General features: G+C 38.7%; 1 protein-coding gene across 1 annotated transcript; it reads left to right on the top strand.

The window, feature by feature from the left end:
* Positions 1-4492: 4492 nt before the first annotated feature.
* On the top strand, positions 4493-45742 carry LOC138060161 (atrial natriuretic peptide receptor 1-like). The gene is made up of 23 exons (XM_068905884.1): positions 4493-5701; positions 11497-11812; positions 14323-14500; positions 20017-20197; positions 20283-20433; positions 20876-20962; positions 23177-23383; positions 24414-24492; positions 25186-25294; positions 30943-31026; positions 32702-32779; positions 34100-34201; positions 35165-35236; positions 36353-36515; positions 37201-37350; positions 39294-39477; positions 39875-40015; positions 40368-40491; positions 40591-40659; positions 41418-41595; positions 41687-41785; positions 41894-41985; positions 42873-45742. The coding sequence occupies exons 1-23, from the start codon at positions 5321-5323 to the stop codon at positions 43149-43151; spliced, it is 3504 nt and encodes a 1167-aa protein (XP_068761985.1). The 5' UTR covers positions 4493-5320; the 3' UTR covers positions 43152-45742.
* Positions 45743-64864: the final 19122 nt, after the last annotated feature.

The raw sequence follows: 64864 nt of genomic DNA, 5'->3' as shown, positions 1-64864 counted from the left end.
AATTTCCCATGGGACAGACGGCCGGCAAACATATAAGGAACATGATTTATTGTCTCAAGTGGTTGTCTAAAATAGAAATCACACCGATCCTGCCCAGCTTAATTTGCAAGTAGGCGTCATTTAGTTCAGTACCCTGAAATTCAACTCTTTCTTATGTTCGTTGCTGTTATCATTCATGCCTTTTTCGCCAACATGTATTCCTTTTCTTTCGTGGTTGTGTTACTGGCAGCATAAATATTAACTAAAGCTTATATGTATTGAGTCTTCTTACACATATCAATCTAAATCAGACATGGATTAAAGAAATCGTTGCTTGATGAAGCGTTTCAAAACACTAAAAAACAATAGAATTATGTTTGTTTTCTGACTCGAGAAGTAAATGTCACTTTATGTAATTATTGAATAAATCATTTCCTTATCAAGTCCGATTAAGACTGTAAATTAAGAAAGTTATTAAAGGTTAGGGTTAGGTTTTGGAGCCCATTTATTGAGTTGCATCATAAAAAGCTTACGAAAATGGAAACAAGGATTAGAAATAACTAAAACCACAGCTGCAGGATGCGAAGTTATGTACATACAATATACTTTGTTCCAAAGCGTATCGTGATGTTTTGCGCGCTCAACAGGCCATTTTCGAAATAAATTATTAATATTCAGCTTGATAGCGAGGCAGAGAGGACAAAAACAATACAAACAAGTTGCAATGAATGTGAAAGATATTAACATATCATGCCACTTTCCTTTGTCTTTGTCCTCTTACCCTCTCTTTCAAGCTAAATTTTAATATATCGAAAGTGGCCTAATAGCATTATAGCTTAGGAACTCGGCTTTGAAAAGAGGTTCAACTTTTCCTAAATTTACAGACACTTTTTGGTGCGTTAGTTTAGCGGTTCGTCTTGAGTTAAGATGGACTCAAGACTCATCAATGCGCGTACATGAACTGTGCGCTTTAGCGCGTCAGTGCGGAAAATGTGTCTAGACGGATATCATGCACTGAAACTCCCGCTCTACTTGAAGCTGTCCCGGTAAAAGCACGGTCATAGTTGAACTTGCGACACAGTGGTCCAAAGGTCTCCGTGGAATTAAAACCAGAGGAATTGTCTTGCAACACCCATATTGGTTCACGGCTTGGTCCTTTTTAAAGCATAAAGATGAAAAGCTTAACCTGTGATAGAAATATTTCCGTGTCTGTGAGACGCATTTTAAGATAAGGTGATGTGAATAGTAAATCGCGTGCAGTGCGTTAACTATTAGGTCGCTATTGTAAAGGCGCCCACAAACGAGGAACATTGTTACGGAAACAATGTTTCGTCGGCGCACAAACGAGGAAACATTTGCTGAGTTAAGGAAATGTGTCTGAGCAAATTCAGAAACATTTTCGCTTCCCGGAAGAGAACATGTCGCGTGCTAGGACAGTTGTATCTCCTACATTTTTATACTGATCATCTCTAATGGGGAAAAGATACCCTTAGCAATGTAAATGTGGTCACGGTGTGAAGCCAAGTTAAAAGGGAAAACAGCTCCTTTCCGGTGGCCGTCCGCGTGTCAAAAACGCGCGTGCGTGAGCTTCCTATTGTTTCCGGGGGGCGCCTTAACAATATACACGCAATCAGCGTGTTGAATGGCTTAGAGCACGGTAATTAATCCCAAACAGAAAAAGTGAAATTAGAGCAGATAGCTGAAAATGTAATTTTAGCATATATATCATAATAAGTAATCTCACGATTTTTCTCGTGTAATTTGGAATGTAAATAAGCACTTTTGTTCATCTTTGAAAAAACTTACTCGTGCTTATTTATTCCAAAATTTCAGTTGCGTATTGCGTCATTAATTGCGTCAGTAATTAATCTTTTGTTTTTATGCCAATCATCCTCACTAGCCTCGTTAGCACCAACAAATTCAAAATAATTTTTTTCCAAAGTGAGGCTAGTGAGAATGATTAGCACAAAGACAAAAGAATAATTTATTGGCCACCTTTTATGAATACGGTCAAAACTTCCTTCGAATTTCTTGACTTAACCCGTACCGGTGTTTTAGTATCAAGTGTATTTCCGTATTTAACTTGTGGTGCGATTTTTAGTTGAACATTTGTTTTTTCTGGTAATTTACCTCAGGTATGCTTTTTACTTTTATTGTCAGTGTTACGTTATTGGGTTGGTCTTGTCCCGCCATGATTAGCTTTTCAGTGCAGGAAAAGCTCATAATTGTAATCATTGTTTTATCTGTAATAATTAGCAACTATTCACCTGCATGGAGGTGGCTAGTGGTGGATGTTTACCGAGCCGGGAAATAATTTTTTTAGTATATACTAAAACATTGAGATAATATGGCACAAAAAGATGATTTTAATTCATTTATTTCTGCAGAGATTACCATGATATTTTCGGGCGCAAATTCCACTCGAATTGCTCGGAGGGGAATAGTTAACAACTATTCACCGAAATGGAGGTGGCTAGCGGTGAATATTTACCGAGGCTCGGTAAATATCCACCGCTAGCCACCTCCACTTCGGTGAATAGTTGTTTTTGTATATACTAAAACAGTGAGATAATATACAGGACAAAAAATTAATTTGGATGTTTTCTTCACTTGTCACGGATACAAATCGGGACGCCATTTTTTCCCGAGTTGCTCGGAGGTAAATAGCACAGGATATTCGGAGTTTGACAAGCCAATCAGCGCCCGCGTTCAACGCTATTTACTCTGTCTCACAAGGACTGGGATCTACCAAATTCACGAATTTGATTGGCTGAAATCGATATTGACCAAGACCGGTAACGTTTTGCCTTGAAAAACTAAAATGCAAAAATATTGAGTATTTTCTTCGACCAATATTTATTTATGGAAGTGCAAAAAAGCATGAAAAAGGTAAGGAGGACAAGTGAACCTTGGCAGAATTAAGGCTGCGTTCGATTGACCATATTCCGGAATAAGAATACATGGAATAGAAGTTAGAAATCGTTCGTTTTTACGGAGATTCACATTAAAATTGCCGAACACCTGCTAAAATGCTGTTTTAGATATATCTTTATTACCCCGTATCACTCCGCTTATTCTTATTCCGGAATAGGGTCAATCGAACGCACCCTAAGGGCGCGTTCGATTGACCTTATCCGGAATAGGAATGCATGGAATAGAAGCTAGAAATGCTTCGTTTTTGCGGAAATCCACATTGATATCATCAAACAATTGCTAAAATGCTATTTTAAACATAGCTTTATTATCCTTGTTGCTTCAAAACGCCAAACATAGTGTTTTAAATCATCACTCCACGTATTCTCACTGCGTTCGGTCTGTACTCACGATCTCCCATACAGACCTCGTACTTTCTGCATTAGTAATAAGAGCTAATTGTAAATGAAAGTTCACTTTAATTTTGTGCAAATAGATTTACTCATCTTTTTGTTTCACGAGAAAATTACGCATCCCAAATAGCTCTTCACTTCAAATGAAGTTCTTGACATTGAGTTCCAGTTTATACTTGGTTCTCATAAACAAGACAGAAGCCCTGCCAGGGAAGGGGTGCCGTGTCGCTTGTCTCTCTCGTGTCCGGGTGCTTTGTCAATGTTTCACGTTGCTGTGACCGTTGCTGTGGGAAATTTAAAGAAAGGATGTCGTTTGTCGCGATTTTCACTTTAAGTGCTGTCGCTACTTTTTAGGCCATGTTGCTTGTCGGAATTTACCCTGGCAGAGCCTCAGTCGTATAAAAATGAAAGAGGGGGAAGTCAGTCTCACACCTGCCTGGACAAGCCTTTACATGAAAGCAATGGACTCTTTCTTATAGACACCTCAAAAAGTCAGGTGGTTTTAACGGGATTCGAAGCCATGACCTCTGCAATGCTATGAGACTGATGTGTTCCGCTGAAAGGACTCGATGAATTATTAAAATAAATAGAAAAAGAAAATGCAGGTTTATTGTAATGATTTATTGAGAGGTTGAAATTCGGCGTGAAAGTGTCGCATTCAGTACGGAAACTGTCATATGGGTGATAAAGTATCTTTTAATGTTGATAAATGATTATTGCATATGGTGAAAAAGTGGTAACTTCATAAGTTATATGAAAACAAAGCTTGAAACAAACCGATGCATAGAAAGGAAAGACAAGTGATCGTGCCATTGTACTCGTAGGTAGTCTTACCTATTGCTTGTTCACCCCCAAAAAATCACTGAATTGGTGTTTTTCAAAATGCCCAATTAAAAGCCCCTGAATAGGTGTCATTGATGATAGTGAGTCATGCTTTATAATACCTCACTGTTTGGATCATTCATTAAAAATATTACATCGTTACTTTATTCTTTATTACACCTTTCAATGTCTTGCGGGATACAAGGTATAGCTTTCATGCATCTGTTCGGCGACTGTGCTTTCAACCTTCTTCGCAATTAATTCCCTAAACTGCTTGCTTCCAAGACCACCGCAACATTTAAACTATCAGGCGACATAATACAAGCAAATTAGCAGGCTAGAATTCAGAAACTTCCAGGAATGTCAGATGTGTTTGTTATTGTTTGTTATTTTCGATAATCCAGATAATATTTTGCCACAAAGCGCGTATGTTAGCACGCTTTTTGTCTCGCTTTTTCACTGATTTTTAATCTGATTTACATCAATATCTCAATCAGTGAAGTGTCCTCCAGCCTTGTTTCGACAATATGTACTCCTGTGAGACTTGGGATTACAGTTATTGACACAAGAGCGATGATATTCACTCGACTTTTGTTTTCCATTTCACAGCTTATAATTGTGAAAAGTTTATTTGGAGCACCTTGTACTAAGTGGCATTGACACCGGGCTATGTTATCCGGACGTTTTTAACATTTCTCCGCCGTGTGTCGACCATTGTTACTCGGACGACAAGCGCGCTGTTAACGTTTGTCACATATTCATGAGCTTGTTTGCATTTAGCTGAACTAAGCCTGGGGGTGACATTGGAGCGTAACCTTCTTCAAAGGCAGTCACTTGCAATTAAGGTCACCACTGGATTCTCTGCGCAGAAGTGGAAGTCAAAGTGAAATGTTGCCGAAAGGGCTTCTTCATGGCACAACGCCGATCATTGATTTCACAGAGTCAACGCGCTGTCAGATTGTTTTGTCGTAACTTGTGTCGTTGACATTTCGTATCGCTGGAGAAAAGGAGCCTGACTCGACTTTAAAACGATTACCTTTGGCGACAATTAAATGTTACTTTGACCATTTATCTTGGCGAAACTTCTATTATTGAGCAGATGTGATTTGATTTTATATCTTGTGATGGGCCTTCACTCGTGGGTTGTGGAGTAAACCGACCAAATTTTTGTGGGTCTTCGGCGGACTGGCGTCATGGAATCGACAACAGCGATTGCTGTGTTTCTTATTGTGATATACGGCTCAGCTGTTGCGGGAAAGAAACGAGAGTACAAGCTTGGCCTTTTGATTCCTTTCAAGACTGTGCTTCCTCACTTCTCAAGCGATTACAACAGAGGGGAGTCGTTTGCGGCCGCCATGACAATTGCGGTGGAAAGAGTCAATGCCGACCCAACTCTTTTGCCGGACCATAATCTGACATTTGTGTGGAACGATACCGCTTGCAACGAGTTTGTCGCTGTTCGAGAGCAACTACGTCAAATTAATTCGGGGGTGCAAGCTTTCATCGGACCCGGTTGCAATTGTCAAACTGCGGCGAGGAATGCTGCTTCCTTCAATATGACTATTTTATCATACGTGAGTATGCAACTTTTTTGTGGTCGATGTATTGGCTTTATCGTGGGTTATGAAATTGTTTTTGTGTGTTCTTTTCTAGTTTTAAGTCATCGCAACTGTTAACTCTGGAATCAATCGTACGTTCTCGAGCGTTTTGATGGATCGTCGCAACCTTTTATTACAATATTATGTCCACACTGATTTCCATTTTGCCAGCTGGTTTGTGGGCGCTACTGAGAGATTCGAATTCAAAAATCGCTAATTGTCAAGTTTTTGTTTTGATTGAGTTAGTTTCCTCAAAATATCATGTAAATGGCGTGGGTTTTATTTATTTTTTTTACGCTCGACGAGACGATTACAAACTTATCCCAAGAAAGACGCCGAGTATTTAGCTTACATCATTGTTCTTAAATAGGAGTTATCAATCCTGAAGCTGATATGCGTACATTAAACTTAAGATATGCACATTTGTGTTAACTAAACTTCGGCAAGTGTGAAGGCCGGAAAAATTAATGCTAATCTGATTGAATGCATTACTTCGTTTCTATATTTTTTTCCAACCTGTTTTGGTCTTGTTTTAGAGCCCAATAATTGGGCTCTTTTTTCCCATATTACTTTCCTTTTAATATGGCAAAGCGATCAATTGTTACTGATTCTGTGATTTGTGCCGTACGTAGGACTATTTTGACTTTGTTTGTGTCAATAAGGGTTTTAGGGGTTTCCATCTGTCAATATTAGTTACGATCTAGATTTTTTTCAAGATTTGAGAATTAGTATTTTCCATAGCTATTTAAATATCCATCCATTGAGATTTTTCCTCAGCCTTTGAGATTTTCATTCTATTTCAATTTTTTTTCGTTTCTCCGAGACAAATCATGTCTTGTTAATGTTGATTCCATGTAATTTTGGATCGACCCACACTGCGTTTTGAAAACAGTCATTCCGTATTCAGTATAATGAAGAGAGAAAAATACCAGGAAATGGAGTTAAGATAAACATACTGATAAACAATCAAGCTCAGAGAAATGAAAGCCCTGGAAAAGAGATTTCTCTTTTTTTCTGAGCCAATAATGAAACACATAGGTGAATTTCAAAAGAATATAAATTCAAACTACTTAGGTCATGTATGTTAGTACATTCATTGTGCAAAATCTTTGTTCTAAGTTAGCCAGCTGTATTCGATATTCCATAAATATTTTATATACTTCGGCTTTGCACTAACTGTTTGCACTTGTGTTTTTGATCAGATAAAGTGCCTGATGTTGTTATTGTTTGTCTATTATGTTGCACTTGATGACCTAATCCCCTGTCCATCACTTATTTTTCTTGTGACTGTAATGATGCAGTTTCCACTCAGTTTCCTTTGTGGCTGATCAATGAGAATCTGGATAACTTTGAGTTTGTCAAGTATTTTGAAGGAGTTTAATGGAATTTTTGGTTTTGAGACCTTTTTAACTTATTTATCCAACTCAGGTATAATCATGGTGAATGTAGTGGTATTTGTTTATTCTTCATTCGTGAACTAGACCAGGCCCCAGGTGTTCAAAGGGTGGATAGCGCTATCCACTGGATAAATCACTATCCACGGGATAACTCAATGGGTTTTGCTCGTGTTTATCTGCTGGATAGCGATTTATCCGGTGGATAGGGCTACCCACCTTTTGAACAACCAAGGCCAGGTGTGCACAAAATAAATACTGAAACAGGAGAACCTTACTGGTGATGCAGAATTATTTATCACGTCTGACTGTGAAAGGTTGAATGAAGTTTTCATGTATTTTTTAACCATGACTTGTTGGAAAATGATAAGTTCCATCCTGAAATAAGTCAACTAAAAATGCTTTTTACCTTCCTTAAATGAACAACAAAGGGAGCCTTCACTCAGTTTTGAAGTGATTATAGCCTTTACAGCTGTTCAAGGAGCAGTAATTATGTGAATTAAGACACCAGTGAAGGTTTTTTTTTCCACTTATGTCCAGTAATGCGCCTAATAGGCCATTTTTAAAATATCAATATTCAGCTTGATAGTGAGGCAGAGAGGACAAAAACAATTCTTGGGTTGCACGTGATGTCATAAAAAATAAAACACAATACTAAAGAGCCTTTTGAGTTTTTATCTTGATCAGCTACGAGAGGTTTTAAAAATATATCTGTTTGCCTGTTTTCAGCTCAGTACCATGCTTTGTTTCGAAAATAGAGCAGTTTGAATTTCAGAATTTTTCACAGTGCGTGACATATTGATGGCTTTCGGAAACATGCCAGTAGCATAAAAGCATCGATTCCCCTCTTGGTTTTGTGGGCTAAACAGCCAATATACTAGAAGTGTCATACGAATGTTTGCTAGTTCATCATAGAAAGTGTTAAAGACAGCCAAAGTAAATTCCAGATGTTTCTGCAGGTTTCCGGCCACCATGTTGCAATTGGTGTACTTCAGCAGTAAACCAACATGGCGTCTCCATACTAAACTCTACAAATTTGAGTGTTATATTTTGCTGAATAACTCAAGTACGGAATATCCCACAGCCCTTAGACTTGAACCCGTTGTTTATTCTATAGCATTTATATTTCTTGACTCAATTTATTAAATGATAAGCGATTTATAATAATGTTTTCACTTGTGTGACGTGCAACCCAAGAATAGAAACAATTAAGTTGCAATAAATGTGAAAGAAATTAGCATATGCATATATCATCCACTTTCCTTTGTCTTTGCCCTCTAAACCTCTCTTTCAAGGTGAATTTTAATATATATCGAAAGTCACTGGCCTATTAGATGCATGTCCAATTTTGACGTCCAGCATGAAGTGTCCCTTGTAAGTCTAATCCTTTAAATGCTACTTATTCATTACTACCCTTCGCACCCAGCGCGCCGGCGCTAGACAACACCAACAACATAATCTGGTGCGTGACTCGTGCATGGTGCCTTCGGACAGACAGGACCAGCGCTTTATTAACCAACATAGTCTTACACTGTGAACGAGCTTGTGAAACCATATTGACAATACATGAACATCAATGTGCAAGTGTGAATATAGTTGACAATAGCCTGAAAAATGTACATAGAAATGTATTATATAGATAACCGTAGTCAAAAAATTTAAGTGCAAGGGCGGTACATAAGTGAAAAAATTCGCACAACAAGAAACTAGGAAAAAACCTATACGTTGCCCGATACGAAAACCCGGGGTAAAAACCCAGTGGGAAAAAACCCGGGAACGTATTCCTCGATCGAATGCAACGCATTTCAGCTCCGAGGATTAGAGCTTTAAGTTTTCTAACTAATATAAAGTTAGGATACAGTTCTTGGTGGCTGTCCAGAAGGCGAGATAGTGAAAACTAGAAATTCCACTTTTTATACCAAATAATTAGCATATAATATATGCAGTTACATAATCATGAACAAAAAGTAAATACGAAACAATTGTTCAAAATATGTGAAGCCTTATTTCAGAAACAATGTGAATACCTTGAATTATAGTAATGCTATGAACCGTAACAAACACGCTTTCCAACTACTCTTTGTTCTGTTGGAAAGCATTATTTCTAAGAATAAAGTAAGGGTAAAGGTTAGCGCTATTTTTAGCTTAGAGTAAATGCAGCTGTTTATCAGGAGGAGCATCTCAGGAACACTTAGTGGCATTATCATATCATATATCATATCATACATCTTTATTTACCCTCGGATTTTTAGAGTAGCTTGGTGTAGCTAATATCTCCGAGCATTTACCCTCCCAACCATGATATACCACAGAAGACAGACCACAACACCGGGAACTACATGCCCTACTCTTTGCGACAAGTGTGCGGGTTCTTTTACGTCCCACAGGATTATGAACATTGAAGGGTTGTGAGACGGGACCTCCGGCTTATCGTCCTTATCCGAGAAGACTAGGGAGTCTAACCATTTGCAGATGTAATTACAAAGGGAGCACTTTCTCCTTAGTTATTTAAAGACCCTGAGTGTTGGTCCCTGAGTGTTGGTCCGGTTAGCATAAACCTATAAGGGTTGAAACGTGTAATGGCCCCTTGTGTGCTGGGAAACAAGCTTCAGTCTGAATATTCAATTTGCTAAGTACCATATTTGAAACAACAAGAGCGAGGGGATTCCAAATATGGTACTTAGCACTGAAACATTCAACCAATCAGTTCGCACTTAATATTCGGAAGCTGTGAACGCGTGTTACATGTTTCAACCCTTATGGGTTTCTGATAATAGTGATAATCATTATTGTGTGTATTCCGAGACACAAATGGATAGAGCAAGTGCATACTGTGTCTTATTGAAATCTATGTGCATCTATTTAGGGGTATTTTCTGTGTTTTTTTTCCTGGCAGATTTAAACACAAAATCAGGAGTTTTATAATTTGTTCTTTTGCTTTCTCCACCCTTAAATCAATTTTTGGCGTATTATGATTAATTGAAATTAGGGAGCTTAAGCACGCGCATTTTTGAGATGCGGACAGCGACCGGAAGTGAGCTGTTTTCCCTTTTAACTTGTCTTCATGACACACAACCACATTTACATTTTCTCCATTTTGAGAGATGATTGGTATAAAAATCTGGGAGACACCATTGTCCTGGCCCGTGAAATGTGCTCTTCTAGTTGCACTTGCTTAAGCTCCCTAGCTATTAAGAAAACTTGAATTCAAAGGTGAGTTTTTGGATTTTTTTCAAATTATGTACGAAACTCCTGCCATAAAAGGAGACGTTCGTGCAGTTAAAACAGTGTTGTGTTTGCTTTTAACTTACGATAGCTTTTTCAGTGCTAAATATTACTTCCTTCTTGCAATTGTCTCTCAAAATATATGTGGGTTTGGAATCTGAAGTCTAGATTGGGTACAATAACATTATTTTATGATTTGTCTTTGGTGACAAATACATGGTAGCACAATAAACAGTGCAGATCAATATGCCAGGCCTAAAAGGTTTGTTATATATCCAGTGTTTTCGTTTCTTTTAACCCACAAGCTAATCACAATGAGCCTGCTTTGCAAGATTTGTTTAAATTCCACAGAAAATAATCTTTCTCTGGAGAAAATTAGATTCCCTTAAATTTTCATTGGTAAACTTAAGAGAATATGTTTGTGCAGCATAATATAGCAAGGATGTTAATAAAACTTCATTTCATGAAACCTAATCTCAGAGGAGCTGAAACATGCATATGACTCTGTGTGGGGTACTTAATTAAACTTGTAGTCATTTAAATTTTAAATTTTTTTGATAATTTCATTAATTTCAATTCAATGTTTATTAATTAGTAGTGAGTGACTTAAGGGATTTGGTTAGCTTTAGGTTTGTGGTTTAAAGTCAATCTTTCTTTCCTATAAAGTGGTAATTTATAAGAGCACTTAATAAACCTTAGATATCAGAACTGAAGCAAAACGTAACATTTTACTATTAAAGCAAGTTGCAATCCCATGAGCTGATCAAACTGTAAAAGAGGGAAATCCCTTTTATTGTAAAATTTGAAATAACTGATTCAGTATAAATAATGCCATTCCAGTGTGTGTCTGGGGAATGGGAGAGTTGAGTATTCTCCTCTGTCTTATTCATGGGATGTCCAATTTACAGATACTTCATATATGTACTTAATTAAGGACAAAGAGAAATTTTGTCTACAAGACTAGCTATCACTCTTTGCTCTGTTTGTGCTAACAGAGAGTAGACAGCTTTTAGTAAATTTTCTTTTAATTATTAAAAGAAAATTTAGTAAAAACTGTCTACTCTATAATCTTTTTGGTTGTGTGTCTTGCCCTGCTGTCCAAAAACAAATAAAATCTACCATCTCAGATTCTTGATCCTATTTTTTTCTTAGATGTGCAGTGCAGCAGAATTGTCTGACAAGAAGAGATTTCCCACTTTCGGTCGCACATTTTCTGTGGACACGCAAGCTGCGCCAAGTGTCATTAGTCTGCTGAAGTATACATATAACTGGACTATAGTTGCAGTCATTTGTCAAAATGCTACCACTTGGACAAAATTGAAAAATCATCTATTGGAGGAATTTGTGGCTAATGGCATTAATGTGACAAGGCAATTTCTAACTGCTAGTCCTGCTCTGTATGTCGGTAATCTACGATATTCTGAGGATTTCCGAAAAGCTCTGAGGGATATTAAAACAAAGGCACGAAGTGAGTTGCAAATTTAGTTCATTTAACAGCTTCTAGCAAAAGAGTTTAGTAGTAAAGCTAGGTAATTTTGGAGAACATATCTGTCAGCTGTAAAGCTGGCATGAGGTAAAAAGTTGACAACACACCCTTTTCTTCTGTCAATGCATGTTCTGGGCCCAGTACGTTGTTCAAACAACTGATAGCACAATCCACTAGACAAATCACTATCCAGTGGATAAGTCAATTAATTTGCTATCCAATGGTTATGCAGTTATATATGCAATTTTGGCAATTGTGTAGAGAAGCCTGAAAAATTCAGGACTTCAACAGTGTTTGAACACAATCTCGCAGTACTGATAGTGCAGCGCACTACAAACCAACTGAGCTATGAAGCCACTGGCGTTGGGATCTGGTCATTTGTGGGTTCTAATGTTCCCGCGAGGAATGAATCAACGATGAAATGATATATGAATATGAAATAAATCACATATTGAACTGCAGATATGAAATCAAGTAAAGCTATGATCCTTGCATTTTGGCAATTGCATAGAGAAGCCTGAAGTATCCAGGACTTCAACGGGTTTTGAACTCTTGACTTCGCAATACTGGTGCGACTCTCTAACCAATGGAGCTATGAATTAAGCCACTGACGTTGGGAGCTGGTCACTTGTGGGTTCTATTAATGTTCCTGTGATCGAGGAATGAATCAATTATGAAATGGTATATATGAATAAATCACACACCTTATTTACCTGTGTATAAGTCAACCTTCTATGGCTTCAAAAGAAGCTCCAAAAATCGCCCTCGACTTATAAATGGGTCAAAGATTTAGAGCCAAGTTCCAGCTAAGTAATTTATTCAAAATTAACATTATGATGTTGTCTTGGGCATAACGAACACAGTGGACAAAAGACTTCAAAATGAATGTTTACAAGCAATTTCAGTTGAAATGAAAAAGGATTTGTCCAACTCTTAATGTTGAAGATACTCACAAGCACAAATATGAAATAGACACTGGAAATTTTCGTTTTCCAAAGGCGGAACCTCTAAAAGGCATTTCTGTTTCTTCAAATAAAACGCGATTGTTCAACGGGCTAGTAACATGGCGCAATACCTCGTGTTCGCGTGCAAGCATCGTCACTAGTGTTGCCTGAAAATGCTGGTTGGTAATGTTGTTTTTTATTCTTTATACAAACCTGGCTGATTTAAATGCTTTGCAAACTTCATATTGTTTGGTTTATGAGTTTTGTTTTGTTTGTCATGTGAGACATTATATTAAAGTCAAGGACCAATTAAACCTTGCACATTTCACATTGCTCGCAAGTTATTTTCAAAGATTGACTCCTGCTTCTGTGATGTTGTGCTTATCCTCGAAAGCCCTTTATCCTTGAACAACGAAACAGGTTAGTTTGATGTTTACATGTTCGATTTTCTGAGAACTTTTTCAAAATTCTAGGACAAAATGCCTGCATATACAACAACTGCTGAACCACAAAACTATTAAGCACTTGAGGCCCTGATTTTATTGTGTATCCACAGTTCCAGAAATCGAAGAATACAAGATTAGTATCCCATGAACATTTAACAAAGAAATTAAGAAATTGCTTTTTTTGCCATCAAAAATGGAGGGTCGACATAAATTATACACTGGATCGACTCATACACGGGTAAATACGGTATTGAACTGCAGATATGAAATCAAGTAAAGCTATGATCCTCGCAGTTATGAATGCAATTTTGGCAATTGCATAGAGAAGCCATAGCTTTACTTGATTTCATATCTGCTGTTCAAGATGTGATTTATTTCATATATCATTTCATCGTTAAGAGATTTAATTTACTCTGGCTAATGCCAGACGATTTTACTCTTAACACGGGGGGCATCCTGGGCACCTCAGGAGTCACTGGGTTAACCAGGAAAAAACTGTCCCCTCCATAAACCCATTGACTCCGGGGAATGACACTTAACATTAATATTTTACTCTGTATAACGCTAGACGATTTTACTTGTCAACTGCAGCATCCAGGGGTGCCCCAGAAGTCAATGAGAAATTAAAAGCTCTGAAAAGTTTCTCTACATATACACTGTACATGTGTTCTAAAGAAAAATTGGTGTGAAATTTTCAAGTTTGGGGTCATGGATTTCTTTTGTTTATAATCTGGAAAACTCCTGGAATTTTGAAATCTGATAATATCCCACCCTGTACTGTATGTAGTAATGTGACAAATTTCATCTCTAAATTATTTTGTTTATATTAAGGAGGCAGTTGGGCCCAGTGGTTGCAGCATTTCTCTTGAGATCCATAGATCTATGCATATGGTTTAAGACCTGTTTTGATCACTCGTTGAAGTTGATCCTGGAAGTCCCTGGTTCAACTCCTAGTAGGGACTCTTGACAGTTTTTGTTGTTGTTTGCTTGATTTTGTCTCATTGGCCCTGAAAAGCCCCTACATCAGGAGAGGATAGTTATGTATGGATAGTTATACAGGTCTTGTATTAGCTTCAATCCATGTATACTGTTTTAATTTCAGTTGTCATTGTGGTCGCGAGTTATGAGGTTGGTTTAGAGACCTTGTATCTTGCCAAGCAGGAGGGGATGATCAATGGAGACTATGCTTTTATACTTTTTGAACTGAACCAAGGATATGTGGTCAGGAAGAATAATGTACCCTTCCTGTGGTTCAAACATGTTTTTCTCAACAGATACAGGTTTGTGCTCAAAATAGTGTCAGTTTTTTTCACGCTGTACTATTAATTAACAATCCTGGCATCTGTACAAAGTGCAAACAATCTTTGCTCTCGAGAAGTTTGGGTGCTTCAAGTTCAGTTCAGTCCAGATTATTCACAATTTAAGGTGTTTCAGATTTATTTAGTATTGTTTTCTGAGTGTAATGTTATCCTTAGTCTACAGATACAAATTTCTTTCTGAACAAGAAAGTGAAGTAAAGTTATTAGTCATTCCCCCTCTGGGCTTTTCAGGACTAATTTACAATGCTTCTTTGGGCGACGTTTGGCCAGACCGCTTGTTGCGCAGTTTGCAAAAAAAAAAATATATATTCACATGTAGCAAGTGAAAGATGCCCCCAACCAGATCAGGTCAGACCGCAACACCGGGTACTATGTCCCCTACTCTTATCGAACAGTGAGTGGGTTCTTTAACGTCCCATACTTTTTAATTTCCATCAAGGGCTATGAGACAGGACCTCTGGTTTACAGTCCTTATCCAAGAAGACTTAAAAGTCTAACCATTTGCGGGTGCAATTACAAAGGCAGCACTTTCTCCGATCCTCAGTTAATTTAAGACCCCGAGGTTTGGTCTGGCCGGAGTCGAACTCTCAAACTCCTGGGTGACAGCCTGTGAAACACTAAATTTTGAAATTTTTTTAACAACTGAAGCTAACTCTCTGTTGTTTGTCACACATTTACAGAGATGCCGCTTGGGGCTTTGTACGTAGGGATTTGTATGTAAGAGCCAGCCCTGCCATTGGGCATTTTCAACATTTAACTGAACCCCTTGACAACAAAGGAGACAAATGTTGCGCATGCGCCTTATCACCTCGAAAATCCCTTGACATTCAGTCAAATTTATTCGAAATGCGGGAACATGAGAAATGGTGAATGTAGTGCTGGCATCGTTAATATTCATCACATGTTTCCAAAAGGACAGCACACAATGAATGCAAAGATGATAAGTCATTGAGAGACTTGGGCATTACCTTATCTTTATGACTGATACTGGTTCAAAACAATGCAAAATACGGCGAAGGATCACAAATGAAGCGAAGATGGTGAGTCAAAAGTGTGGCAATGAACTGCAGAACTGGCAAGGAGCAGAGGATAGTTTTGCCTTCCTGGCGTTGTTTTTCCTTATTTAAGAGACTTCAACTCAGAATGGAGTGCTGCTTAATAATAAAGTAAGTCACATTTAAATTGAAATGTGAGTTCACATTCAAAAATATGGGTGAACTGGCATTTGAAGCGAGGACAACAATAAATCAGCTAACAAGATTGTGTCGAAAAATGGCAGCCCACTGGTGAAGAACATCTCAATTCGCTATAAAGCTTCCCAACGTTGAAATTTTGAACCACATGGTCGAAGTAGAGTCGGGAATTGTTCTAGAGAAGAAATAGGGCTGATTTTGAATCTTGAAGCGAATAGATTAAGCCAAGACGCAAGGCTTTACTTTACGAGTGCTCCAGATTATTTAAATTTCCTTGGCAAAAAATAGTCTAATTCCCTTTTTCGAGACTTTTGTCATAGGCCGTGATACGGGAATTCCCGCTTGCTGCAGTAAGCCCAACAACTAAAGAAAAGATTTGTGTAAAGAAATTGTCATTTAAAGTGGCAAGGTTCAACACAGCAGATTTCGTGTGACACGGTGTTGTCTACAAAATGGCTCCAAATCTTATGATATCATCTCACTCTGCCCTATTGTGTCTTTGACATCAGCAACACTTTCACATCTGAAAATTAAACCACTGAAAAAGCATTAAATTTGAAGCTTTTTTCAGTTTGTATTTTGTCATATTGCCCTAAGCTGCGAAAGTTTCACGTTGATGAAATGACGCGCACAAGTAATTCTATAGCTAACTCGGAGAACGAAACTCAAGCCGGCAGTTCATGTGTTGTCGTGGCCAAATCTTAGAAAATAATTCGCGATACGGGAATGGCCTTTAACAGCCGACACACAAATGTCAGAAGAATAATTTGAGTTAAACAGTTTAAATTTAAAGTGGCAAGGTGCGCGCAAAACGACCAGCAAAGTGAGCCTTTAATTTTGTCCTATAGAAATCTGTAACTTCAAGCTAGTTGTTTGTTTGAAGAACAATCATAGGACATCCCCTCGGTGCTATCCAGTCATGGTGGATACATCAAATACTAATTTTGCACAAAAATGTGGAGATTGACACTGATTCTTAGTTAAATTTTTTATTTTTTATTTATTTACAATGCACTTACAGGTTTTCTTGGTACAAAATTTACTCATCTCAGACTAACTGCTATTTACATTTGTATAAAACTGCTTCAGGAGAGAAAATAAAAATCAAATTATTACAGATAACGTAATTATATGCACTATACCACCAATAGAAATAAAATTAATGGTATAATTTATAGTCAACTATACTAAAAAGGAAATTGACACTGATTCATATATAAATTCATATATAAGTTCATTCCAAAATGACATACTGGTAACCACGTATAACATTTGTGAATGTTATCCATAATGTGAATACATTCAAGTTAACAACAATCTCAGAGAAAGAATATTATTACATTCTTAACTTCAAATAGCACTCAGTCTACAGAACAGGATATCCCATTCAGTTGCAATATTTTGACAAGCAATACTGGAGTACATACCAGGAAGTAAGGAAATCAGTACTGAGCAAAATAGTGTTCAAAATTTTTTTTTAAAAAAAATAGGACTTAATTAATGTAAGATGTGCTGTTTCGATTATAAAGAGGAAGGTCATTCCAAAATTATTTTCCACTAATGGATAGGCAGAATTTTCTTATATTGGCTATAGCATGAAGAAATAAATACTGCAAAGATGCACCCTGAGTTGAATGATCATGTTGTTCCGAAACCAGTAATATAGAAAAAAATTACCAGGCTTATTGCCACAAAGACGATCCTGCATAAATAAATGTGTACATTAATATTTTTAGCAATATCATGAAATTTCAATAGACCTAAGGAAACATAATGTGGGATGGGGGAACATCATTGATGATTCTAATAACTTTATTTTGCAATTTTATAAGCTGTGACAATGGGTTTTCATAATCACTACCCCGCAATATAGAGCCATATAGTAAATATGGTTCCCTGCTAGCAGAAATCTCTTTTCTTTTGCACAGCGAAAGCAAAAGAAAAGAGATCTCTGCTAGCAGGGAATAAATGTGGCTAAATAAGGGAATAATAGATATTGATTAGACAATGTTTACTGACAATGCTTAGCCTTAATTATGACATTAATACATTAATTTTACTAACTTTGTTACTTTATAATGAATATGGCCAATATCATACCCAAGTATCTTAAGATTGAAACTTGTTCAAGGCATTGATCAGCTAACATTAATGAAGGAAGTAAGTTGAAATTTACTTTCTGATGAGGATTGAAGATAAGATATTTAGTTTTCTTTAAATTTAAAGTTAATAAACACTTGGTAGTTCAGAGCTATTAAATGTGAATTAGAAGTTCATCTATATGTAAGGAAGATATCTGTTGACAAGCATTGATGAGCCAACCACAGGAACAAAAGACCCTTTGTTTCAACAGCCAGAGAGCCTCTGGTTGGCACATTAATGACAATATAGGTAAACAATAAATTATTTTCCCTACAGTGTTTCAGCATGCTGTGTTGCAGAATTTTCACCTCCACATAATGTATAATCTAAACAAATTGCTATTTACAGGGTGTCAAGAGGGTAAAAGGGTCAGAAAGTGAGAAAATCGGGGTTTTTTAAACCTAAAAGTTGGAACAAAATAGCAGCATTTGCACGTGAATAGGAAAAGTAATGGAAATGCCTAATTGAAGTCATCATTGAGAGGTTCAAAATTATTGTTTTTAAATCAATATGAAGTACAAGCTTACTACATTTTTCTCCAGCCATGAGCACAAAAAATAGATATTTTTTCCTGAAAAACCAGCTAATTTAAAAGGCTCAGAATAATAGGAAATAACAATAGCTTGCACATTCATAGCCTGCAGTGCAGGCGGATTTTGGCGGGGCGAGTGGATATAGATTTCCATCGGATGTTCAGGCCACCATCTTGAAATAGAAAAACAGTGGAGAGTTGGGGCGAGGTAAAAAGTTTACCAAGCATGGGAGCCCGCCCCCCCCTTTCTCGCCCCAATCCTCCCAGTCTGCAGTGAATCCAAAATGGCGGCAAGACACTTGACAGATCGAAAGTTGAGGCCCTATTAGGGGTTATCGGGATACGGGATATTTGGGTAAAAAATTATAGGGATACGGGATATTTGGGCGGAAAATTAAAGGGATACGGGATATTTTTAAAAAGATTCTGGGATATCGAAGTTATCATTTTTTAAAAGAATCAAATAAGAATTAACGGGATACGGGATATTTTGGCCAAAAATTAATGGGATACGGGATACTCAGACCCCCCCTAATGGGGCCTCAAAGATGAAAACCAAAACCACAACCACCTGCAGGCTAGCACATTCATCAACTACCTACAGGTTACTCAGTACCCTTATTACCTAACCATGGCGATTTAGTAAATCCTCCACACACGTTGCTAATTGTAGCTAGTAGGAACTGGTGAAGAAGATGTTAATAATGCTGGCATTTCGTATAATGTTTCTGGGGACAAGAAGGAAGGTAAAATACACTAATTTTTTAAAGGACATTTAATAGGCTGCACTAGCTTATGGCTTGAGATTATAAACAAAACAAAAGGAATAACAAATTCATCTTACCTTAGCAGACTTGATAGCAAGGCCTCGGCTGAACAACCACCTCAATCGATCTATGACAACATTCAGCAACATTTAACTCGGAAAAATCAATTGTGCATGAATCCACGGACGAAAAATCGAACACGCGAAAGTGAAAGACTTAAAAGAAATCAGCTTCTACCACTGAAATACCCCTATTCCGAAAGAAGAAAAGGTCTACACGTCGCTCTTGCTGTAAAACTGCCTGGAGCAAGTAATCGAACAAGACATCTTTGGCCGCCATTTTGTTTGTTATTTCGCGCGCACGCGTGTGAAAAACCTGGGTACAAGCAAAACATTCCACCAATCAGACAAAAGTCTCCTTTGTTCCCCTTGACTCCTTACTTGTCAAGGAGGAAGGGAGAGGGGGGGGGGGGGGGGGAAGCAGGGTGGCTCAGATAGATGTCAGTGGGTTAAAAAGATAAATACCTGACAGACCCTTGGTGGAAGAGGGGATGGGGATGCTGGGAAATGGAATTGACAGAGCCATAATACAAATTTTAAAGTAATCATGTACATATATGATACTTCAATCCTTGGTAAATAATTAAAAACAGTTATTGAAGTCTACCAGGTGGGAAATAAATTACATGTGTGTATGACTAATATTCAACCAACAGCAATTAAAAGATGCTGACATCGGTCTGCATAAATTTTCACCAGTCAACTTCTGTCTATATAATCTCTTCATCCCACCTGAATGACCACTGCCTTTTCACTCTGCATGTTTTTCTTTTGTTTTTGGCAGGAACAAAACCAAAGTTGAAGCTGATGTCAAGGAGGCAATGCGGGCTGCTCTCATCTTAGCAGTTAAGACTCCACGGGGAGATGGCTTCACGAATTTTATTAATCAGGTCAAGCTTAGGACTTCCCAAAGCCCCTTTCACAGCGACCGTTACAACAAAACGGATGAAGCCTGGGGACTTATAGTTAGTAAATCAGTTATAATTTGTAAATGCACTCAAATGCTAACCCAAAGTTTCTTTTTCCACTCATCAATATATTTTTTCTTAGGTTCCTATATATGGGGCCTATCTCTATGATGCTGTCTATCAGTTTGGAGTTGCCTTGAACAAGTCATTTACAAAGCTTGGTCCTGCAGTCCAGAATAGAACCCCTACAGGAGAGGAAATCTTTTCTCATCTTCGCGACTACAGTTTTGATAGTACGTGCATTTCTCTGTGTTTCCCAGTGAAGATCTGTCCATTTTCTGTACACAAAATACAGTAATTTGTTTGGCTGCTTAAAATTGTGTGGAAGTGAGAAATACGCATTTTAATTGAGGGGCAGATAAACTTATTTTGGTTTATGGATCAGACAGCAAAAAATGGAAAGAAAATTACCTATTTGGTGTTCTGTCCCCCCCAAACATAGGCCAGATTGCTAAGGTATGACTGGAAAATGTGCCACTGAAAGCTGGTTGCTTTGTGAGTAGTCATGGTGTACATTGAAAGAAATTTGAAATCTTGACTATATAAACATTTATTTATCTTGGAGTTCTTTCAAATGCATCTATTGATCGAAGAGGATCAAATTAAAATTGACAATTAGATCTTAAATCTGGGTGTCTGTGGTTTGCTTTAACATACTAATCAATATTTTCACAGGCATCCAAGGATACAGTTTGCATTTGGACAAAAATGGAGATGCTGAGTTTAATCTGACATTGATGGATATCAGATATGGAACTAAAGGTTAGTCACTAAGACATAATTATACTGTGGGAACTTGAAGCAGCAGGGGGTAAGAAAATTATAGACTATATATTCATAAATGGCAGCTAAGTACTATTAAATTATCAGCCTTGGATAATGCATTTCGCATTCTCTATTTGGTTCACTCAATCTCGGTTATCATCTCATATACCTTAGTTTGACCTTATATGGTAAATGATTGCGCTAAACGTGTCTAACCTAAAATTATTGTTTTTTGCTGGAAAGCAAAATTTCTCTCTCAATAAAGCCAAAAAAGAAAAAAACTTTTTTATGTGGAAAGTTTGGATCAATTCCGACGTTTAGAAGTATGCGAAAAGTCAACTGAGAAATGTTTTTGTGACAAGCCTACGTCTGTCTGACCTCAAGGTATTACACATTATCGTATTTTCATCAATTGTTTTCAATTTTGCTCGGATTTTCTTGCTTTTTTCGCTCTTATTTCATACTTTCAAATTTTTGGAGTTTAATAATATTTATTATTATATGGCTCTGTCTCACAAGGACTGGAAACTACCAAATTGACGAATTTGATTGGCTAAAATCGATATTGACCACGGTCTAGATTTTCCCATCTAGACCGGCATCTAGACCGGTAATGTTTTGCGGTGAAAAGATGCATTCTAAAATGCAAAAATCTTGAGTATTTTCTTCGACAAATAGTTATTTATGGACGTGCCAAACAGCATGATGACTAAAGAGAGGATGACGAGCAAACTTTGACAGAATTAAGTTCAGCTCATCGCCTTTCGCAAACAAAATGTCAGTTAGTACAAACCAGTTACATTAAACGAACTAAATTGTTCTTGTTTGGCCATATAATAAACATCTTATTAACCGAGCTAGGTCGGTCTGTATGGGAGAATCTTGACCTCGGTCGCTGGTACAGACCTCACTGCGTTCGGTCTGTACTGGCGACCTCGGTCAAGATTCTCCCATACAGACCTCCCTCTCGGTTAATAAGAACTAAATAATAATATTTAATATTTCTTATGTGCAAATTAACATGTGAATATGATCAAATGCGCCTGATCAAATGTTTCAGTTTAAGGAATTTAATGAAACAATTATTCCATTCGCGGTTGTTGGATATGAGACTGGTTATAGCCAACTCGGAGCTACGCCCCTCGTTGGCTATTACCATCTCATATCCAACGCGCGCTCATGGAATAATAATATTGTTAATTATTCTTTTGTCTTTGTGCTAATGATCGTCACTAGCCTCATTAGCATGAACAAAACTCAAAAGAATTTTTGCTTCAAAGTGAGGCTAGTGAGGATGATTAGCACAAAGACAAAAGAAAAATTTCTTGGCCGCCATTTATGAATACGGTCTATATATCAGCGTAGTCCATCAGAAAAGAAAAAATTCCTGTTCTGCAGGAAGCATAACCTTCAGGATCAAACACAACATTTCTGATTCAGAGCAATCAGTATTTAAACAGAGATATTTTCAATGCTATTATGTCTTCATCTGTATGAAATCAACCACTTGACTCTTACAGATACTTGCTTTTTTACAATTTATTTTGTAGCTACAAGATCAGGGACACTCACCCTTTTAACTAACTTGTTTTTTTTAGTTACATACTGTAGTTTGAATATGAATAATTGCCCCTCCCCCATTCTGAGCAATATTGTTGCCAATTTAGTGAACAGACATTACTTTCCTAGTCTATTTCAGACGTTATTTTCCTAGTCGCTATTTCAATTATGGTCTATTTTCCTAGTGTATTTCAATTATTATTTCAATTTCAATTTCAACATTGATTGGGGTAAGGGGGCCTTCTATATATCTATATATCTATATATCTTCTATATATCCTTCTATATATCTTGAAGCTTTTAGTGGAATTTTGACAGTTATGCTTAGCTAGTCTGAGACTGGTTTTCCAGGCCCATCCTGGTGTAAGCATCCCAAATACTTTTTCCCACTGATTGTAGCTCAAGCTTTAATTTGCACTGGGGCCATTTCCAGGAAGAAATCAGGCAGTTAAACTTAACACTAAATTTCTCAAACTGAATGAGGTATGGCTAAGCGCTAGCAACAAGATTTTAAATCTACCAGCTGCACAGCAATAATATTTGTGATCTCTCTTGTGGACTTGAGCTGTAAAAGTTATACTGACTAATGCAGTTTACAATCTTTCTCTACTGTTCTTGTTTTTACTGCTGTATTTTGTTTTGTCTTGATAGATCAGTTAGTTGAAGTTGCAGACTTCCAGATACTTTATGACAGTGGATCTAACAGTACCTCTGATTCAGGCAAGGGATTACCACGTCTTGTGTTCCGCAAAAATCTCACCAAGATTTGGTTTGGAGGAAGACTTTCACCTCCTAAAGACCGTCCAAAGTGTGGCTTTCAGAATGAACTCTGTCCACCATCTATAGACAATCCGGAAGGTTAGTGGTTATTAATACATAAGATGTTCATTGAGTTACCCTAGGTTGTAAGGTATTCTACATTGTAAAGTATCATCATTGTCATTATAACTGTTTTGTTTTAAATGGTCTACATTTAGAGAGGCACATTTAGGTTAATATGCAGCCAATCAAAGGGGCTCTTCACATGATCCCGGTTTATCCGTTTACTGGTTAACCGGGCTGGCTTGGTTACTGAAAATATGAAATTGGTTTCTGTTTGTATGGCGACTTTCAGGCCGCTTTCTGAGATGAAAACTTTGAAAAATTGGTGACACGACCATTCAGGCGTGAAATCCAATGAACAAGCCTGGTGAGAATTTCTCATTTTCTTTGTTTAAGCAACCTCAAATTTCCTGTGACTTTACATTAACTGTCAAATGAAACTATCACAAGCTTCATTTTCAAAGAAAAGAGAAGTTACTTATCTTGGTTATGTCCATTCTATTACAAAAATACATTGTATTATTTTCCTCCTGGTAACCGGACTAAAGTGTTCATATGGCAAAATTTTCAGCCTTCATACCGAGATCCCCATTGGAAAAACTGAGATCTTGGCAACCAAGTTAGCCCTCTCTCTCATACGAACACATCCAAATTTTTACAAAGGATTTAGGGGTGAGGCAAGATCTCGTAAGCTGGATGGGCCAGCCTGGTCAACCGGGCTCATATTAAGAGGCCCCTAAAAGCATCTGCTACTCCAACCAGAGAAATTGGCTACTCTTTTCTGTATTTAAAATGAAAACCTTAGATTGAAACTCATCTTTACAATGACTACATGTACATACATATGAAGCTGTTTAGACTTAATCATCAATTTTTCTTTTGAAATGTAGCAGTTAGGAGGGTTCTTTTAGGAATGGCTTGCCCCTAGACACCCCAGGCTAGAGAAATGGGCTGTTAGGCACCTTGTTGATGCATTTGGTTACTCTGCACAAACCATTCGGCAAATTGAAATTTTATTGAAACCTCTCCTGTGGGGAAATTTTACATTCATGTTTGATTTTTCCAGACAACAAAATGGAATTAATTGTTGGAGTTACTTGTGGCCTTGGTTTTCTTATCATTCTCCTGGTAATCAACCTCATCAGGTAGGAACATGCAGTTATTATTACTTTCATGCATGTGAAAGGATGTGGTTCAATCTAGTCACTGCGGAATGGTTCATTATTGAACTACAGAATGATGGATGGTGATGATGATTTTAAAGTCCATCACCAGTATTGATGAGCTTGGGAACACTGGCCCCCAAATGGTATAAAATTTGTACTGAACACTGAGAACCAAGAATCTATCCATAGCAGCTGTTCAATTGATGTGCATCTAGCCAATGCTGGCTGCTACAAAATTGCATTTATCTTTTGTGGTTAGTGGATTTTTAAAGTCCCTGTATGGACAAGTTAAAAGTCGTTTTGGGTAGTTAAGAGAAAAAGGGTCATTTGGAAAAAAGGAAAATAACTTTACCATAATTAAGTGTCTAGTCGTCTAGCTCTGGAACACTAATTGGGGACACTGTAAAATTAACTGAAATCAACAAGTTAATGCAAATCTATTCAAATGTTGGTTTTTATGGAGAGGGAAAACTGGAGTACAATACGTATACCGCGAGACAAATCTCTCAGTGCAGAGTACAGAACCAACAAACTCAATGACTCCAAGTCTGGGAATCAAACCTGTACCCCCCACTGTGCCAATTTCCCTGCACCCCTGGAATTCCATCCTGGAATTTAAGAACTGAATGATAGTTTTATTTATTCTCAATACATTCTCATCTTGAATTCTAGGCAATACCGTTTGGAAAGGGAGCTTAAAAGCAGGCTTTGGAAGATTGACTACAATCAGCTTGGATTTGAGCGCAGGGCGTCCAACACATCATTAGCCAGTCATGTCGTTGTAAGTATAGTATGAATTTTCACAATTTTCTTGTTGTCTATTGGTGGAGCAAGCTGTGCTGCCTTTTGTGGGTAGTGCACTCTGAGTGCAATACCCATATAGTCATTGGGCCTGTCTGAGTGAGTGAGTGAGTGAGTGAGTGAGTGAGTGAGTGTAAGATTGTAGGCCTGCAGCACATGCATGAATTACAAAACTAATATATATAGGATTTGTTGAATTTCAACATTGTCCATTGTACAGTTATTATGTTTGTGGCCCACTTGTCGCATTTTTTTTTACTTTGCAAGAGCAATGGTCAACCTCAATTAAGGCGTTAACATCGGTGACATTAGTGACATTCTTGCCTAGAGCGCTTGTGGGCATTGTGTTGTCAACACCTGCTTTAATAGCCTAAGTGCACCATTTAAGGATTCCATCACTATTCTTCCCAATTGAGGAATCCAAGAAGTTTTGGAAAAAGCCTTTAACAACCAAATACAAAAAATCAAAAAGAAGTTAAAAAAAGATTACCGGTAGATGTCTTCGTTGCGGGGATTCTAAGTTCAACCGAAGGGGCTTAACTTCAGTGGGAACTTGCATCAAATTATACATAATTGGTAGTCTGAAGTGTCAACCATCTCCTGAGTTGCCCAAACTGGGTTTAGGCAAGGAGACTGCTGAAACTTTAGACTACGTACAAGGCTGTTGCCTAACAGGAGCCCGGTAGCCTGGGGCTCCCAAAGAATAGCTCTGGGCTCCTTAATTTTTCACAGCAACTCCTTTCACTTCATATGTTGGGCTCCTGAGTTCTTAGCGTTTACCTCTGAGGGCCCCTTTAAAATTTTCTTAGGCAGCAGCCTTGATGTAATTGGGTCGTGTAAATGCTAACGTGGTTGGACAACAAAATAAATCGTGAAAGTAAAAAAAAAATAAAATGAAGTGGCAATCAGGCTTAAAGAGCCTGGAAAAAACATGTAATGCCTTAATGTGGTTACAGTCTAGAAATCAACCACTGTGCTCTCAGATTATTATTCTTTGCAAGCTGAGTCAAATGCAGGCTCTTCTTGAATCTTTTATTTACATGAAGTCCTGACCAACCAATAAGCATATATTTTTCATCTTAGCAAAAGTTAGTATGGATTGCGGTCCATATTCATTGGGATTGTTTTTATGGGATTCCGTAAGCTGTAAAATAAAAAGATAAACAAGGAAACAATAAATAACAAGACGCCTACAAGGGCGTATCCGTGGAATGCGCAAACAGTTAACACAAATTGTCCAGTGACAGTCAACGTCAAGTACAGGTAAACTTCGGAAAATGGCGAGAGATTACCAGAAAGATAAATCTGTAATATAACTTGAAGTTGTTTGTTGTAAAAACTCATTATTAATGTTACTAAATTTGCAAATGCAAACACCGAATTCCTATTAGCAGGTTATCAGGATACGGGATTTTTTATTTATTTATTTATTTTTTTGGAAGGAGACAGTATTCAAATCCTACAGTTTTACTTGCTTCCTTAACTCCGTTCATCCAAAAATTACAAGATCAGCCTTAAATCATCTGAAAAGCTTATTACAAATCACAGTTCAATAAATCATCATCCTGGGCCAGTTGTTCAAAGACCGAGTTTTAAAACGAGTTTTATTCTCTACTCCCAAATGCTGTTCAGGGCTGATATTCGGTAAAACTTTACATTAGAAGAAGTCAATCTTGAAAAACAAAAATAAGCAAAGGAAACTGTTACCAAAAAGTTGAAATATGAAACAAAAGTTTACACTAATCCTGGATGGCTTTCGAACAACCGGGCCCTGTATTCGAAGTCCGGTTCCATAATCCTGGTTCAGTTCCTTGCAAACTGTCTAAACCTGCCGTGGCGAAGACAAGAAGACATCTGTACTCTATTTCTTTCAATGCTCAAATATCTAAAATTCCGTAATTGCGTGTTCTATAGTACAGTCCAAGGTTCTGATTTTACAATTCCATAATGTTGATTTCAGTATTAGAGTAACTTGGTACCAAAAGTTCCACAATAACTTGAAATCTCGTTAAGAAAAAAAAAAACTTAAATCCAGTAGTCCAGTCCGGGTTGAGATCGCGCAAAACTCTCTCTATCATCGATTCAAAAGTCAAGATTCCATACTCGAGCTGAACAAAAAACTATCAAAAACGAAAACCTTACGGCACTTAAAAAAGTACCGTACTTAGTACAATGGTACTTGACCGTAGCCCTTCGCTGAGAAACTAATCTTAGCCAAAAGGCCGAGAAGCGATCAGGATACGGGTTATTTAGGTAACAATAATTGTGGGGATACGGGATTTTTGGCTGGGGATGGGGGGGGGGGAGGGGGAGTGGAATCGAGCAGATACGGGATATTTTTTAAAGTAGGAACGCATTGCGTACGTGTGGTAGTGCAGTAACTTGACGGTGCTTTTTTCCATAACTGTCAACTGAGCTGTGTTTTGTTTTTCCAGGAGATTCAAGTTGTCCTTGCGTAATATGTAGCTCTAATAGTACACAATATTGTTTGGTATCGTGTGCCATGGTAGACATCTTTGCTAGAGACCCCCTGAGAAGACATGTGGTTCAGTAAAATACTAAACCCAGGACGATTGAAGAAAATAAAAGGAAATTGAGAAACATTGGGCTTCAAGGCTGACATGTTGATCATTTACAACTTCTTTTTCACCACAAGCTTAATTAAGTGTGTACTCTGAGCTTCTGACAGCTTTCCAAGACCAATGTTACTAAAGTTACTTCCTTTCCGGCGGGGTTAGTATCTGGATAGGGGACGTCAGGAGCATACGACCAAAAATTCTATTTTAACGCTCAAAAATGCGAACTAAGCAAGGTACAGATTTTGCTAACCTGCTTTATGCAAAACAAATATCGACGCAAAAGTAAATAAATATTAATATGTAGTTTTTAAGGAGAACAGAAGGAGCACAATTTGCCATCAGCGAAAAACATTTCGGGGATTTTTTTTACGTTCAATCAGAGCTTAATTTTACTATCGTACTTTTGGTCGTACAAGTAAAATCGCAAAAACGAAATTGACATCGATTTTAGCGGCCGCCTGTGATCAAGTTACCTTGCGTGTTTAATAATGACAACTCACGAAACAAAGGATGCGTCTGTGACAAAATGTCGCCAAGATACCGGGTTTTTGTTAATTTGCTTTTTTGTTATAAAGTTGTCAGCTGAAGTTAAGTTCCCCCGAATAAGGTTAGTACTTGGATGGGGGACCGCAGCGAAGTCCCCGTGTCGGCGATAGCTAATTCGTTTCTTTAAACTTGATTTCATTTTTTATCTTGTTTGGCTGTTGAAAGCTTTTTTCTTATTTTCTTTGTACGTCAAAGCGGCGAACAAACTGGTTCCCAAGAAATATTGGAGTATTCGTTCTATGCAAAATACTTCTAATGAAGTATTCGTTCTATGCATTTAATAGTTTTCACAGTGGAACACACAAGTACGAAGCAAGATCTAGAAATAACGTAGAAAATTCTCCCTACCTTTAAAGCTTGCCTTTCTCTAAGAAAAAGCATCTGTCCACTTTATCGAACAGTTAAATACTGAATCAATCATGGCGGGCGGAAAGATCCCACAGAATTGCGGTCGGTCCGCCCCAGAGTCAATATGCCCCGTATCATCCAAAGTCGATCCGCCCCAAATGATATATATTGAAATATTCGAGCGATATTATTTCTGAATGATGAAATAACTCATGTGCGAGTGAAAATATCGATCAATCGCCTGGTTTGGTGAGTGGAACTGTCGCCCGAATTGTCGATCTGCACCATATTACTGAGTCGTTCCGCCCCACATTTGACACATTAAACTAATTTCTGTTCAACAAAAGATGATCTCTAATGTTAACGTACCAGTACTGTTCTGAAAGCGTTATAGAAATGTGCACGTATAAAATTTCCCGTTTCGTAGATGATCAGGAGCTCCTGTAGATGATGTGTAAATAGCTTCTGTTCAAGTAACATTTACATGAAGTACCTATTCGCCATAATACAAACCGCTTTATTGTCAACGATGAGAAACACTACAATTTCTTTTTACAATACTGTTGGTCTTAGTTAATATTACAAACCGCTTTATTTACAAATTCTTTTTTACAAATTATACGAGAAACACTACCCGGCAATAATCCTAATGAATACTACTAGTCTTAGTTAATATTACAAACTGCTAATTCTTTTTACAAATTACCCGGCAAATAGAATAATCCTCATCATCACTTATGTTCTAAAGCGTTACTGCCGAATAAGATTGCTTTGGCCGCGCGCAAGATGGAGACACTTTTAGGCACCGAATTCGAAACTTTGGATTAATTTTATACCTCAACGTAGACCTTAAGATTTTTTTCATTAAATGACTCAACTGATCATTATTTGTATTTTCAAATCAAGAGCGCGAGTTCATAAATTTTCACTGAATTTCATGTAATAAGTTTGCTGACTGGCGTTGTCCTTATGAAAACATTGCGATATTTACTCACAAACATCCATTAAAAAAGTCCTGAAATAAAAAAAAAAAACCCTTCGCCCATAAACTATCTAAAACCTCACACCCCAATGCGTGAAATCGGGTAAATATTCCATCCACGCGAGTCTCATTCTGGTACTTTCAACTCATACTTTTCACTTAGAAAGCTATAAAATGAATTTTCTCTCTTAAGGAGGTTGCTTCTGATGTGTATCATTGCGGAGGAACGAAACCTCATCAATCACGAGCTCTAATTGTGTTGTTCTATATATCGATTTCAGTTGTAAGGAAAGCGAATCACTCACCCATGTAAAGAAGAACTTACCGCTCCATTCCATTGTAGTGCCGAAAACATAAACCCGGCAGGGTCGGCATCGCCACCCTAACTCTACCTCTCCCCGAACGGCGGCACGATACGTCTGTCGGTCAATGCCGGTGCAGCATGTGCGATGGTTCCAAAGGCCGCATCCATCGCACTGCAGTGCTTCTTGACGCTCGGTGACTGGAGTAGCACACTCGATGCAGTTATCCATGATAGTTTTTGGAAATTTTCAGTTTTTGGTTTTCATTGGTTATCGAAGTCATGTTTTCGATGAGTGAGTGGCAAATGGGTTGGGATGGCTTTAACAGATGATATCTAATTGCTTGCAAGGTAAGTTGGATCGACTTTGGATGATACGGGGCAGATCGACTCTGGGGTTGGGGCGGATCGACTCTGGTGATGCGGGGCGGATCGACCGGTTACCATCCCATAGTAGATGTTTGCTTTCATCTAGATAGCGGAAGTGTGTCACGGTGGCCTAGTGGTCTAACGCGCTCGCAGGTAATCGTGAAGGCTGGGAAAGGATATGAGTTCTCCTCGGGGCAGGGAAGTTTGGAAATGCTGGAGAGAATAAAAGTGATTTCACCCGATCGGAGATTCAATATCCGTGGGGTATGCACATTTGTGACTACCAACAAAACAAGTAATTTGTGAGGCCGATGACATTCATCCCAATGATGTGATCATCGGGGCTGGGGCAGATTGGATTCATAGCAAGCATGATATTACCTGTTAATTGAAAATCCTGCTTTTTGCTTCCAATGGGGGTTTGAAGTTATGATTCTCCTCCAACTGAGTAATCCAAAGGCCTTTAGAAGACTTATTTCTGGTGAATTTCTCTGGTCATACAGAAAGACACAGCTGATGGGGACAACATTCCCTTAATGCAAGAGGAGACGGCTGATGGCAAAATTACCACCGCTGGACTCTACAAGGTATAAACAAATTACACTTAGGTTTCTGCTGTATGTAGAAAAAGCAGGACGTTTGAAGGTTTTATTGAATCACTAAATGTTAAAACAAAATTTTACGGCAGTGTTCTCTATTGCTTCTCACCATCTGCAGGTGATTCCATTGGGAATTACCTGTAGCTTTTGCTCTATGGTAATTAAACCGGTCAGTATAAAATGCATGCAGTCTGCATTTTATACAGTGTACTGACCGGTAATTAAACCATAGCTTAAACTGCTTCAGTAGTGTGGTGTCGAGTTGTTCCTACAATATGATCAGCTGAACAAAAATTGAAAAAAAAAGAGCAAAAAAATTCATGGACAAAAAATCGTGCTAACTCTGCCATTGAAATGGTACATGTACAAATGTATCCTCAGGATCTCATTGGTGGAGCGAACTTGTTTGACATTTCTGCAGCCAATCAGAATCATGGGGGCAAATGCATTTTCAGCCCGGGCATTTCCTGTTTGGCCTGCTAAAAGGTGCGTTTTACAGAGGGCAGTTTGTCATTTGGCCACACCTATTGAGAAAAATAAGTAATCACACGATTTTTCTCGTGCAATTTGAAATAAATAAGTGCTTGTAAATTTTTTTCAATTTTCTTCGCCTTTAAAAAAATTTACCCATGCTCATTTATTTCAAATTGCACTCGAAAGCTTGTGATTCCCTACACTAAAATAGTACAGAAATATCGTATGTTTAGTTCTTTTGTAGAACCTTCAAAGGGATTCTTATGTGATCGAATCAAAACTTCTAGATGCTTTTGGATGAATGATTAGTATATGTACATGTAATCGCATTGGCCCGAGAGCAGTTAAGATTAATTTCACGCGTATTTTCCGCACAAAATTGGTGACGAGGGCAATTTGAAAAACTTTGAAAATGCCAGGGAAATTAATCCTTAATTGCACGAGGGTACATTGCGAAAACATGATTATCACATAATGAGCAAAATTATTGACGGAAGCTCATTCACTATCGCGACAAATGACAATCCACTTAATACGGTTTCATTCCGTGAAAGTTCAGTTCAATAAATCGCAGCATGTAAATGTATTTTATATGTGAACAAAAACCAGTTTAAAGGGGCTAGGTCATGCTATTTTTGGTAATTTTGTTTAATTTTGTTAATTATGAGCTCTAAACGTCAAATTGGCAATGCAACAGTCTTTCGTTTGCAAAATCACGGCCACATAACTAAGAATGATTTTCCAGCTTTGTAAATGACATTTTGATATAGACTGATATAAATTTGAAAAAAGGTGGGCCGACGTTTTTCAAATTTACCCAAATTCAATCCATTTCAATCCTCTCCAGTTTTGTCCATCCATGTCCCTTAGTTATTTTGATATTTTAGTTAATTCTATGACCATTCAATCAGTGCTGAAATTGCCTAATATTGCGTGACCTAGCCCCTTTAATGAGAGTTAGAATCTGGAAGAAGATTCTCTTGTAACTTCGCTTGCTCTGGATAAGAAACTTTTAAACCGATCAGGGTCAAGTAATCATGCCTTCTCGATTACCAAAAGTGCCCTCGTGATTAAGAAAAAGTGCCCTCCATCTCAGCCAATCAGCATTCAGTAATTGATAAGCACCCATATTCTCATTGCTCAACAACTGATTCTAATGAATACAACCTATGTTTCTTACGACTTGAAGGGTAATATGGTGACCATTGCCAAACTTCCGAAAGGCCAATTAGACCTGACAAGAAAAGTGCTACTAGAACTAAAACAGGTACATACATGTAGTTTGTTTTATTTGTTAACCATGGTGTTGATGATGAAAAGATCTTAAAATTTTAAGTGGTTTGAATAAACTATTAAAGTGAAGTGCGATCCTCTGGGTGTGTAGTCCTGAGAAGGACTGTTTGGGATGGCATTAGGGAGCTTAAGATCTACGACGACGACGTCGACGAAAACGCCACAAAACAATGATATAATTGGTTAGAACGGCGTAAATAATCGTGCTGCACGTGCAGCACGGATTTTAGCTCATATTTTTGCGGTTCTCTGCGTGACGACGACGTGAAATCACTAAATTTTAGGTTTTGACGACAACGCGAGCATGCAACAGAGAATCTTTCATTCTCTATTTTCACTCTGAAACCGCTCGTACCAATTTATTTTTAGGATACTATACTCACATTGTACAAAGTGAACGTGATGGAATAATCACGAAAGTCTTTTACTAGAGAGAAGTTCCATTTTGAGGTGACGTTTTCGTCGACGTCGCCGTCTTAGATCTTAAGGTCCCTATTGACTGACGTTTCAAGAACTTGACTTGTGTGGAAGTCATCATCCGAACAAGTGATTAACACTCTAGCCCGGGTTGCTCGAAGCAACCATAGAAACCTTTTAATTTTGATACCTCTTAACTAACGGCTAGCGCTAACCAGGCTTCGAGTAACTGGCCCCTGAATGTTTATACCATCTACTGACGTTACACAAATCACTTGACCCTGGAGATGAAACGTCGAGATGTTAGTCAAACAGTCCTTTTTCAGGAACTACACTTACCCGGACGATCGTACTTCACTTAAATGAAAACGTGTTAGATGTATAGAAGTAATATTTGTAGCATAAAGACCTTTTTATAAGCAGCAATACAGTTAAATTAACAATGTTATTATTCCAAAAACGTGATTTGGATATGTTATGGAAAATAACTAACAAAATGTGTAGCGTCACATACCATTCGATAAGGGCACGGAGAATTCTCCAGCAAAATGTTGCCGGCTTGCCAGTGATGTCTCAAAAAGGCTTATGGCGTATGAGCCCACGCAAGCCAAAACAAAAAACAAAAAAAGTCGAATGGACTTTGCCGAGTGCTGGAACGTAAAGATGTAGATGTAGATGGCTGTTTTATTAAATTTTAACAAATTCCGTGTGTTAGGATACAAGGAAATGTTGCTTCCTGCCCAAAGGTTTCAGCTTTGTGACATACGGTATATGAACTGATATACAAGATTTAGTGAGCCAATCGTATCGCTAGAAACGTAGTATCCGTGGTGGAAAATTTATTGATTTATTGTTTTCTCTTTTTTTCTTTGTTTAGATGCGTGATATTCGACATGACAATTTGAACCAATTCATCGGTGCCTGCGTGGACCCAGAAGTTTGTATTGTTATGCAGTATTGTTCCAGAGGAAGCCTACAGGTGTGTTGAAAGTAAATTTCTGATGGGGCCATATATCTTTAGCAATTAGAGGTAAAAATAAGATAAAGTCTGATTTGCTCGTTCGCGCCAGTAGCCGTCTGCGGGCTGCAGTTTTTGCACTCGCATTGTGATTGGCTTATTTGATTATTTGATTATGAGATCATTGGCCAAAGTTTTACATCTGAAGCGTTCGTCACTGCAATTAATGTAAAATGTAATTTTACCTAAAAAATGCAAATCAGGGGAAAATGCTAAATATAGTGACCGAGCTCCCGGAGGGAGGGCTGGAAACAAGCCGTACGACCTGGGTCAAAATTTTGGGAATTAATAAACATTGCGAAGCTGAAACCGTCAACATTTAAAAAAGAAAAATCTATCAGGCACTTTTTCAGTTATTATCAAAATCGACGTTTTTTGCCATTTGCGAAAAACCTATCCGACAGCTTTAACTATTTATTTCTACACGTGATTATTTTTCTCGTCAAGGAAATACTGGGGTCTGAGAAAAATAGGTACGCAATGCGTACATGTGTGGGCTTTGCTGCTTTTTCCGAACAGTCAACCACACTTGCATCTCATCCCCTCAGCTTTTCCCGATACTCCTCCCCCACTTTGTGCATTGTACTCTTCACCCCTATCCATCCAAGTGTTTTCATTTGGACTTTGAACCCCTCCAATATTGGTTTGTTTCCAGCCCCCCTCCACGAGCTAGGTCATTATATTTAGCACTTTCCCCTGATTTGCATTTATTATTTTTTTAGGTAAAATTACATTTTACATCAATTGCAGTGACTTACACTTCGGAAGAGACATCCTGTTGCTTTAATTTCGCAGATTTCAAAATCTTGATCTTTTTCTTCCGAAAACTGTAGTAAACCACCTTAATTGGTTTCCACACAAACTGGTTTAGAATAAGGCCATGACGCAACTTTGTTACTAAAAAGCGCTAATTGTGTCTGTCAGGATATTTTAGAAAATGAAGACGTCAAGCTGGATCACATGTTTATGGCCTCACTTATAGCCGACATTGTGAAGGTATGATTGTTATTGTTTAGCGCGGGCATTAGAATATTTGGACTGGTTTCTAAAACAGGAATTTCAATGCAACTTAGTGCACGTTGACTATAAATAAAGCATTTACAGTTTTTTTTCTCGCTTCGTCTGGTAGTTACAAGGACACCATTACCGCGAAACTATTCCTTCAGATGGTTTTTACATTTTACATCAATTTAATAACACTTAAATTTTTAATACACTTAAATTTAAAGGATCTTTAATTTTAGATATGTTGTTGAAATTGCAGCCATTAAAAAACTCGGGAAAAAAACCCGAGCTCCAAATGGGACGTGAACCCACGACCCATCGTGATCTAGTCGGATGCTCTAACCACTGATCTACTGGAGACTATGGTTAGCAAGGGTGAAATTTGGGTTTTTGACTCGAACTGTATCAGGCAATTACAAAGTCAAATAACGACTGACAGCATAGCCCATCGCACAGTATATCTGAGAGGCGCAACCAACCACCCAAGTGAGCAAATATGACAATGCATATATGTTATGGAAATTGTATCCATTGGAAACTCGGAAAAAATCCCAGTTCCAGATGGGATTTGAACCCACGACCCTCCGTGATCACGGGGTCTTCAGTCGCGCAGTGGTTAGATCATCCAACTAGATTACCACCTGGAGCTCGGATTTTTTCCGAGTTACCAATGGATGCAATTTCAGCAACATGTATATAAATTCTCGCATTCACTCACTTGGATCTTGAATTTCCCTCAGTAATCAGCGAATGCCACTTCAAAAGACTTTAAAAAGTATTACTTTAAAAGTGTTTTCCGTTTGAATGTCCCTAATATTTTCAAGGACAGCCAAGTCTTTTTGTTTTAATGTTACTGACTGATGTCAAACCGAATAATAAGTCCGTGAGAAAATAAAACGCTTCCCTCAGTTGATGAGTCTTCGAAACTTCTTAATTGTTTTCTCCAAAATTCCGAATGAACCATGGTTTTTCATGCTATGGTACAAAAAGAACTAAGTACTGCAAACCCATTGACACCAGAATCACGGTTATGTAGGTTATGTTTTAATTGAGTGAAGTAGATTAATATCACCGGTTAATGATGGCGCTTGTGTTCATTTTCCTCAGGGTATGGCATACATGCATAGCACCGATTTGAAATCCCATGGAAATCTCAAATCTTCCAATTGCTTAGTTGATAGTCGATGGGTTCTCAAAATTACCGACTATGGCCTGCCTTCGTTTAGAGCTAAAGTCAAAAAGAGCAGAGAAGACTATGCTTATTACAGAGGTGAACAAAAGAGGTATGTATTTTATTCTTTTCATTCTATCTTTAGACGGAGCAGTTTTGGCTTTTAGGTCAGCGACAAGTTGTGTCAAAGACTTTGGTTCGAGTTATACTGCTAGCATTCCCTTCTAAGTCGAACCACCCGCTTAGTAACCCAAGCGAGCCGCGAAGCGAACCGAAAAGCCGGCTCGCTTGCGTGACAAAAGAGGGCGGCTTGACTGACTCAGAAGGGAGTTTGGCACTTGGATGTGTTGCCGGAAGAACACTTTAATTTTTTACGTGTATCGAAACTTTTCGATCATGCTGGTAGAATGGGAACTATGAATCCGCCCGGGTTGGCGGGCAAGTTAGAAAAATTCGTCCCACTTCCAAAGCCAATCAGATTGCAGCATTTGCAGAATTCCGCGCGCTCGCGCACTGACAAAAAAACACTCTTTATATTCAGTGGAAAAAAAGATCTCTTTTCTCGGAAAGAGACAGGCTATTATGTTGCTTCGTTCACAAACGCCGTCGGGCGTTTAAGATCCCACACACTATTCGATAAGAGCTGGGCACGGCACGGAGTTCCCGGTGCGGCGGTCTGGCCCGAGTGTGTCCCCAGTTAGCGCCATGAGGCGCTAGAACGCCTAGACATGTAAGGATATGTGATTGCATGTGATTGTCTTTGTTGTCTCACTTTTCGTTGCAGACTTACTCTGGGTGAGTCCAGAGATGCTGCGAACCCCCAATCGCGCCTCTCAAGGCACACAGAAGGGTGATGTTTATAGCTTTGCTATTATTTTACAAGAATTTCACACCAGGGAAGGACCTTACAGCGCCAACTTCATGGAACCCAAAGGTGGGTTGATTCGTTTGTGAGGTGCGACCTATCAGCTCATTAGGGAGCTTAAGCAACGATAACGGCGACGGCAACGAGAACGTCATCTCAAAATAATAATATATTCGCGTTATTTTAATCGCATCGTGACTATCTCAACCTTTTTAATACGACAAGGGTGTGGTAGTTCCTCGAAAATGACACTTGTCGGAACGGCACTTAATTTACGGGAGAAAATGAAAATTTATCCTCAAGTGCTGACGTTCTTCATAAAACCTCAAATTTGGCTATTTCACGTTGTTGGTTTGCTGACGACAGCAAAGGAATGGACAACAGCGAAAAACGCACGTGCAGGGCGTGCAAAGCTATTGTTTTTGCCCACCAAATATGCCGTTTTTGTTGCTTAAACTCCCTATTGTTTCATGAAGTCGGTTGGACAACAGAAATTTGGTGAACGAGTTGATAAATAGAGGATATTACGTGGTCTCTCGGGGATACGAATTTTATCCTTCAGCGGTGATAGTATCTCTCACGAGTGAGCGCAGCGAACGAGTACGAGGTACTATAAGCACGAGAAGATAAATTTCGTATTCTCATGTGGCCATGAAATATTACGTGACATAACATAAAACTAGATACGAAAGTTATGAAAACGAAATCATGAAAATGGCCAGTTGGGTCACAAAAATGTTAATGTGGAAGTAAAAAATTATATTACAGGACAAAAGTATCTTGCTTGTAAGGAGGGGGAAGCTCACTTTTTATTGGCTAATCGTGGTAGTCACATGTGAAAGATAAATCAATATCCTCACTGCGTACGGTCAAGATATGATTTTTTAGAAAAAGGAAAATCCTGTAAAAATGTATATAATAAAAGTAAACTTAAAACAGTTTATAAATAAAGCTTACGTTTCCAGCCTTAGCCCTTCGTCAGAGCGAATCAACCTCGATCTGCCATTCGATTCGATCTGACTTCAGCTTTCCTATCGTCACACATTGGTCAAATTTTTTTCAAACTCGTTTGATTGGTCACTGAAGCCGCATTACACAGTCTCTTTGGAAAATAATCCTGTCAACTATTGGTTGCTGTTGCATAGATTACAGTTAACACCGGACGGAACCCACAGTTCAGGATTTAAAAACGGTAACGAGGAAGGGATACCTTTGTTAATGGCTAATCTTTGTTGTGTTTTCGGGTAGAAGCGACTAATCGTAGGTTCCCTCACACATTACTTGTCAGTGTTCCCAATGAATTGAATAGCACGTTTGAGAGCCCAGACATGACGAAGAGTGTTCTTGTTTCTATGGGAGTGTGATGGATTCCACTCCTGTTAGAAGCACTCGGCTTTCTTCCGACAATGCCCGAGTTATCACCGAAAGCATTCATCGTCGAACGGCATGCGTTGCGCGCGTTTGTTTATGTTTTTATTCTGCTTGATGTGGCCACTCGGGAGAAAATAAGCTGCAATTGTGCCCTTTCCTACAAGCGAACGGAAGAAAAGTTGGCTTGAAGAATAGAAACGTATATTTCCAAGAAATAAAACAAAGCGCCGCTCTTATACTAATCAAAGATAATCGGGTTTACTCACCTCGCGCGATCAATCCCAAAGAAGCCGTTGAGAATATGCCTTATTTGTTGCGGCGAATTTTCGCTTAGAAGATGTTGGGCAAGTTTCTTGTAACGGTAAATGAAGAGATTTAGCACCGCATGATCGCATTCACGGCAAACGTTATGCTGAGATTTGCGTTTTGCCAAAAATCAAAGAAACTTGTGGGTTTGATCTTGTCTGTTTGCCACAGAGTGATATCGCCGAGTAAATTCTTGTAAGGAACGGAGGGCCACGTTAGAATAAGGCCCGGGAACCTTTTTATGCCGAAGCTTTACTCTGTAAAAGAAGTGTCGTAAAGCAGCCACCTTTGTTGTCTGGCGCTCAAAGTTAAGGAAATACTTTCTGTTGCAACAGACATAATTCGGCGAGTGAAAGAAGGTGAATTCCCTCCATTTCGACCCACGGTTACAACTCTGGTAGCTGGTTTGGAGGAGATAAGGGAGCTCATGAAACAGTGCTGGGTAGAGAACCCGGATGACAGACCCGATTTCCACGAGATAAAGAAGATCATGCACAAGGTGCTCATCAACAACGGAATGTAAGTTGTCTCTTGATTTCGAATAGTTATCGGTTGCATACGGAGTGAAAAAACCCGAAATGTAGAGATTTTGCTTCACTTAGTTAGTTCGGTGTTGTCGACTCTCTGACTTCTTTGATTGTAAAAGTGAAGACTGGTTCTGAAACCAAAGGTGATATCGAGAAAAAAATTACAGTACTGGTCAAATGTAAGTTGACAGTCGACACTCAATACTCGATGATTTCGAGAATCGAGAACAGAAATTGGAGGACGAGTTCCATGTTTCGAGAACATGTTCGCGCGGAACATGTTCTCCTCCACAAATTTTCTTCGGATGTCGCTCAGATGGAAAAGAAAAACATTTCATTCAGCCGGCTGGAAATTTAACATCACAGGAATTTGGCTTTATGTTTAACAGGAAAACCAACATATTTGACAACATCGTGTACATGATGGAAAAATACGCTGACAACTTGGAGGAACTTGTGATGGAGAGAACTGGACAGTTGATTGAGGAAAAGAAGAAAACAGATGCGCTCCTCGAGAGAATGTTGCCAAGGCGAGTAACTCAAACTTACCGTGGGTAACCTAAGATAATTTTTAGTTGAAACTTGAATATCAGTGTTACAGAAAAATTTAGTTTAAACTGAGTAGGCGACTGTTCTGTCCAAGTGTGCTATTTTTTGTGGAGGCAATTAGTTTTTTTTAGTGCAATGAACCTATTCTAAAGGCAATTCGCGTATTTTGCCTCCTTTTGAAAAGAGGACAATTGCCATAGAGTACTTAAAGACGTCCCATTCTCAGTACGAGCCAGTAAGTCGGTCATCATTATTGCAATGATAATCTTGCGCAACCCGCAAGTAGCAGAGCTAATCGATCTGTTAACACGTGTTGCTTTGTACACGCTGTAGACCTGTCGCGGAGCAGCTAAAGAAAGGACAAACGGTCGAAGCGGAAAGTTTCCACGAGGTTTCCATCTACTTCAGTGACATTGTAGGATTCACTAGTTTGTCATCGGGAAGCACACCAATGCAGGTACCAATCAACAATGCTCAAATTGTTCATTTCTTTTTTGATAATATACACGAATTTTTTTCAGAAAATGATAATGATTCCCTTGATCCTGTTTTGCAGGTTGTCACGCTCCTTAACGACCTCTACACGTTATTTGATGATATTATCCAGGAATATGACGTGTACAAAGTAAGAAACGCGTACAGTCCGAAAGGCCACATACCTTTGTGTAAAGTCGTAAATGGATTGAACCATGGGAGTCATATCATAGTTAACTAAAGTACGATCGTTCGGGTGAGTTTAGTCCTGAGAAGGACTGGTTAAGATGACATTGACGTTTCGACGAACTGAGGGGAAGTTATCTTCTGTAAACATTGATTGGAAGCACCAATCACTGCTTGCAGCCTTCACAGCCAGTGACGTGAAGGCTTAACGTACAGCCGACCATCAACGTCACGAATTCGTCGACCGATCACATCAACGACCAGAGTATCTATACCGGCGATCTACAGACGTGACTCTGAATATGATGTCCGCTCTGGATGTCGAAACATAGTCATTGTAACCCAAAACGGTCCTTCCCAGGTGTACACTCACCTGGACGATCGTAAGGTAGTACTTCACTTAGTTATACCTTTGTGTGTGTTTCTAGGAGGCCTCTCTTTTCCACCTTGCTAAACAGTATGAAAATTTGCTAAACAAAAATTTATCCACTGGAAACTATGGCTACAATTTTAGATTTATAAAAGGAAAAGGAAAGCGTCAACTTTATTTAAGTGTCTAGTCGTTCTAGCGCTGGAGCACTAATTGGGGACACTGTAAATTGAAATTAACAAATAACGAAAATCAAATGTTGGTTTTTTTCACAGCCATAACTTCTCAGTTTTCAGATATCTTGCTGGTTGGGTGAATCTTCCTGGAATAACGCAAAACTTTTTTTCAATCAGGTGGAGACGATTGGTGACGCCTATATGGTGGTATCCGGTTTACCAATCAGAAATGGCCATGAGCATGCTGGTGAAATATCCCGGATGGCTCTGCATCTGGTAGAAGCTGTGAAGACAGACTTCAAAGTCCGCCATAAACCGGAACACCAGCTTAAACTTCGAGTTGGCCTTCACAGTGGTAAAACACTTTGTGTAGTTACGTTCTACCAAATGTGAGAAGACGAAATTTTGTCCTACACTAACAAAATTATTCAATTCCTCTGTGGCAGGTCCCTGCGTGGCGGGTGTGGTTGGTAACACAATGCCGCGGTACTGTTTGTTTGGTGACACAGTCAATACTGCTTCAAGAATGGAGTCAAACGGAGAAGGTGGGAATGAGGAGAATTTTTCGACGTTACTTTTGCGTTGATCGCACATCTGAAACTCTGAACTTGAAAATCTAACGCTAACGGCATCTTTATGCTATTTTGTTCTAGCGCTACGCATTCACATCAGCGAAACAACAAAGGGGATTCTCGACGACCTCGGAGGCTTCGTTGTCGAAGAAAGAGGAGAGGTGTTTTTGAAAGTAAGTAACACCACGACAAGATGCCAAAGGAAGCAAGTACTCTACACTTTACTTTGGGTGATTTTCAGTTTAACGCTCCCTGAGCGTTTCCGATTTACTTAATACGACTGTGTACGTATTAAGAGAACGCGAACATTTGTTTCAACGACAACCTCGTTACCAACTGGCCCAAAAATAGAACATTGCGTTTTTTACATAAAGCAGGATTGTCGAATATCCTGTACGTAGTATTGTTGTGAGTGGGTTTTTCTTAGAGACGCTATTTAAAGAAAATTTACAGGCATGGCTTCTTCATAATATCTTGTGAAGAAGTGTGTGTGATCACACGTAGCCTGTAGGAGACTGAATTTGACCCCTTCATAATAAATAGGACAAAGTTTTGGCCAATATTGATTAGACGACATTCAGTTTGAAAGGACATCTCCTACCAGTTAGAGGTAATGCCGACCAAACGCTTAAGCGCTAGATCATTAATTTGTTTGTTCAAAATTAAAAAGCATTTTATCGTCTGATATTATTTTCTTGCTATGTAGTATTTTGCCTTTCTTTATATAGTTTGTTTTGTGTCTGTGTGTATCTCTTTCTGCACTCTATGGATGACTTTTCATACTCTTTAGCATCTAGTTAGTGTCGTACCCTTTGCCACTTGTTTTACTCCTCCCTGTTCTAACGTACGTGTAATATAGCTTAATCCCTGGGAATACACACAAATCAATCGTCCATCAATACGTCATGCAATCAGTAAGTCAATCAATCAATCAATCAATCAATCAATCAATCAATCAATCAATCGATCAATCAATCAGTCAATCGATTTCAAAAGTGTATTCGGGTAAATTAATTTATCTATAATCTGTGTTTGTTATACCTGTTTCTTCTACTTCCAGGGCAAAGGGACGTGGAAAACATACTGGTTGATTAGTGCTGTACCACGCCTCAGCAAAAAAGCCAACAAGCTTCTCCATCCGAATGGGCAACCTCTCATGAATTATCTTAACACCCCTGGCCATCATTTTGGTTCAAACAACTCCATCAATCTAAAACGAGCCGACTCCTTTCGTCGGTCTGCTGGGAAAACTGTTTCGCCAGTTCCTGTGAGGAAAAATTGTCTCAAAACAGTAGCGGACGATGAATCGGCTGCACTCCTTAACCAAACGCCCGTGTGAACGGAGCAAGAATTTTCCCTGCTGCTTTGTATTTTCGTCCCGTTGTGACGTTGTTAGGAAGAGGGGAAGGGATGGTAGGATATGCCCGAGATGAACGTCCTAATTCTCGCGATGCGTTCGGAAATCTTCGGAAATGCTCGTTTTTGGGTGAGATTCTTCTGATGCCAGTTTAATTGCATGTGGGAACTCTCCGATTGCTTGAAAAGAAAACTTGTCCTTGGAACTTGTCCTTACAGAAAGCTGTTTTGACAAGCTGCTTCGGACTGTTCAACTTGAATTTACGTATCACTGCAAATCTTTAAAGTCTATTGAAGACTCCTAAACTGCCATATTTGAATCAGTACGCGGTTCAACAGGTGTAATTACATTCATGATAAAACTGTAAAGCTTATAACGTAATTCATTCACTTTGTGGTGCACGTCGCGATGTTATCAGGCAGCTTAAGATCAACGACATCGACGTCGACGAAAACGTCTCTTCGAAATATATAGAGGATATTACATGGCCGCGTGCAGATACGAAATTCCTCTTCTCGTGTTGAAAAGTTATTATATAAACACCGATGAAACACTAAATCATTCACGAAAGGCATCCAAAGGCGCGGTTTTCAAATGTAACCATAGCAACAGTGATCTTTTCGCGTGTGAAAATAACATGTTATCTTCACGTGTGAAGATATCACGTTTTCGGGCGAAAGCTCACTTGGTATTTCATTGGTGTTTATATAATAAACCCTTCTCTATCGTAAATCTGTTGCGATTACTCCATCTTATTCACGTCGTACATTGCGGACAAAGCATTCTAAAAATAACTTGGACACAAGCGGTTTCAGGGTAGAAAATGAAAGGTCTACATTTGTGCGCGCGCGTTGTCGTCAAAACTTCAAATGCGTTCCGCACGTGCAGTACAATTATTTTTCCTCCTTTGACCAATGATATTAGGGAGCTTAAGCAACGACAACGGCAACGAGAACGTCAACTCAAAATATAAATTCACGTTGTTGTAATCACTTCGTGACTATTTCAACCTTTTTAATATGACAAGGGTGTGGTTCTTCCTCAAAAGTGACGCTGGTCGGAACGGCGCTTAATTTAGGGGAGAAAATGAAAATTTATTCTCAAGTGCTGACGTTCGTCATAAAACCTCAAATTTGGCTATTTCACGTTGTTTTGCAGACGACACCAAAGAAATGGACAAAAGTAAAAAACAAAGCTATTGTTTTTGTCCACTAAATATGCAAATTTGTGACGTTCTCGTTGCCGTCGCCGTTGTCGTTGCTTAAGCTCCCTTTTATTGTTTCGTGGCGTTGCCGTTTCCACAGCTGTCGTCGTTTCTTAAACTTGCCTATTACTTTGCAAGGGACTGGTGATATTAAATGTTAAGCTATTGTAACTGTAAATTATTAAGGTCAGGTTCAACACCACAATAATCGAGATGTGTAGATAAGCTATATTTGATGTTTATTTTTGGCTTTCAACTGAGTAGAAGTAAATATGTTGTTTTACTTAGTTTTCTCCTGTCTTTAAGGTAGTAGCTTAGACATCTTTAAGGTAAATATTGAATCCTCGGCATGAAATGCCTCTAATTATATCTCGCTGTGATTGGTCAATTTGAAGTGCCATATTTTACATTTCAAGCAGTAGCCTGCGTAGATGACGAGATACGCAGGAGGCAAATAGCAAGCGTCGAAGCCGTGCGGAGGGGCGCTGCCCGCCGCTACGCAGGCTAATCAAGCATGGCCCGGTTGTTCAAAAGCCGATTAACGCTAATCCCAGATTAAGAATTAACTAAGGAGTTTATTTCTCTACTCCCAAATGCTGCTCAACGCTGATATTCGGTGAGACTTTGCAATAGAAGCAGCCAATCTTGAAAAACAAAAATAAGCAAAAGAAACTTTCACAAAAAAGTTGAAAACATAAAACAGTACTTTATGCTAATCCTGGATTAAGTTAATCGGCTCTCGAACAACCGGGCCCACCAGACTGGGTACAATAATCTTACGTTGTTTCTCGGTCTGTAGTGACTCGTTAACACCTTGTCCATTGTTTACTTCAAGAAGGGAATCTCTTTTGACGACTTTGTTTACATTTTGTGTAATTAATATACGAGCTTGCTCACAAGGTAAAACAACTTGTGACACTCTGTTAAATCTCAAAATTTAATCCTTTTAGCTCTGTTAACGAGCCACTTATTAGCCGTGAAAAACTGCTAAATTCTTGGATGGCTAAAGCGCTAAGCCTAGTGATCCCGTACATTCCTTGTAAAATTTCAAATTTTCAAAGCATCATTACTCAGAGATTATCTGGTGTATTACGTTCCATTTTTCGTAGATGGCTCATTTTGCAATGCAGCCACTTTCAATATTCAGTACTTAATTCTTGGCTGACTTGTGTTAATGAGGCAACAAATGTAAAAGATTCTCCTATTCAGGTAGTACTGTACAGCTTATAAACTTGATTGGATGTGTTGTAAGAAGTATTTAATACCATTAATTATTTAGACCACAGTCACTGTATAGTTCTATCATGTGAACGTGTTGGGCGAAGCTAAGTCAATAATTACATATTCGGGGATCTTTTGTACGTTGAGATGTAAAAAGTTTAGTACTAATGTCTGTCCTATGGCCATGCAACGGCAAGTTACTGCTTCTCTATAACCCCGGGAATTCTTTTACTTGCTCGATAGCTGAGACTGCCAAGCAAAAATGGAAACCTTAGTGTGCACCGCCTTTCCCTAAACGCGAAGTGTAATATGTTCATTCTCTTTTTTCTAGGAAAACTGCTAACGCTGCAAATAATTTTCGTTTTGTAATAAAATGAAATGGAACTATTTAGGTAGTACTGTACAGCTCATTGTGAGCTACAGCTATCGGAAACGTTTTCTAACGAGATAAAGATAGAACATCGGTGGAAAACGTCCATCCTGTGTTCCTTCCTGTCCATTACTGATATGAGGCTGGAACCGAAGTCAGAAGTAATGCCTTTTTTTCTGAAAATTTTGTGACATTGGAACAAGCTACAAAGTGATGCAGGACAGGCATTAAGAAATTTAGCGCTCAAGTGACTTGTAACCAAGACAATCTTGAGGATTTGATTTCACGTAACCAATTTTACGTTCAGTTAACCCTGTTTTTCTATCACTGCCAGGGATTTCCCTTGTTTCATATAGTTTTCAATTGCTGCGGTTTAAGATTGCCACTTAACCAACTTCGTTGAAGTTCACAGCCTTAGTGCTGCGGAAGACGCTTATTATAAACGGATCCCACTCAATACACCTTATTCCAAAATGGCCGCCATTTAAATATTTTTTTGTTTTTATTCAAATTAGCCCTTGATGCCTCGTTCTTAAGCTTAAAATTCAAAAGAATATTTTATCTTGAACGAGGCAACATGGGCCAATTTGTATCCGCATAAATCAGCGGCCATTTTGGAATAAGGAGTATAATGGTTTCCGTTTTGTGTTTCAAATTTAATCGACGAAAAAACGTCACTTCCTGTCATTTGTCATTGTAGTACTTACTGTGTAGTCACATTCAGAAGCACACGACCTTGAAGCGTGTAACTTGCAACTCTTTTCCTTGGAACAAAGCTGGAGATTTTAGGACACCAACTTTATGCCCAAATATGGACAAAAATAAGATCGAAGCTGCACGCGCGGGAAAATGCACTAGCTACGTTACATCCAAAGAACGAAATTTTTAAACTCAAAAAACCCCAGCTCTGAACCAGAGTTAATCGCTTCAAGATCATTAGCTTCTGGTGACATTTTATTGTGTTCTGTAAGTAATGAGAATAAATCAGTGGTTATGAGAAGATTTGGAGTTTCACTAGTGTGGGCGCGAGAGTATTTCACAGATCCGCCATGTTTGATTTTTTCGAAGAATTTCTTTTCCCTTTCCAATTTCCTCGGAGTTTAAGATTCAAGATGACCGCCAAGCATTTCACACACAAGACTGGAGGAAGAAATTTCCTCGACCTCTGATTCAAAAAACTCAACGAGAAAGAAAGTACGTATACTCTGCAGAAATCATGAAAAGTCTTTACTGAGTATGCGCAAGCCGTTGCTTGGAGACCTTTTCAAACCCACGCCAAGTCTCGATCGCACTCTTAAACGCAATATTGATTTTCGTACTGAAGGCTCGATTTTGACCTTCGCCTTGTCAAAAATATGATGCGCGCGTTGCCTAAACCGATTTGACCGTAGTGATTAGCCCTGAAACTTGGGCTTGGGCGAGTTAAAAGACTTGATACGATTTCTGCAGAGCCTCTGTTGCTCGCCCTCTGTCGAGTTTTAGAAAGGCTCTGCTCGCAGTGTGCCTCCGACTGGTCTCCCAGTCCTAATTGGCGTTCTGATCAACACCCATAGTCCATTTTGCATTCAGCCCTGATGAATACTTTCAGTAGTAATAATTAAATTATGCATTTATTAGAGCGAGTTTCAATCGAGTTTCGTAAAACCAAAACCAAAGTAATTACTCTGGCCAATCAAAAAGGACGGAGACAATCCAGTAAACCAATCAAAACTCGAAGTAATTACACGTAGCCGACACAAAGCGCGGGAAAATGTGCACGCGCAAGCCACGATTGGTTTTGAATTCACTTTTGATTGGTTGAAAACGTGGCGCGAGAACTTTGAACCAATCACTGAGTGAAGTAATAAAAAACCAAAGCAATTCGCTAATTACTAGTTCGACACTTAATTGAAAACCGCTCTATATTAGGTGGCCATGTTATGGCTTTGATCAAATCTCGGCTCTCGTTCAAACATGCGCGAGCGTAAATGCTCAGGCTCTCCGATACCTAACCTACCGAAAAAATTAAGATAGATTGCTGTTTTTTTACGAGGAAGTGACATTTCAGTTGATTCTACAGCCACAAACGTAGCGTAAGAACCGAGCGTGTCTGGTGTTCTCGAGACGGAGGTGAGAGATGATTTCATGCTGACTGAGACGCCTAAAATGCTCTGTTGTAAACATGGCGGTTCACGAGTGAAATTGTGAAGGGGTTTAGGGCTCCAGGGCTCCGGGCAAAAAAAGGCAGGCAGGGCTCCATAACTATGGTCTAAGAATTAAAATCAACTACAAAGAAAAATACAAAACAAAACAAAAAGAGCGAATTCCAATCAACTCCGGAAATCATATTCTGTCCTCGTCCAAGCCGGCGAACCAATTTTTCTCCTCGTGCAAATTCAAGATGGCTTCCACGACAGGAGAGATAGTAGAAACGTCAGCTGAGATGTCTGAAGATTCAAGGGAGTTGAGAGGCAGAAATTCTTGATTCAACAGCATGTATGTGTTAACAGGGGGCGGACAAGGTTTGCTATATATCGCTGGATGTTATGCGGGTTAAATGTGCCGACGAATTGACATCGATCACCGAGTTCAATTCGGAATTACCTAACCATGAATCATTGGTTTCTTCAACGAGGTTGCTAAACGCATTGGAATTTGAATTCACCACAACGATCTCAATACACAGTCATACGAAGGAACCGCAGTTCCCGAACGTTCGTGTGTTCGAATGTAACACTTAATTAAGGTGAATGGATTATTTATTGAGAGTTTCTTTTAAGGACAGGAAACGACACGAATTAATTGGTGAGTGAATCAACACCGAATGCGCAAAATTTCAGAAATTTTTGTCCGAAGTAGGGCTTTGTCACGCCTATTCTACTAACGTCTGCTGAAACGAAAAACCACTTCCGTTCGTGGATTACGGACCAATCAGAGGCCGTTTTCCAGTTTTGACCAAACTCGTGTTGTGTGTTGCATTCAGTCGCAGCATGTGATTGGCTATGCGCAACACAAGTAGTCAATGCTGACTGGTTTCTTCAATGGTGGGCAAACAGCCGTTGAACGAAAGTGGTTTTAATCGTTTCAGCAGACGGTCGTGGGGGGGAGGAACGTGTGACGAAGCCATAAGATTGTCTGCGTGGGAGGCTATCCGAATTGCTACCGACTAAAAATTTCGCACAATAACAATACTCTGCACGCACTGTTTTGTGGGATACGGCGTTAAAATCCTCTCTCTTTTCCGTGTTTACATAGCCTCATATAAACACGAGGGGGAGTTGGGAGAATTCGACAATTTGCATAACTGTCTCGAATACTCCCAAATCCCCGAGTGTTAAGATGATGATGATGAAGATGATGAAGATGATGATGTAAACAAGGAAAAAGTTATCTATTGCTTTATAAAATATTTCAAAAAAAAAATTTCCACAAATAAAAGAAAATGCTCTTTTTTTACTTCCTGATTGAAAGAGATTTTCTTGATACACGCTTATATTTCCTACCAGCTAACCAAAACGCGCGTGACAACACATAACCAATCAAAATTCGTTTGATGTCACAGCCATGTTTACATACACTCATCTAAACACAGCGATTGACCAACGAGAGTGCGCGTACTATCCTTATTATTTTACAAATTGATTTAGTTTTAATTAAAAACATGGCTGTTGAGGACGTGAGTGAATATACATTGTTTATTTAATAAACATTTGGTAAATTTTCAAACTCGGATGTTGCTTTTCCAGCGTGTCGACAGAGCGTTTTCAATCACGTGACCAGTAGCCATATTGGATTATTGAAACAAAAGAAAGTATTTGCACAAAAATAGAGATCAATTCACGGAGGATTAGTTTGGTACACCATCATGGCCGCCATTTCTTTGTTTTGGAACACCAACATGGCCGCCGTGACGTCATGTGAAATTGCTCTATTGTCTCACTCAAGTTTTCAATAGGGACCTTAAGATGTACGACGTCGACGTCGACGAAAACGTCACCTCAAAATAGAACTTTGCTCTAGTAAAAGTCTTTCGCGATTATTCCATCTTGTTCACGTCGTACAATGTGGGCGAAGTATCCTAAAAATAAATTGATACGAGCGGTTTCAGACTGAAAATAGAGGATGAAAGATTCCCTGTTGCATGCTCACGTTGTCGTCAAAACCTAAAATTTAGTGATTTCACGTCGTCGTCACGCAGAGAACTGCAAAACTATGAGCTAAAATCCGTGCTGCACGATTATTTATGCTCTTTTAACCAATGATATCGTTGTTTTGTGGCGTTTTCGTCGACGTCGTCGTCGTAGATCTTAAGCTCCCTAATGGCGACGCAAGCACACGACCGCTTATTTCACCGTCCATGAATGAAGACAGGCAGACGCAAGCATAAGCACAAGCGTAAGGATCATCATTTTTGCTTTTCCTTATGCTTGCGCTTATCCATGTGTTCGCTTGCGTTATGCGAAAACGGGACGTAACGCAAGCACAACGCAAGCTGTGATTTTCGTCCAATGAAAAAGACCCGTTCCAGATTCCACTCGCAGCACTGCGTTGTATGAGGGAACATGGAACCAGTGAATCTTTGTCCCTGCATCGTGCATGGGCTTGTGTGGTTCGGTTTCTACTTCTACGTCTACTTTATGACTCTTCAACACCTTCGCATCCAGAAGAGAGTTTTCGCTTGACACGAATATCGTGTGCTTGCGTGGCCAGTGAAAACCTGGCTTTATCAGTCCATACACCATACGAACTTATATGGAAACTGATTGTATCAGTCGTTTTCAAAAACTGAAAGATTTCAGTTGAACGAAATTAATACTAGTGGTACCGGTGGTCGCTTTGGAAGCAAAGGAGAAGGGCAGCGAAAGAAACAGGACCGAAGTTTTAGGATACCAGCATGTACGTCTTGAGATATTTTCAATAAACGCTTAGTACTATGACAACGGTGACAGGATTAAAATACTTTGCCCTTGGCTAGACTCTGAATCATAAGTAATTGCGATCTGTTTGATTTAAGAAGGTAAGTTTGTGGTCAAAATAACTACGCATCGTTTCTGAGGAAACGATACAACGTAAATAGCTCCCTGGTAATAATAATAATAAATAATAATAATAGTAATAATAATAATAATAATAATAATAATAATAATAATAATGGCTTTATTCAGCATTTCCACAAGGTGGCTCTTCATCTGCTAAAATATATCATCTAAAATAAAAATAAAGGTAAAAAAAGTAAAAAAGTAATAAAAATACAATAGTAAAAATAAATATATCTATTTACAGTGCATAATAGAAACGTTAAGCTAAAAAATTTTCTTTGACCTTTTTCATTAAAAACTTAAAAGTCATCTTAGAAAACTGGTTAAAATCAAGACAGTTCCTTACACATCCAGGTAAAATGTTAAAGCTTTTAGCAGTAGCTTGGTCTTGATAAATATATGACACTAGTGGGATTTCAAGCTGCATAGCTGCACTGGACCTCAGCGTTCGATTGTGCATAAATTGCTTCAGTCGCAGGTAACCTGGCCATTCACGAGAATAAATCGCCTTATGAACTAGCTTTAACAGCTGCCATTCGATATGTTCTTTAACTGGTAGCCAACTTAGCTTTATAATATCCTCCCTTTCAACAAATTTACCTACAACAAAGCTCGCGCATGCCGTTTGAATTCTTGGTAGGCGTTTAACAAGGTAATGTGGTAAATTATGATAAACAACACAATTGTAGTACAACTTGGAAAGTACTAGGGCCTGAACTAACTGCTTGCGAATATGAAATGGAAGAAAGTTCCTCAATTTCTTTAAGATTCCAAGAGTGCGATAGCAAGAAGCTGAAGTTTGCTTGACATTTTCTTCCCATTTTAGGTTGTGATCAATATGGGTCCCTAAACGTTTTGCCGAAGATACACGTTCTAAGGATATACTTCCAACTCTTAAATCAATGTCAATGTTATTAAGTTCATGATAGGAAGAAAGTTTAGTGGAAGATAATAACATGTACTTCGTTTTGCTGGGATTTAAAGCCAGATTTGCTTCATTAGCCCAACATTGCAGTTTATCCACATTACGTTGAACTGAAATAATGCAAGATGTTAGTTCAGCAGGCTTCGATGCTTGATATATGGTTGTGTCATCAGCATATTGATGGCAAGCACAATCGAGTTTCCCTTGGAGATCAGCAATATATATGTTGAAAATGAGAGGACCCATGATCGAACCTTGTGGGACTCCAAAGCTAATACTGACAGATTTTGAAATCCGGTCATCGATTTGAACAAACTGCTCTCTTCCACACAAGTAGTTAACTGTCCATTTAAGGTATGACTTTGAAAATCCGAGAACATTCATTTTCTCAAGCACAGACTTATACTTGACAGTGTCAAAAGCTTTCGAGAAGTGAGCTAAAACAAGCAGGGTGCATTCGCTCCGATTCATTGCTTTCAATATGTCATCACGTATGCCTAATAAAACAGATGTTGTAGAGTGGCCTTTCCTAAATCCAGAAATATTGTCCTCAAGGAGATGGTGATTTTCCAAAAACTCAACAACTTGGTTGTGAACAAGCCTCTCGTAGATTTTAGACAAAACGGGCAATATAGAGATTGGTCGAAAATCATTGTTATCTTGAGGACTATCCACTTTTGGGATTGGAGTTATACGAGCTTGTTTCCATTTATCTGGAAAGTCACACAATGTAAGAAAGGAGTTAAGTAGGGGAGTTAAATGGCTCGCAATATATTCAGCTATAGGCTTTAAAAATTTTGTTGGAATTAGGTCAGGACCTGTGGATGTGTCTGATCGTAGGTGCTTTAGCTCACGTAGGACCTCATGGAATGTAACAAGCCTTAAGGTAAAGCTGTCATTTCCTGCCAGAGACTCTTCGGGTTGTAGTGCATCCAAGAAGGCTATCAGGTCTTCTTTAGTATCAGATGTTTGGACATCAGTAGTTCTCGTGGCTGTACTTGCAAAGTGTTCATTTAGAGCATCTACATTGCACCTCAAGGGTGTAGGATTTGGGTGCAGAATACGGTAGATAACCTGCCACACCTCTTTAGGCTTTTTGGATGACAGAGCTTTATTGATGAAATTTTGGCGAGCCTCACGTATTTTCTTCTTCAGGAGGTTTCGCACATCACGAAACTTTTGCCAGAAGTGGTGTGCTGAAGTTGCGTGTGCTTCGAACCGAAGCTTGTCCCTCAGTAGCTGAGTCTGCCGTATTTCATCTTTTTGTAACCATGGAGCCGGAGGACGAGTTAGCCTAGTACGCTTTAGCGGCGCATGTCGTTCTATACACTGCAATATAAGGCCACTAAAAACGTCAAGTTTTTCATTGGGATCCTCCAGAGCATAAACAACACTCAATGGGAGATTAGCACAGTCTTCCACGTAAGACTCCTCATTGAACTGACGCTCATTACGAATGTATTTAAACCTTGGAGCAAAGCGCGTAACACGTATATCTATGCAAGCGTAAGGAGCATCATGGTCACTGATGGTTGAGCAAGGCAGGATATTAATGAATTTTACACGTTGTGGACAATTGGAAATGATATGGTCGATGAGTGTTTCACTTTGACGTGTCGTTCTAGTAGGTTTGTCCACATGTTGCGTTAAGTTAAAGATATACAAGAGATCAAGGAACTGTCTAGCCATAGGTGTGGGTTTTAACAGATCAATGTTAAAGTCACCCAGGAGAACCAACAGACCATTCCAGGAGGTTGTGAGTTCACTTAACATGTTCTCCATTTCCAAAAACCATTGTTGAGTGTCGAGGATTCGTGTTGATCTGTAAATGGTTCCCAATAATGAAGAGCTGTTCTTATTTTTACCACCAATCTCAATCCAAAGGTGCTCCAGATTGGGGTGCTTATTTTCAATGTCCTTTCGCCTCTTATATTTGATGCTTTCTTTAATATATGCTCCAACACCTCCACCTTTAATTCCATCTCTGTTTCTAAATTCTTGGATGTGGCCAGGAATTGAAACATGATTCAATAATAGGTGATTATCCTTCAGCCACGTTTCACTTAGGGACACTACATCAAGTTGGTATGTCTGAACTGCCAGCAGAAGCTCATTAAATGTAGAAGTCATACATTGGGTGTTCAAGTGCATAACAGAAAAATTTGATCTCCTGGCATTTAATTCCTCCAGATGACTATCAGAATTATATTCGTTAGACGAAACATGTTCATTCAGTGGATCTAAAGAGTCAAAATCCTTGACACTGAAGAACGGGAGTTCGCTCAGGGTACAGTTATCACATATCCATTTAAGAGGACTGCAAGCACGTATATGTTTTAGCTCCATAGGTAAAATATTAACACAGCGAGTATGAGTCAGGGTAAGACATTTCTCACACCAAAGCCTCTTGTGGTTACTCTGTACAGTTTTCGAGCAATTAAAGCATTTGATTACCGCAGATCTCGTTTGGTTGTTGCTTGGACCAGGGTTGGCCTCAACATCGCCACTTATGCTGAGCACGAATATAGCAGGATTAAACGAAGCTGTTTGGTTCGACGAATAGAATATTCTTCGCTTTAAAAACTTCTTTCGAAGTAACATAGTAGCTGGGGCATGAGGTGAAACAACTTTCCATAGTTTGTTCAACGCCTCGGATCCACCAGAACGATGAGTCGCCAAATGAATAGCAGCAAATCCAAGATGGCGGACACGATTACTCCCATTTACAAGGCAATTATTTAGAGCAATTCGCGAAATGTCACCAGGAAATAAATCTTGCTGAAGCCATTCATTATTACGAACAAGGTTGCTGATGAAGAGTCACTTAGAATTCGAAGAAATCGCGAAAACTTGGAGTAATAGACTGCAGCATAAAAAAGTCAATCCACCCGCCATAACGACCGCTGACCGCCTGGTAGGACATGTGATTGCTTGTAAAATACTAAACCTAGAAAGACTGAAGAAAATAAAAGGAATCTGTTAACATTGTCATACTCCACCACTATTGCCTTCTTAAATCGGAAGAACGATGCATATCTTTTCGTATGAAAATTATTGGCCGGGTATTCTAGAGTTTAGCCGACGTGGAGCGTCATAAAAACTATCAAAATCTGAATTTTGTTGGAATTGTCTGAAAGATTGTTTTTGCCAAAAATCAGCGTGTTGACTTCATACAAATACTTTGCTCATATGACGTATCAATGCACCTATGACGTGATTCAATATGGCGGTGAGAAAGCAGACGAACGAAAAAAAAGCGCTCCCTACGCACAGGATACCAAAGATTAGAATTGCGCTCTCCAAACGTCGAACGCAAAAACTATTATTCAATTCGCACTTGTTGGAGATGACATTGGTTATAGCCAACTCAGAAGTTGCCTCGTTGCCCATTTTCCATCTCAAACTGTCACACTTAGCCATTTTTGAATCATTATGTTTCCCTTTCAGTCCCCAAGAGGTCTTGTGACTGCGTTGTCAAAGAGTAAAACTCTTGGAGACCCAAACAATTAAGCCGCCGGCGATCAAAGCGGCATATTTCCTTCGTTTGGATTCAAATTTAATATTCCGGCCTTTTTACACCGTTTCAATCAATTGTTAATGAAGGTTGAAAAATCTGATTGTCTTGTCAAAACAACTTCTTATTAGAAGAGCTATTGAAATGTTTATTGAAAAATACATATATATCTTTTTGTCTGGTCCACTCAGTTAGCCACTTTTCCTTCAGAAAAATGACTTCCTTTTTCATATCTTTTGGCAGTTATTTGCATAGAAATGAAAATTCTGACCCCAAGATTCTGGCATGTAGATAGAACACAAACTGAAAAAAATTACAAATGAAATTATTATGTGGTTATGTTGTATAGGAACCCACTGGCATCTGCAATATCACGAATGCTGTGATCGGATCAACTCACTCATTCACTTCCTTTTCAGATTGATAGATTGTGCCAAAAAATCCGGCGTTTTGTATTAAAATGGGAACAAAATCAATCACATGCCAGTGTATTTCTTTTAAAAAAGCTATATTATTCTTTCGCCGGTTTTCAAACAGTCAAATCGGAACGCTCCTAATTGACTATCTACTCATTAACCCGGGTCTAGATCTAACTCTTGGTCTTCTTTTTGGTGGCTTGACGTGTTTTCTTTAAGATTTAAAGAACACTAATTTTGTTTTGTCTGAGCTGAAAACGATTGTCCCCTCAGTTGTTTGGCAGATGTGTTTGCATAATTTTCTTAAATATCGTCATGAAACGACAACGGCGAATCGTTGCTGCAAAAGTCTTGGATAGTTGTAAAGCTATCATGGTGTGTGTTCTTGGGAAATAAGGTGCAGTTAATTAACGATGAAGTGATATATGAAATAGATCATATATGAACTGCGGATATGAGATCCTCACAGTTATGAACGCCATTTTTGCAATTGCGTAGAGAAGCCTGAAAAATTCAGCACTTCAACGGGGTTTGAACCCGTCGCACCGGTATCGCGAGGTCACGGGTTCAAACACCGTTAACTGTATTAGTTACAAGCAACGAATTTTTGTTGAGTCAATTCTGGGTAGTTAGTAGACTGGTATATTGCGTAAGCAACAATTATTCACCTCTTTAACTACTTGCAAGCAATTGCTACCCGGCTTTGGTTGTTACTGAAGTTTATTTAAGTTCGATGTCATATTATATTTATCTGGTAATTAAGTTATCACGATAGCTATGAACGCAAGTTAATCAACTTGTGCAATGAAATGAAAAATATTCTAACCGACGTCAATGAGATTTGAACCCGGGCTGAGTGTATCACGCGATGATCATCAGTGTCAGTGAAGCGTCGGCACATTCGCAAGACAAACTTAGGCACACGTTCGATCACATGTGGCAATTGATGATCAAATTTTCCTCACGAGTAAGTCGCGATTATTAGAGGATATTATCCCCGGCTAGATTTCAATATGAGACTTTAATAAAGTCATTATTATTATTATTATTATTATTATTATTATTATTGTTATTATTATTATTATTATTATTGAGAGAAGAATCTCGAGTTGGAGGTTCTGTTTTCATGAGCCCTAAAATACCGCAATGGTTCATTTGCATTTTCATCATCTTCCTTTTAATTGAAATCTATTTTAAGAATCCTTTGTGCTCTAAGGAGATTTATCGATCGAATTTTATCTCCAGAAAGCACCTTACCCAATTTGTTCTTAAGGCTATACTGAACAAGATGTTGACGAAATTTAAATGATATCGTTTGAATCAGATTGCGATTAGTAATGCTTGGGTGACTCTTAAGTCATCCAGTTGTCTTCTGAGCATACGAACTCGTATTCAAGGACCAGGGGCCGTTAGGGCTAACCCAGGAAATTAAAACACAAGGATTCTCGGGATATTTATTCCTTTTGAGCGCCAACGATCATGGAAATTGACCCTCCGTTGTTAGCGACTGACATTTGTAAACAAGTACGAAAGTCATCTTCAGAGCGGAATTAACTTGATTTTCGGATGATGGCGTCCGCTGAAGTATGCGTGAAATGTGATGTTTCATCATGTTTGTAACACTCCGTAACCGCTGTTCGTGTTTTGGGTCCATCGTGATAGTTGCAATGATAACTTGCGTCTTATCGTTCCGAAACAGTTCAATGAGGATTGAAATGCCGCCCAATTACAGCGGATCATCCTTTCAACCTTCAACTTACATGTCTCTGTTGTTTCTCTTCTTTTCTATCCTTTCTTTTTCAGTTTCTCAGACCATCTACGCTCAGCTTCTCTCGGCATCTACTACCTCTTTGATTGTCTAAAACGGTTGTATTACTTTACACGAGAATTTCAATAAAGCTCTCTGTTGACGTCCGATCATCGTCAGCCTCTTTGAATGAAAATTAAGTACACTTTGTCTTAAGTGTATGAAAGCCACATTAATACATCGATGTCTTCGCTACCTTGTACGCCAGAGAAAGCTTTCAACAAACTCATCAATTATATAGTTACGTTTTTAAAGCCTTTTCAATGACATATTTCCTTTACATGAAAATGTAAATTTATGTATTTTTTTTGCGGAAATATGGTTGCTAATTCGTCCATTATTCGGTTGCTACGTTTCCCTTAGAAACACTCTGCCATTTTTAAAAACTTTATATGAGGTTTTGAAACAACAAAGAAATAGAAAAAGTACTTTTTTTAAAAACAACCAAGCTTTTGTTTTTCTTGAACCACAGAATATTCTTTTCCTTTTTTCAAAAGAATGGTTGATGTTGTGGCAAATTGGGGCAATCTTCAAAACCAAAATATTTTCAGGGCAACATTTCCATTACTAGGGCCAACGCTAGATGGATTTTTAAGGTAGCACTTCACAGGTATCTCTGTTGACTTACAAGGGCTAGACGGCCAATGTTTAAATAAACGTATCCCTTTTTGAAAAAAAATATCATATATTTGACATTGTCAAATACGTCAGAAGGAGACTATAAATATTCATATGGCCTTATTTATATTTCGTTCTATTGAGAACAATTTTCTACCTTATTTCTTTCAGAGGTGCGAAGAAGCAGCGATTTGAAACTGCCGCTCCATAACACTGAGGTAAGATAAATGGTTAGCTTGCAATTGTTGTTTGGCAGTTGTCGCCTGTGATCTCATTGATACTACTTAGGGTATTAGATCTAAAAGGATCCGGTATATTGCCTGTCAATTTATGGCAAATTTCGAATTATTTCTTTGACTGTTGTTTTCAGTGTTTTCGAGTATTCGAAATGTACGGTAAATAATGACATTGAGATTTAAAGCGTGATGTAGCGTGCAAATCAGTTTCTATTCGTGATGATTAAAAAGGGAAACAGATGAGAGTGATGTTAACTTATTTCAAAGCAATGTCGAACGAAAAACTTGTGTCTACCTTAAACTTATGTAATACGATAAAAGAAAAATCGACGGCAGAATATGTCTTCTCTTGAGTCAAGTCGATCGAATGCAACCGAGATATTTGTTTTCGAAATTTCAATAACATTAAGTGATGGAAACCGCGTACTAAGAATATAGGCTGCAATCCGTTATATGAAAACTAAACTTGTAGATTTAAAAAAAAATTAACATAAACTTGCAAGTCCATTTGCTGTGCCGGGCTGAAAGACATCATGTCTGCTCCTGCAATACCGATTGTTTAGAGCTATCATGAAACGGTACATACTCAGCATTTTAATGGCGCGAATTTATGCATTAGAGTTGATACCGCTTTATCCCAAGGCTTTATTAAAGAAGTAAAAAAGCACGTATTTAAAAACGTAGATGGACAACGAAGGAAAATCCTTTTTTTTTCTTTCCATTTACAAGAGCGGGTTTTGAAAGTAAATGAAATGATCTGACCTCTTGGTGTTTTTTAGCATTTGTCAACAGCAAGGAACAATCAACTCTTATATAACCGGTGCCGGAATGTCGAAAAGATATTTGTTATCATGATGGTTTTTCTGTGATTTGCACTGTAGACGCGAGGGTATTATATATGATCCTCACGTTAATTTATTAAAAGCACTTTAGAGTTAAGAGATCATTTTGATAAGAGTCAGTTTTCAGGCTTTTCAAGGATACTACATTTGGGCGTTTATGAGAAATATTTAGATAGTTACACAGGGCTTTAAATTATATAAAAAGTCAAATTAGGCCTGGCCTTGCGGATGAGGGGTTCCACGAAAGGCATAACACGCAGCCTGGCGTACCATAAGAAGGAATACTGCACATTTCTGTTCCGTTCATTGAGAAGAAGGATAATTACTCTTACAGGTAAATAAGAAACCAAGTAAATCTTGAGGACGGGAGATTTCTAGACCGGGTTCTAGACCCCGAAAAGAGTGAGCGGTCTGTCATAATCGGTCTGTCACTAGACCATCTTGAGTTTTATTCCCTGAGTTATGGCACGAATAAAGCTGTGCTAGCCCGCAAGCGGTCTCTAAGGTTAACACAACTTCTCAATTTTTTGCCTTTTTGCTCGTACGTATATGGTGCGACGTTTACAATTTTGAACAGCCTGCGTGTGAAAAACGGAAAGCTTGCGATGATGATTACCGAAAATGACTCGTCGTCAACGCAACTTGACAGACTGAGATCCAAGAAACGCTAGTCAAGATACATGGTGTGGTTTGTTTCGCTTGAGTTGTCTGTGGTGGTTTCCACTTGTTGTATCAATATCATTTTTGGTATTCTGTATTGTAGAGATTCAACTCGATTCTATTGGGAAGACAGAATCACTTTTTTGTTACGCCGGGTCGTATCGGATTGTCAATGGAACGTTAAAGACCAGACTCAGTTGAATCACAGAGCATTGCAGGTCGTGCGAAGCCATTGTTATCAACCTTTTTTTAAAATTTGATATTCTTCCGGGAGTTAATTGATTTCATTTGACTCGCTTAAGGTGACAAGTCATGGTACATCTAGCAATGTCTTTAAATATTGACCCTTTTTGATCGTTTTGATCGGAGATAATTTTGCCAAGTTTGGAAAGATTACCCGCGAAGGCGCTGGTGTAGTCGTTCAGTAACACATTTTTCACTGGGTACTTTGTTTTTTCCCTGAGAAGCTATTCTGGTAGCCTCGACCGAGAGCAAGAATAGTCACATTGCTTTTAGTAAACTACATTTTCCTTCGAATGAATTTCGATGTGCCCAAATTTACGCTTTCCCTTTAGGAAAAATGTAATATAAAAGCTACGGCGTAAAAGACTTAACAACACACCATTCTATATTTTCGTGACTTGTGAGTACATAGTTAGTATACATTTTTCTTTTATTTCTTTTCAACCCTAACGATGGTAATAAATATTTCGTTCATTTGCCCCGCCCTCGACGCAGACAATGATGAGACGAAAGTAGTTTTACCGTAGCTTCGGGCAAATTTACGTTTTGCCGAAGAAAGCTTTGCAGCAGGTGATTTGTTGAACAGTTCCAATTTCAATAGGTCACGTATTGACCGTTGGATCGTTTGCTGAAACTGAGATTTCCAAGTCATCTTGTTGCCATCGTAGCAGGTTTGCGCTGTCTTTTGACAGTTAAACGTCGTTTTGTTTGCAAATATCAATCATAAGTGTGTTGTCATCGCATCTAAGTGATCAAGGAGCCGTATGGCTTCAATTCGGGCCAGTTATCTTTGACTTCCTGTCGAATCACCTGCATTTTTGGGCGTATATTTGCGCACGTTTTGGAAAGCTTTCATTATCTCTTGTCACAACAAGAGATGATCTGTGAATTCGAAGCCGAGTGTTTATTTCGAAAGCTTAAAGCGAAAACTCGTTATCTCCACGCAAGGCGGTAAGTTGTCGCTAGTATGTTGGCTACATGAAAACCACCTCGTGTCACGTGAAAACTTCCTTTAATTAAGAAATAGCTTGCCGGCGGAAAAGCAGCGTTAATAACTTTTTGAAGCATTTGTTACAACCCCTTGCTTCATCCTTATGCAAAATTGAAATTGGTCGCATCGACCTATTTCTTAAGGACTCTCGTATTTTCTAAACTAATTCATGTTACAATTTCACAAATTCTCACGCAAAATCCAACCTTTCTAACACGGGGAAATGCTAAATAAGGAAGATAAAAATAATATATCTGTGGTGTATTTGCCTTTTCTTCATATTGGTCTATTTCATGTATTCATGTTTTCATTTCCGAACAGTTACGTTTCTGCATGTGAAACTGTTCAGTTCATGATGATTGGCCGCACATATATCTGATCATAAATTTTGGCACACAGTACCCGTAACCTCGAGGATCGCTTAGGTTTTTAGCAAACAATCAAACGGGAACTGCTCCTCATCTTCCCTTACTTTCGTTCTGTTCCCATTCGAAGGTTTCGCTGGATACAAATACAGGCCAATATTAAATGCGCATTCGCCACGAGTCATTTACGCACAAATATAAATTTGATGGCTTTCAGACGATCACGTCTTATAACGGTTTATGTCCCCAAGACTGGTTATACCGGCAACCGGCACGCTTGGTTTTTTTCTTTTGTAAAATAAGAATATAATGTTGTGACACTTTGATGTACTGCTCAAATCTTCGTGCTGCAAAACGTAAAAGCGACGTTTACTTTTTACAAGATAATAATTTGTTTCGCAAGAAGGTGGTAATACGCGCAACAAACCATCTCAACTTGCAACGCAACATTGTTGCGCGACAATTTGCCTGAAAAATTTTGCCTGTATTAGGGCCAAGTCGCACTAGAGGACAAAACTGTTTACTTATGTCAAAAATCTGTCATCACGATGAAAAACCAAGTGCGACCAGTTTGTTCACCGAAGGACAAAATTTGGTTGCAGACGGACAAACATCAAAGATGCCGTCGACTACCTCTGGAGCAGGCCGAACTGAAACAAATCTTGAAAAACAATAGCGAGGGTGTCTTGATTCGGAAATGATTTGACAGGTGATATGCGATAGACTTCGTAGCCTGCGAGCAGGCCCACCGAAGAGAGAGAACCTGCTCGCAGGCTAATAGACTTCGCGGTAAAATTGAAAACGTTCTCATTTCGCAACAACATGAATCCAGGCGCGGGCGACCAATATTTTCCGTATGAAATGTGGCAACAATTTTCTCAATATCCACCAAGGATGGATCTATCCGATGCCTAGCCCTTACATATTCAACGATCGAGGAACTCCCAGCCCATCTCCTTCTACCACGCGTTCTGACTCGTTGCAAGAATCCTTTCAGTTCAGCGAAGACGGCTCAATACCCGATCATCCCAAACTTCTTTGCGCCGTACATCTTCGTCAGCTGAGAACATTTTGAGATCCCTCGTGTCGCGGTTTGTGGATGGAAACAGCGAGTAAAGGCGGTTTCGCAGGAAATTGCGCGACGCTCACAGCATGGTGTGATGTTTTGTTCACATATTTTGTTCTCAAGTGCGACTGTAGCTTTCCGGACAATTTTTTTGTCACTGGCCGATTTCAAGTCAGATTTGTCTTGAACAAATCCGAAATTGTCCTCTAGTGCGACTTGGGCCTTTATCTCGGAGTATTTCATTTGCTGTTTTGCCTTTTCTAGGAAATAACCAGTTCTGTTTTGGTGTGATCGAAGGGAATTTTGAATGAAATAAACAATATGGTCACTTAAAACCTTTTTAAACTATCCAATGCATTATTCAATTAAATTGTGCAGAAGTCCATCATAACGTAGAAGTCTCGTTCTTTATGGAATGCGGCCTACCAGTTTATTATGATCTATTTTTAATTAAGACGGCCACTGCTAGGTGTTTTTTTGGGAAAAAACACATGACGATATTGCTTGTTCATTGCCTAATCAATAATTTTGCATTTAACACGATCAGTCAATCTCATGAGGCAACTTGGTTACGGACCAATCAGAGACATTGTCTTCATCTGACCTTATCTCACTGGCATTTGTTTGCCGAGACCTGTATTTGATTGGCTAAGCCAAATAAGAGATATCGACACTTCAATGCTAAACAACTTGATACTGAAATAACCAATCAGAACTCAGCACTAGAAGTCCATAAACGAAAGCCTTGCGTATGAACAGCCGTGACTTTCTTAAGTATTCTTTATTCTTTTGGTCTAGAAGTTTCTTGTGGTGTGGTTTTGGCATTATGTGGTGTGGTTTTGTCATTATATGGTGAGGTTTTGTCATTATGTGACGAGGTTTGATGATTACTTGTTGTGTTTCCATCATGACATGTTGAGGTCTTCCTTTGACGTATACTGTGTTTACATTTTATGTGGTAAGGTTCTTTTATGACATCGAGTTTCGCCCCTTATGCGATTATAAACACAACACGTCAAAAGAAGACCTCAACAGATCATGATGGAAACACAATACGTAACCATCAAATCTCTTCACATAATGACAAAACCTTACCACATAATGTCAAAACCACACCACATGATGACAAAACCTCACCACATAATTAAAACCACACCACATAATAATATTGCCACAGTACACGAAGACAAAACTCCAAAACATCAAAACAAAACTTCAAATCCAAAGGAATGAAGATTACATGAGAAAGTTATGGCTTCCATACTTGCTTGCGTTTTGCGAATGTACACTGGGTGGCGTAGCAATCAGAGGCTTTGTGATCAATAAAACCCCTGTTTCACTGGTCATTGTTTGGTGAGCCCTGTGTACCAAATTTAGACTACCGTAACCTGATGGGCCAAGGCCATATGAGAGAGATAACGATTTCTGGTCAATTATATAGACTGTCACCACTTAGCATAAGCAAAGGAAGAAGGAATGACTAATTTGAGATTATGAACCCTATAACTTGTTTATAAAATGTCGCAAGCTTTTTCCGTTTTTGGGTAACAATTGATTGTTTTTATCAGATATCTCCAGGATTGCAATCCCTTGATTTTGTAATGCTGATGCTGCCTCTAAATGATTTTTGTCTCCTCAACTCCCCCGAAAAGAGAGAGGGTATAATTAACAATTATTCCATGAGCGTGCGTTGGATATGAGATGATAGATAGCCAACGAGGCGCGTAGCGCCGAGTTGGCTATAATCACCTCATTTCCAACAAGCGCGAGTGGAATAATTGTTTTATTAAGGTGATTCCCGGGTAAAAGAACCCGTCATAGATTTCCGATGAAACTTGGTATGATGACATTACAGTACAAGGAGATGTTAAAAAGGTAATAAAAAGAGGGGGTCACCGTGCTTGTTTTCATGCCACGATGCTGACAAATATGGTTATTTAGGTGACTTTTGGTTATCTCAGTGCACAACAAACAAAATCGATTATTTTTCAATGCGGCGTGCTATATCACACAGAGTTCGACTTTCTTTGATTGCTTATTCATCTACGTCCCAGAAAAAATGGCTTCAAATACCCTGCATTATTAATTGATATTTTTATCCTTTAAAGGAAACATAATTTGGACTTGCTCTGCTGGGCCCGTTACGTCTCTATCTGTAGCATTTATTTCATTTGCCAAAAAAGTAGCTATAGATTTCTG

The sequence above is a fragment of the Montipora capricornis genome, chromosome 8 (genome assembly GCF_036669925.1).
Source record: "Montipora capricornis isolate CH-2021 chromosome 8, ASM3666992v2, whole genome shotgun sequence".
Taxonomy (NCBI): domain Eukaryota; kingdom Metazoa; phylum Cnidaria; class Anthozoa; order Scleractinia; family Acroporidae; genus Montipora; species Montipora capricornis.
Note: the sequence above shows the minus strand (reverse complement) of the source record. Positions and strands in the feature narration are given on the sequence as shown.

What these genes read in the sequence shown, in the direction of transcription:
- LOC138060161 (XM_068905884.1), top strand. Translation starts at nt 5,321, where the DNA reads ATGGAATCGACAACAGCGATTGCTGTGTTTCTTATTGTGATATACGGC. An exon ending in GTTTTTCTCAACAGATACAG is followed by an intron (nt 14,501 to 20,016) that starts GTTTGTGCTCAA and finishes TGTTTTTGGCAG; the next exon opens with GAACAAAACCAAAGTTGAAG. An exon ending in AGACTATGCTTATTACAGAG is followed by an intron (nt 36,516 to 37,200) that starts GTGAACAAAAGA and finishes TTTTCGTTGCAG; the next exon opens with ACTTACTCTGGGTGAGTCCA.